This window comes from Meriones unguiculatus, chromosome 8, assembly GCF_030254825.1.
Source record: "Meriones unguiculatus strain TT.TT164.6M chromosome 8, Bangor_MerUng_6.1, whole genome shotgun sequence".
In the NCBI taxonomy this organism is placed as follows: domain Eukaryota; kingdom Metazoa; phylum Chordata; class Mammalia; order Rodentia; family Muridae; genus Meriones; species Meriones unguiculatus.
Window position 1 is genome coordinate 21,710,170 of NC_083356.1, and position 58,272 is coordinate 21,768,441.

Consider the following 58,272-nt stretch of genomic DNA (forward strand, 5'->3'; position numbering starts at 1 on the left):
CCTCGATGATGTGAATACATGTCTGTAGACAGGCACCCCCCACACACACACACAAATCTAATAAAACCCAGAGGTCACGGGACACACTGAGATTGCCTCAGAGTGGGGAAGGGTGAGTGAATTAATGGGCTTGCAGAGGCATCCACTAGGCAGGCATGAAGTCATTGCTGCCTGCACCGGCCCAGCACAGCTCTTCCTGGCTGTGTAGGGACACTCTTGTTTTGTGGAGATGAATTCTCACTAATGTAGCTCAGGATGTCCTGGAACTCATTCTGTAAACTAGGCTGGCCTCGAACTCGCAGAGATTCGCCTGCCTCTGCCTCCCAAGTGCTGGGATTGAAAGTGTGTGCTGCCACCACCCAGCTCTGTAGATATATCTTCAGTTGCGTCCTCAGACCCTGCTCCAGGCACTGGACTGAGGCCTGGCAGATGAAGGCAGAGCCTGGGCCTCTGACTAGAGACTAGTGTATCCGGGCAGCGTGAGTTTCAGTGTGTGAGTTTGAACATCAGCTCTTCACATTAGCCTCTGAGCGACCTGAAGCCCTTGCTTAACCTCCCTTGGCTTCATATCACTGTCCGCAGCCCAGGAATGGTGGCCGTGGCCCAGGGTTTCCTCAGGATTCTGTGAGGCTTTAGGAAGAGCTTCATAGCTGTGCTTAGTGTGACAGGGCCATCTCAGGAGAGCCTCCCTCCCTGCCACCTGCCTCCTCCTGTTGATCCTGCGGGAGACACCTCCCTCCGTGCCTCCTGTAATGCCCGGTGGTGGGTAGACTTTAGACAGCAGAGACCTAAGGCAGGAGTCACCTGAGGCTGACAGAGCAGCTCGGGGACAGACGCAAGAAGGGCCCAGCTTACAGGGCTTCCCACCTGCCCTGACCCCCTGTCATCCAGTTTCCCAGCCAAAGAGCTTTCCTGACCTGGCTGGGTACAGGAGGAACCAGATGGCATTGGGAGTTGCTGCCAGGCATATAGGAAGGGCCACCCAGGCAAGGTCCCAGGGCCCTGCCTCGCTGAAGCCAAATCAGGGCTGCTCAGACCCATTTCACAGACAAGAAGGGAAGTCTCCCAAAGCCCTAGGCTCCAAAGATAGCATCCAGGGTCCTTCCAAAACTCCCTTTCCTGGACCACAAACTGTCTTTGTGCAGTAAGCAGATACACCTGGACCTGGCCAGAGACCAGAGACCCACACGTAGGAAACCGGCTCCTGGGCCTCAAAAGTGCATTCTGGGCTCAATGGGTTAAAGGGGCCAGCCGGGAAGAGTATTGGCCTGAATTCCATTCCTGTGACCCCCACGATGAGGGGAGAACTGGCTCCTGTAGGTTATTCTCTGACCCCTGCATGTGTACACACATCCGTCCTCCCTCACCCCAAAATAAATGCAAAAAAATTAAATGTCCACACAGGCCATAGGTTAGTGGGAGAGACACAGGCGTGGGGTCACTAGGCAGGAAGGGAGGGGCCATGTGGCCAACAGGGCTCGGGGGACTGTGCAGGAAGGGGCCGTTTCTCAGGACATCCACGCAGGACAGAGATGACGGGTGGTAATGGGAGCTGTTGACTGACAACTGCTGAACTCAAATGCTAGCTTGAGCACCTGCTGGCTACGGGGCCCCAGGACAAACACCGAGCCTGAGTTCAGCTTCCCCAGGTGTGGACTAAAATCTGGGTAGCATACGGATGCAGTCTGGCCAGGAGACCCCACAAGACAAGACTCAGGAGGAGGGGGCTGCTGGGAACCTAGCCTCTTCCTCACGACAGCATACGGCAGCCTTGCTGGGCCTGTTCCCATGGCCTTTCTTCGCTGGGCCTGGCGTGGGCTCTGCACAACTCGAGTGCCCCTACCAGGAGAATACGTTGCAGTCTTCCTCCTGCTTTGGGGCCCCTCCAGAGCCTGCAGGAACAGATGTCCCCTTTCTGCCCAAGCCTGTGGCTGGGTTGGCTCTCTAGCTGCTTCCAGGAAGCAGAGAGTCTGGGTGGAAATCTCTTGGCTTCCTCAGGGAGGCATGCTGTCATCCTACCGGCTTCCATCCTCCTCCCTATTGGTCGGGAGCGCTTGTCTCAGCATCTACTACAAATGCGCAAACACATTTGGGCCCTGGTAGGGCCCTGGTTCCCTTCAGAGAGGCTGGAGTGTGTTGAGCCAAATTTTATAAATGAGCTCAGGACTGCAGTCATAAAGGAGACAGGAGGGTGTGAAGAGAGGAAAGTCACACTGGAAAGCACCCAGGCCATGCTCAGAAACACAGAAGGAACCAGGTAGCATTTATTAGTCACCTTCTGAATGGCAAACACTCTTCTGTGCTCTGGAAATACAAAGCCATGTGGTAAGAAATGGAGCCTGGGGCCCAAAAGGTGGCTCAGTGGTTAGAGGCACTTTGCTGCCAATCCTGGCCTGAGTTTGCTTGCTACTCAGGAGCCACATGGTAGAAGGAAAAGAGAAATAACTCCTGAAATTGTCCTCTGATCTCTGTACATGCATGACCTACTAGACAGACAGACAGACAGACAGATAGATAGATAGATGGATAGATAGATAATAGGTAGGTAAGTAGGTAGATTAGATAGATAGATAGATAGATAGATAGATAGATAGATAGATAGATAAAATAAAACAGTAAAAAGAAAAGATGGTGCCTGAACCTGACCCCTGGGGTGAGAGGTCTACCCAATGTCCCTCCTCACTTCTCATTACATCCTGTCAAGCAGGTGTCGCTGACTCCGTGGGCAGATGAGATAAGACAGCTCCTGCCAGAGACCAGCCCTCATGGAGACTAGCTGGTCCTTAATATGGAGAGGTGGCCTCCTTCCCCATCCCCTGAGAGGAAGGGGTTGCTTTGCTCACGGGCGCACCCTCAAAAGGGAGCCACTGTCTCCAGTCACCCCATCCAGCAGGAGCTGGGGCTGTGAAAGCTGGTTCCAGCCCGTCTACACCGAGAAGGTGCTTCAAGGGAGGGCTGAAGGGAGAGAAGGGTGTTTGGTGGCAATTCAGTCCCTGGCAACATGGAGGGCGTGCGACAGAGTGACTGGGCTTTGGGGACCCAGGCGGTGGGGCCAGATCTGTGGCCCATCCAGGGCTGAGAGGTTCTCTGGGGTACAGGACACACGCCCCTAAAACTGAAGAAAAATCCCAGGCCATCTGGTGTGGTGGTAGTCCCAAGCTCACATTCAGACACAGGCTCTGCTCCAGGCCGGCTGTCAAGACTGCCATAACCTATCCAGCAGCTTAAATTTTTTATTACATTCATTTACTTATGGGGGTGGGGTGGCACGTGCGTGCTGCAGAACTTGTGTGGAGATCAGAGGGCGACTTGCAGCCTTCAGTTTTCTCCTTTTATCATGCGGGTCCCAGGGATTGAACTCAGGATGCCTTTACCTGCTATGCCAGCCCACTGACCCACAGCCTATGTTTTTAGAAGTGATGTAATCATAATTCTTGCACCCATTCCGCTCTTTTCGTGCCTGTTCCTTTTAAATTAGCCACAGCGTGATAAACACTAACTAATCGGAACTTTCATTTGTCTACTTATTTACTTTATTTGTGGGTATATGTGTGCATATGTGTTCATGTATGTGGGGTATACATGTATGACCCCTACATGCACATATATGCAGGGGTCATAGCTTAGCATTGATGTCTTCCTCATTTGCTCGCCATCTTATTTTTTGAGGCAGTATCTCTCACTGAACTTGCCATTTTGGTTATGTTAGCCAGAAAGCCCTTGGGACCAATCTAGCTGCCCAGAACCCCATCACACTTACAGACTTGTACCACCAAACCTAGATTCTGTTGTTGTTACACAAGGTCTTACTGTGTAGCTCCAGCTGGCCTGAAACTCACAGCATGGACCAGGTTGGTCTGGCATTCACAGAAATTCCCCTGCCTCTGCTTCCCAAGTGCTAGGATCAAAGGAGTGCACCACCCCACCGAGCCCCCCCACTCAAAAAAATCCCAATAAATACACGTGTTATTTTATTTTTTTAAAAGAAATCCCTCATCCTAAGAATGAAATGAAAATGAAGAAAAAGAAAAAAAAATTAAAAACCCAGGAATTCTGGGGGTGTATCCAGGATAGAGCACTTGCATAACATTCCCGGGCCCTGGATTCTGTACCCAGGCGCTAGAAAAGAAAACAAAGAGATGTGAGGCTTGTGATGGGGAAGCAAGGGGAGGACACCGCTCTGATCAGCCCCGTAGGAGGCTGTTCGGATAAAGGAGACGCGATCCCAGGAGAGGCCCGGCCAACCTCGGTGCTGCTCCCAGAGCGGTGGCACTGCAGGAAGCTGTTTCAGCAGGTATTCTCCAGGAAGCCACTGGAGGTCGGGGAAGGAGCTTGATCTGAGTGGCCGGGCTGGAGGGGAACGAAGGCGGTGGCGCTGCAGGCTGGGCTTCCACAGGCCGATGCAGACATGGAGGGTAATCCGGTGTCCGGGCCACTCACAGTTTGAGATTGCTGCAAGTAGCTGGCCCAGGGACGGAAAATCAAATTATGCTCAGGCTACCCCGCCCCCCCATCTGTCCGTCTCTGTCTCCGTAGGGTCTCAGGAAGCCCAGCAATCTGGAACTCACCAGCCATCTGCCTGCCTCTGCCTCCCTGAGGTTACAGGCATGCGCCACTGCACCTGGCTTCGACTGAACTCCTAACCTTCCCGTCTCTACCTCCCAAATGCTGCGATTACAGCCGTGTACCACACTCTGGCTTTGCGTGGCACGGAGGCTTCATGCCCGTTAGCCAAGCCCTCTGCCAACGGAGCACGCTGCGGCTGTTTGTATACCCTCATAGGTCCTCATGCTGTTCAGGGAGACGCAGAGGGTGTCAAGAGGTGTGAAAGGCCTGAGAGTCACCTCACCTGCAAACTGTCTCTTATGAGTTTGAAGCCCACGTGGTCTACATAGAGAGTTCCAAGTCATCAAGGGCTACAGGGAAAGGCCTTGTCTCAAAAACAACAGCCTCCTGTGCCTTCCTGGAGCAACGCAGGCACCCTAGACGGATGCACCCAACAGGTCTGCCGTACAGCCAGCACACTGTGAGCTAAGACAGCCTCGGTCTTCTTTTGATGGGCTCTCAGCTGACGCTCCCCACCGTGGCCCCTGAGACGTGAACTGTACTGGTCAGAGGCAACACTCGCCCTGTTTAAGGATGTTTACCATATAGATGGCCCCGGGAAGACAGTCCTGGACAAGAGATGAGGTGTCACCGGCAGATGTTCAAGCAGAGGGGCGACTTATTCATACCGCTGGCTTAATACTCGCGCTAAGCAGTTAATGGACCCAGTTTAAATAAGGTTCAACTCCTGCACTCATCTATCCGGCTGTCTCCGAACTGACGACGCTCAAGCCACAGTTGACTGCTCTGAGGAGTGGCTTCCTCTTGACCTCTCCTGGCCTTGCTGGATCTCAAAGGACATTTTCCCCCCCGGGGGATAGTGTCTATGTGTCCGCCTTCATGGGCACATTAGAATCAGCTGGGGAGCTGAGGCCTTCCACACTCTTAAGGCTTCAGGGGGCCCTCAGCCTGTTGTTGCCTCCAAAGATCTGAGGCTAGCTCTCCAGTTGTGACAGCTTCCACGCTGTCTAGGCTGGGCTTTCAGGTGAGTGACTCCCAGCCAGGCATAACAGGCCCTGGCTCTTCATGATGAGCTTGCGTTTGCTGGACTATACAGATCTGGACAAAAATTCCTGACTCTAGGAGTTGGGTGAGCAAGGGGAAAATAGTCCCCAACGAGTGTGCAGCGGAGGGAGTTGAAACACACACCCATGGACCACCCATGGGGTGTCAGTGGCCAGGTAGGTTCCCCCCAGGTTTCTGGGGGAGCTGCTGCCTGCTTAGGAATGTCCTGGTCCCCATCCCAGTCACGTCCACAGTGGCAGCTGTGGAGGTCAGAGACTCTTCAGGTCAAGGCTTGGCTGGGGTCTTAAGAGAGCAATTCCCACGAGCCCCAGGCTGCAGCAGGAACCTTCACAGCCTCCCGGAGCTCTTCCGGCTCAGAAATCCACCCCAGGCAGAGACAGCTTGCAGACGGGCTGAGGCTGCATCAGAAAGGGTGGGAACATTTTTAAAGTTTTTTTTTTTTTCATCGCGAAGTTAATTTTCAACAGAATATATATAGCGACATTTTAGACACGATAAAGTAGAGCCCACACACGCAGCCCACTCCTGCCTGGTCCCAGCGCCCACCAGCTTGCTTCCCGCCTGCCACTCTGATGGAGGCTGCAGAGAGCTGGGGTGGACCCTAGATCCCCGCAGGCCCGGGATTCGGATGGGGGTGCTTGTGCTAGCCCCTGCCATCCCAGGGGCGGAAAGGGGTCAACCCTACTCCTCTAGGAAGAGGAGGTGGCAGGTGACACTCAGGTGACCACAGCCGAGACATATCAGGCCAAGTGGCCCACGCGACTGCCGTCTCCACTCTTCCCAGACTCGGTTTACCTCAAATGCTGCTTCTCACGCAAGCTAGCTGTTCGACCTTGGCCTGCCACGTGGCCCCCATGGGGCCCAGTTTCCTCCTTGAAACAAGAGCACGTTCCAGCCGAAGCTTAACTTCCACCGAGCCAGCCTCCATCGTGCGGAGCCCAGAGCCCTCAGTTTCCTCATTTGTAGCCCGCCACCGAGTGTTAACTGCACCGAGTCTGCAGCTCGCTGAGGCCAGGCAGGGACACAGCAGGGACGCAGCTGTCTGTCTGCCTTCCGGGGACCTGGAGAGGACCAGAGCCCTGAACCCAGCCTCGGCCTAGGCATCCAGGCACCGCCCTCCTGAGCGTGGCGCAGGCGCTCGGGCTCCCGGCAAGGAAAGGGTGCGGGGCTGGGCTTCGGCCGGCCCCCGGGGGAGCGAGTGGGGCGGGGCCGCCGCGCCCGCCTCCTCCTCCTCCTCCTCCCGCCGCGCGGGCTCAGAGCGGCGGCAGCAGCGGCCGCGGCGACAGCTCCGGCGGCTCTCGCTCCGGCTCCCGTGTTCCCCCCCGCCCCACCCCCGGGCCCCGCGCCCCGACCCCGCCGCCGAGCCTGCCGGGGGGCCTCGCGCGCCCCCTCCGAGCCTCACGCTGAAGTTCCTGGCCGTGCTGCTGGCCGCGGGCATGCTGGCGTTCCTCGGTGCCGTCATCTGCATCATCGCCAGCGTGCCCCTGGCGGCCAGCCCCGCGCGCGCGCTGCCCGGCGGCCCCGACAACGCCTCGGCCGCCGGCGCCCCGGGCCCGCAGCGTAGCCTGAGCGCCCTGCACGGCGCGGGGGGCTCGGCCGGGCCCTCGGTGTTCCCGGGGGAGCCGGCGGCCAGCGTCTTCCCGCCTCCTCCGCCGGCCGGGCCGCTGCTCAGCCGCTTCCTCTGCACGCCGCTGGCCGCCGCCTGCCCGTCGGGGGCCGAGCAGGGGGACGCGGCGGGCGAGCGCGCCGAGCTGCTGCTGCTGCAGAGCACGGCGGAGCAGCTGCGCCAGACGGCGCTGCAGCAGGAGGCGCGCATCCGCGCCGACCGGGACACCATCCGTGAGCTCACGGGCAAGCTGGGCCGCTGCGAGAGCGGCCTGCCGCGAGGCCTCCAGGACGCCGGGCCGCGCCGCGACACCATGGCCGACGGCGCCTGGGACTCGCCCGCGCTGCTCCTGGAGCTGGAGGACGCGGTGCGCGCGCTGCGGGACCGCATCGAGCGCATCGAGGTGAGCGGCGCGCCGTCGGAGGGGGTGGGGCGCGGGGTGGGGCCGGCGCGCGCGGGTCCCGGGTCCCTGGGGGCTGCCGTCGGGTCCCCCGTAGCCTGTTCCTGGCAGGTACTGTGGGAGCATCCTGGTCTGGATCATGGGTGACCGAGGCACGCGAGTGGGAGAACGGCGTCCGCTCGCGGTGGGAAGTGACCGGGAGGCAGGCGTGGGGATGCTGATGCTTAGAGATGGGGATCTCCAGTTGGCCTTTTACCGGAACCCAGAGCAGCACCCGCGCCATAGTCTCCTACTCCTCTCAAGCCCAAGAGTGTTCCATTAGCGCCAACCTGAGCGCCGCTTCCCACTCTCCGGCCACGCCCAGCTTTTTATACCTGAAGCTCTGGGCTCTTGGGAGTCTGCGGATGACTTCCCTCCAGAGATCCACTCAGTTCCCTCCTCCTCCCTTTCCGGGACAGATGCAGGGGCAGTAGGGACCCTACTTGGGGTTGTGTGTGGCGTTAAGTCCTTGGATTGATCACACCTATGGTCTCCTCCCTCCCTACTACAAATTCCCGGTCTGGAGAAGTATGAGTGAGACAAACAGATTGGGCAGGACCAACAGCAAGGAGGCCTTGGCCATCCCCAGGCACGAACTGATTTCCAGACACTGGGTGTTCCGTGAAGGAGGGGAGAGACAGGGCAGACGCTATGGCGAGCTAAATGGGGGGGGGGGCATGCATATGGCTCCAAGTTCAATCTGAGGGTGCAGGTGGGAAGGTTATAGGCCGCACCCCAGGAGCTGCTCACACCCCCACCTTCAGGCATCAGGCCACAGTCTCCCTGCACCACCCCTAGGGCGTCCACTCCCCTCCTGGAGATGAGAAAATCCAACTCAGACCGCCTGAGCTGAGCGGCAGAGACGGAGGCCAGCCAGGCCAGCACCCCTCTTCCCTGCCCAGGGGTGAGGTTCCTAAAGCCAAGGACCAGACAAAAGCTTTAGTCTCCTCACCTGTAGGACGGTGATAATGTCTGTCTCACCGGCTGCTCCAGCTGCAAAGATACAGAGTATATAAACGGAGCAAACTCTGTCTTCTAGAAGACTGTACTAACGCGAAAACCACTTGATTTTTCCCTCAACTTTCCCTCACTGAGCTAGCCCTGGCACCACAGATGGCACAGGTGGCTCCTCCCACGTCTGTACCTGACAGGGCAGGGTTGACCCTGGCCCTGCTCCCTGGCACCTGGCTCTTGGCAGGGTGGGCTTCCCTGCAGTGGGCCAGCCCAAGCCTGAGGGATCCTGGCGGCTGGGACTTGGCAGCGGCTCAGCTTCCCAGGCTCGGGGAGCCCCGGCTTCCCCACATTCACCTTCTTGTTTGCTGAGGGCCTCGGACATGCAGCTGCTACCAGCTCTGATTTTGGAGCCTGGAGGCAGCCAGACCTCAGGTCACTCTGCACTCTCGTTGGGGACTCGTGCACATCTAGGCCGCTGGCTGGTTTCTCTCCTCTCTTCTCATCCAGGATGGGTAAAAGCCCCAGATCTGCGGGGTCCGCCGCCGTCGCCCTTGCAGTCTCCTGAGTTCACTCTTGCCAGTGTCCCCAGAGGTGATAAACTGAAGGGATTTTCCAGCCTTTGCCTTGCTGGCCCCTTTCCCCCCATCTCCAGGTCCCTCCACACATTAACACCTTCTCTAAGATTCTGTCCTCCCAGAGACCTTCCCTGACCATACCAGGACCCCACCCACTGCCACCACCACCCACGTGTGCACCTCCCCCTCCCCCACCACCCATCATGTACCTCTGGGTTACCCCTGCTCCTTCCAACCAGACCTGATTTCAACAAGTGGAGAAGTCAGGCTGGCCTTTTCCTCATAACCATGTTTGAGGACTTCAGGAAAAAAAAACAAAAAACATCTTTTTAAATGTATTTATTTTTATTGTTCACTGGAAAAAGTCAACAAGTTTGGGGAGAAACTTCTCAGTTAACCCCCCACTATTCCCCCTCCCCTTTTGCAGCCCCCTGATACCAGCCCACCCGCAGGCACAGGCCAGGGCAGAATCCCCATTCCACACCTCCCCCCCCCCATCATCCATCTGCCACTACTTGGCTCTGTGGCTGGGGATGGGTACAGGTTGCCTCTGATTCTTCTCTTCTGTGGGCTGTGGCAAAGTTGTTTGTTTCTTCTTTCGTCTGTTGAAGGGAGCCCTTAGCTGAAGTCCCAGGAGAGCCATTCCCAGGTCAGAGGATGTTGGCTTCTCTTGACTATGGCCAGGAACCACTTTCCAAGGGAGCCGGTCCACTTACATGGCATCTGGCCACCCTGGCGTATCTCAGGGTTGCCTTTTTTTGTGTTAGTTTATGTGTAGGATAAAGATTTTCCTTGACATCAACCCTGTCCTCTGCCGCTGCCCTGCCCCCATCCTGGAGCAGAGCCAGGGCGGAGAGCACCCTGATGGGAATCCCATCGGATGCTGGGTTCAGGGAAGCCACGCTTACTGATGTTCTAATAGTGATGGTCCGGATTACTAAGCACTTACCGTGCATCGGGGAACTTGACAGCATCTCATTTAATCCTCCCTTCACTCTGTGGAGGAAAAAAACCATTCCTTTCCTGCAGATAAACGAGACTCAGAGAGGTTAAAACACTGACTCCGGGTCACCCAGCATCAGAGCCTGGATTTGACCTATCGGTGTCTCCCTCCAGGGTCCTGCCAGGTTCTTCACGTTGACTCTGCATTCTGCAGGGGTGAGACATTTCCCACTTCCAAGACAGTGAGGACACAGAGGAGGGCAGTGCCCACCTCCATCTTTGGGTACTAAGTGGGAGCTTGGTGCTGGGCAGGCCTCGGAGGCTGGCCAGCTGGTGTGGAGGCTCCCCTGGGGCTGCCGGGAGCAGCTGGCCCTTCTTAGGTATGTATTATACATTAGCCCCTTCCTTCTGCCACGTGAAATAAGCCAGGCACGTTTCTTCCTCGGAAAGAGGAGACCTGAAAGCTCAGAGTCTGAGGGATGCAATACAGGCAGAGCTCTGCCCCTTGCCTCTGTTAGGGTTCCCAGGATTCTAAAGTCATCCTCAGCTACATAACAAGTTCAAGGCCAGCCTGGGCTCATGAAACTCCATCTCAAAAAAAAAAAAAAAAAAAAAAATTAACAAACCCACAGCAGACCAGATATTTCCTAGATACCTTGCCAGCTCTAAATGCCCCCCCTCCCCCAGGCAGGGGCAGCTGCACTGGGCTCACTTATTGCTCGGAACACTCCCTTTCCAGATCTCAGTTTACATGTCTGTAAAGTGGGCAAGCTGGACTCTGAAAGGCCCCTGACCCGAGCCTGTAAATTGCAGGCCCTTATCCTAGCAAGGAAGCCTGGCTTTGTAAATCTAGGACCTGCCACTGCCATGCTGTGACCTAACAAGACTTCTTGTGTCTGATCCTCAGTTAACGGGAAGGGACATCCCATGTCCTTTCAGAAAGCCTCCTGTCCTCCAAGAAAGAGAGGCCCTTCCTGCTGTCAGAAACACACTCCTTATTTCTGAGGTCTACCATATATCTGAGAACTGTAAGGGTTCACATGTCTCCCTTATAAAGGACATGAATCTCCGGTGGACAGGGCCTGGACAGAGATATGTGGGCACCCAGGGAAAGCACTCCTAGGGTGACAGCTAGAACCTTCTCAGGCCCCCAAAGTCACTGAGGTCCCCTCATTCTGGCCGTGGTCACCGCTGGTGGTTTTGCTTGTATTTGAACCTTGAGCGGTTCTGTTCGCGAGCCACGGGTCAGGTGTCCGTGGCAGCGCCCACTGGTCCCTGTGCAGGGGCACTGTCATCTGCTTATGTGAGGACGGACCTTCGGGTTCTCTCTGACGCCAGCGAGAAGCCGCTGTGAACACTGTGTGGTCTCCTTGGATGGCCACCAGCCCTCGTTTCTGCTGGCCCTGCCCCCAGCAGTGGGACGCCCGGGTGCCAGCAGGGACATAAATTTAGCATCGGTAGGTACTGTGACACATTTTCCCAAAGTGGCTGTGAGAGTCTCCACACCCACCCAAGAGCGAGCCTCGCCCACCAGGCCTGGTCATCTGCAAGCTTCCCCGAGCTAGTGGGTGTCAGGGAGTCGGGACTCTCATGGTTTAAACGTGTATGGTTCGGCTAATCCACGGTGTCAGGCACTGTTCCACTCTGGAGGTCTCCGTCCGTGGTGGGATAAGGTCAAAGGTTGAACTTAACAGGGCGTCCCCAGGATGGCTTGAGCGTCTTATTCCCCATTGAACCCTGAGGACAATGGTTGAGCTTATGTGTCTTCATGGCTTGACCCAGGAAGACTAGGATCAGAGAGACTTATATTGGGGTTGGGACAGTGGGTCCCCTATTTGCTGAGGACACCAGGGGAGGCTCAGCCTCCTCATGAGGGAGTGTGCACACGTGGCTCAGCTGGCTTTTCCATCCAGCCATGCAGCTCCAACCCCACCCCCCTCTTTCTCCTCAGTAAAGATAACGTTAATAGTAACGACTGCCCGAGAGCTGCTTGTGATATGCCAGACTTGGGTCCCGCCCTGCATCTCATCACTTGCACCCCAAATGTGGGACAACACAGCCTGACTTTCACAGATGGCAAACCATGAGGGGCGGGGGGCTTGCTGGTCAGCGGAGGGTCGGTGACCGTCAGGCCGACACCGCATCGCCACGGTGCACACCGCTGGATGAGCGAGGGAGTGAGGGCTCGGAAGCTTGGAACCCCGTTCCCTTCCTGGAGCACCTTGGCCCGAGCGGCAGGGGAAGCTGCCATCTGAGAGAGCAGGCGCTCTCTCGGCCAAGGATGGGGTGGGGCAGGAAGAATACTCCTGGCAGGAGGAACGCCGTGTGCTGGGGCCTCAGGACGAGAGGGCGCTGGGGTGCTGGGGGCACGGGGGCACGGGCACCTTGTTTGGAGTCAGCCGCCTCACCCCCGCCTTCTGCTGGCGTCACCTGATGTCTGGTAGTGCTGACTGCTGACCACCCTGCCTCGCTTTTCTCTCAATGCAGCCTGACGAATGGTTTCAGGGCTGCATGCAGAGAAAGGTGAGTCCTTTCAAGGCGGTATTTCTTTGTTTCTTTATTTATTTTTGAGCCGGGATCTCATGTACCCCAGGCTGGCCTTGAACTAGGTATGTAGCCAAGGATGACCTTAAACTTCTGACCTGCCTGACTCCACCTCCTGACGGGTCACACACAGCTTGTGCAGGGCCGGAGCCGTCCGCCGACCGAGCATCGTCTACAGTCTCCTTAAGACATGTCCCAGGCCCCCTGTGGGCTCCGAGATAATATTGCTCTTGTGCCTCAGGGAAATTGAGGCAGGCATCTTTCCATAACAAGCCACTCAGCTGGTAGGGGCAGGGGGCAAGCTGGCAGGACTCTCGGAGTATGTGCACAGTGGGGTGAAGAGGCCTACCCTGCTGTCCCCAGAACCTGAGCTGAACAGGTGAGGGAGGGGACAGGGCAGGGGGGCAGTGACCTGTGCATGGACCCAGAAATCTGGCCCTTCCTCTTACCCCGTCGCTTGTACGAGGCCAAGGCAGGTGGCTTTCCCGCTTCTTTCTGCACCTCGGCCATGTCGCACTAGCAGGACCCTCCTATGGGGTCCCAGCCTGCCTTTCTCATGGCCGCTGAGACCGTCCCTTTAAGCCCCGTAGCAGCCAGGGCAATATTACATACCCACTTGGCAGTAGAACAAACTGACACTCAGGCTGTGAGGGTTGGTTTGAGGAGTGGGCACAGGACTACTGTGTGAGGCAGGAAGCCCACCCTCTCTGAGCTGCAACACCCTGGTCTCTGACTCAGTCCTCAGGAGGGGAAAGAATCTGAGAAGTTTGCTGCATGTCAGCAATGCTGTCATGCTCCTGGTGGCCCCTGTTGAGTGCTAAGGAGTCCCCTCCCCCCCATCCCCATTAGCTTATGAGCGGCTGAGCTGGGCCTAGAACCCCGGGCTTTGGCTCTAGGCCCACATATGATAAACTCTACCACGGACTCTCATCAGCCCACCTGGAGTCCATCCCACCCCCACTTCCTGCCCTATCAGGCACTGAGTGGGGGATAGCGTGACATCATCTCTGCTGTCCCCCTGCCGTCTCAGGCTGGGGCCCACTTGGCATGAGGCCCGGAGCCCACGCCACACAGCCTGCGCTGTGGCAGATGGAAGCGGGATGGGATGGGGGCGTCGTGTTTCTCTGATTCACATGCTGGGGTGGGGGGAGGCTGTTGCCTGGCCCCCGGACCCCCTCCTCCCTGGCCTCCCGGTGCCACCAAACAGGAGCTTTGACAGAGGACAGCTTGTCCGCTCCCCTCCCCCAGCCACCTGTGTGTCCCCTTGAAGGAAGCAGCCAGACCCCCACAGTGTAAACAGTTCTATCCTGGTCACCCTAGGAGGGGAGGGAGGACACCAAGCTAGAGACAAGACAGTGTCTGTCAGCATTTTCTAACTACCCTGAGCCTCCAGGCACAAGCCCCACCCCTGGTCAAGTCAGGGACCGTTTCAGCCTCAGTGACCCAGCCCTGGCCTTGCTGGTCCTTTGCTTGGTGACACTGGGCATGTCTCTTAACCTTCTTGTGATGAGGGGACAAGCGTGCCCCTTGTATCAATGTGACCTGGGTCACAGGAGCTGCTGTGGTGATCGGTGATGTGGCCTCAGGCTGAAGAGGTGCAGGGTTCACCCTCAGCCTTGCTACTGTCCCTCATGAGCAGGGTGATGGCCTGGCACCATCATTCTGCCTATAAGCCGGGGCTCTGCAGCACCCCACGTGGTCAGGGCTGTGTCAGGCACAGGGAGAGAGGCCCACAGCCTGGCTGGGGGGGTGCGTCAGCCACAGTGTTTCAAGGGAATGGCTTGTGTCGAAAGACACCAGTGGGACACAAGCCCTAGCCACCCTTTGGACCTGTCATAGCAGGGAGGCTCAGGGGAAGTCACGGGGAACACCGGAGGGGTCAGACAGTTCTGCATCCTGCTCACTCCCACCAGCCACGGGCTCCTCTCAGAATCTGCCATAAAGCTTCCCCCCCCCGGGGGAGCCCTGCACCCTCTGTGTCCCGTCTGCCCCCCGGCTCTGCTGAGTGGCTCCCACGTAAGGTGTGAGGTTGCCTCAAAGGACTGGGGTCTTGGGCAACTTCAAAACTGCCTCTCACCTCTGCTCAGAGCATCTTCCCGATTTGTTCATTGACCAAACATGAATAAACACCTGTTGTGTGCCACAAGCATCTACTATGTTCTGTGGTCCTACTGTGTGTCCCAAGCACTGAAGATACAACCGAGCTTCCATGCTTGGGGCCTAAGCCAGGGTCCCAGGTATCACTGCCTGGACCCCTGAGGAGGGTGGAAACATTGAGCCTTGAAGAAGTTGGGGGGACTGCAGGGGATGAAGGAAGCTAGAGGAATTGTGACATCCAGTTTGGCTCTTCAAACCTCTGCTGACGCTTCTGTGGTGGGCTCACCAGTCTGAGCCTGTGGCCTTGCCTGCCCGACTCAGTTCCGCCCAGTTTAAGACAGGACAAAGAGGACTCTGACCGTGGGCCTCATCCTGGGCTGGAGAGAGGGTGTCAGCCTGCCTCGGGACACCCTGAATGCGAAAGACACTGGCAGCCAGCAGGCTCTGTTTACTGGTGTTTGCCACATAATCCACGCCAGAACGGTTCCAAGATGATTACTGTAGTTGTTTCAGGAGGAAACAAGTTCCGAATAGTCTACAGGCTTTCCTAGCATCCTACAGCAGCTGGGTGTCAGTCCTTGGCTGTCACTTGAGTCTGGGATTGTTCCCACAATCCCAAGATGACGCTACTAGAGTCCCATCCAGACGACCAGGCCTCAGCCTCGAGTGTGTCCTGGGAGGCCACAAATGGCCATAGCAGGCCCTGCTCTCAACTATGTCCCAACTTGTGCCCCAGGGCCCAGGCATAGAGGGCTGTAGAAGCTCCCAGTGTGGTCCTTCCCCACTGCCAGGCTATGTTTGTGCGAGTCCTCACAGCGTGCAGGCTCTGTCTGTGTAGGCTGCCTGCCATCGCTACCAGAAGCTAGGCTCACCTGTGATGGCGGGCAGGTCAGTGGCTCCTCCGTGTGACATCACCGCCCTTCCTTTTCCCTCTGGAGCAGCAGGAACTCCCAGCCCGTGGGAACCTCTCCTCAGCGCCTGCCCCAGCTGTGCCCACTGCCCTGCACTCCAAGATGGACGAGCTAGAAGGCCAGCTGCTGGCGAAGGTGCTGGCGCTGGAGAAGGAGCGTGCTGCCCTCAGTCACGGCAGCCACCAGCAGCGGCAGGAAGTGGAGAAGGAGCTGGATGCCCTGCAGGGCCGTGTGGCCGAGCTGGAACACGGTAGGTCCCAGGATGTAGATGGCTGAGCTGCCAGGCCCTGGTATCGGGCTGCATCTTCCAGAGAGAGAGAGAGAGAGAGAGAGAGAGAGAGAGGCTGTGGGACGTGAGCGGGACAGCCTGCTGGGGAATCGCTGTCACTTTCAAAGTTACCGCTGACAATTGTCATCTCTGGCTCTGCTGGGCCCGGGCGCTGGCTGTGTAATGACACACTGGCTGATTTAATCTTTGCTCACTGCAGGGCTTTTCACAGGTGAAGACAGTGAGTTTGAGAGAGGTCAAGCGATTTGTCAAAGGTCACACAGCTGGTAATTGGATAGTCTAGACGTGTGACCAGATCTCTTAGACTCCACGCCATGCGATTAGTGGTCCACAATTAGGGCTTTGAGTGATCCGTCGGCCTTCCGCCGTGTGTTTAACCTTCAGCCTGGCGACTGCTAGGGGTCAGAGAATCGTAAAGGACAGCGTATAGGTGTAAGTGTCAGGAGCCCCTGGGTTCCAAGTCTGTCCCGGGCTTGCTCTACTACCTCGAAAGGCCTCGCTGTCTTCACCTGAGAGACGGAGGGGCGGGATTAGGGACTTAGGAGCTCTCATGGGCCCTAAATGGGGGAAGCTGGGACATGGCTTAGATGTGGGACAGAAATTCAGGAGAAACTCAGGTGACTTCCTGGAGGAGGGGTCTCGAGCCAGCTTTGGGGAGCAGAAGCAGAAAGTACTGGTGGGAGCCAAGGGAGCATGCTGGGTTCAGCTGTAAGGAAGCAGGGGGCCTGGGGCCCTCCAGGGAGGCGCCCAGTTGAGTGCTTGAACTGTGGCAGCGGCCTCCATCCCCCTTCAGTCTGACTCCTGCCCCTGCACACCAGCACCCCTTCCCCAGGACCAGCGGAAGTGCCTCCTCTCCTAGCTGACTGCAGGACAGAGGAGGAAAATCATGGTGGGGTCCCCACACACATCACCTTCCATCCCGGGGCTCCGCTCCTGTCTCTAAACGGAGCTGAGTCTTCGACTCTCTGTTCAAATCTCAGCCCTGCCGCTTACTTTTGTGTGACCTTGAGAAAATAACCTCTTCGTGCCAAGGCATACCGAGGAAACGAGGACCATAACAGTGCCTGCCTCGTGCACATGCGAGGAGCCGGCCTGCCGCGCACGAACAGCTGCAAATAGTCCCGATTGTAGCTAGTGTCCGACCTGTAGGCCTCCCAACCCTCGCGGTGCGGAATGGAGAATGTTTCATCCGCCCATTTTACTGAAGAAATGGAGGCGCCAGGAGGTTGCGTCACAGGTCAGAAAGGAGTGATGGTGAGATCTGAACTCAGGGCATCCGAATTTGGGAGCCCCTGGGCCTGTCTGAGTCACACCTCTCAGCCTGGAGGCAAAAGAAGGCCCTTGATACACCCCCCCCACCCGCCCTGCGGGTGGCCTGCAGCCACCAGCCCTCCTCGTGCTGTGTCCACTGACCCCGCCCTGTCCCCTCCAGGGTCCTCGGCCTACAGCCCCCCGGATGCCTTCAAGCTCAGCATCCCCATTCGCAACAACTACATGTACGCACGCGTGCGCAAGGCGCTGCCGGAGCTGTACGCCTTCACCGTCTGCATGTGGCTGCGCTCCAGGTCAGGTGGCTCCGGGCAGGGCACCCCCTTCTCCTACTCGGTGCCCGGGCAGGCCAATGAGATCGTGCTGCTGGAGGCCGGCCCCGAGCCAATGGAGCTGCTGATCAACGACAAGGTGGGCGGAGCTTAGGGATGAGGGGCAGGGGGCGGCTGGGCTCCGGTTCCCAAAGCAGTGCCCTGGGCTACCCAGGAGCTGAACGTGGACTGACACTTTCATCCTCTTGTTCGCCGTACTCGGCACACATTAAACACCTACTGTGTGCCACGTTTGGTTCTGGGAATACAGACAATGCAGACACAGGGCTGGCTAAAGAAAGGGGAACAGAGAAAGGTGTCAGTAACAGGTCATCCAGTTAGAGCCCAGTCTTCAGGCATAGGTACCCCGAGCCCTGTGTATCAGACTCCATTCTGAGGGTAGTGCTTGAGTCCTGGCTGTTTAATGTGTCCACTGGGTGATCTCATCTACCAGCCTTTGCCTCCTTTTCCCCATCTGTCATGGGCTCCAGAATTTTCTTTTTTACTTTTACTGTTCTGCCCCTAGGTCGCCCGCTGTCTGTCCAGGTCACCCAAGACTAACGCAGGCCTCCCAAAGCTGCCTCCTGCCTGCCACTTTTTTTCAGCCTAGGGGATGCAGAGGTTTTTTGAGATCCCCTGGAAATGCAGATACCACAGGTCATGTTCATCCGGGACCAGCCCACAAGCTATGCAGCTAGGGGCCCCGCTGGGTGTCCGGGAGACAGTGGCCCAGGGGGTCAGTGTGTTGCCCTGAGGTTCCCAAGGTCGCCGCGGTGACCGGGCTCCGTGTGGAGAGGGCTGTCCTGCCCCCCTCATCCCTGTCTGGCAGAGGGTAGCGCTAGGCTCGCTAGTTGGAGATTTCAGCACCCTGGACAGGGCGCCGCTCCGGCGGCCTTTTTCCTGCCTCTGCGCCTTCGCTCCACTGAAAGCACCAGGTTTGCCACCCACAGCGGATTCCACGTCCTTCTGGGCTGGCTTTTGTCGCCACATTCCCCTCCCCCTGGGTCTCCCCTGCAGCTCCCAGACTTTTTTTTTTTTTTTTCTGTCGGCTGTCTCAGAGCTCTGACAAAATACTTGACCAAAGCAGGGTAAGGAAGGGTTTGTCCTGGCGCACAGGTTGGAGGGTCCACTTCGTCTTGGAAAGGCGGGGCGGCAGAGGCGGCTGCAGCTGTCAGGGCCTGTGAGGAGTGTGAGGAGGCTGGTCACATTGCAACCACAGTCAGGAGGCAGAGCGAGACAGAGCGAGGCGAATGTGGCTGGCTGGCGTCTTGTTTTGAGTCTGTCTGGAGCTCCAGCCCGTCAGCCACATTTGGGGTAGGCCTTTCCTCAGCTGGATCTCTCTAGAGACCGCCTCAGGAGTAGTAACGCATGTCTCCTGTGTGACTCCAAATCCAGTCAGGCTGACGGTGCAGATAAACAGACACAGGCAAGGTTGTCCCTAAAGCCTTGCTCCCCCAAGCGGGCATTATTTGTTCAAGGCCGTGCCCAGATCCACATGGTAATGGGTTTGGAATGGAGCCTGACGCCCAGCAGGCATCAGAGAAGACCGCATGAAGTCGTGATCTCAGAGCATTTGTCAGATAAAGGAGCCGTTTAAAGCCACAGACAAGCAGCGTCACCTCACAGACCAGTGCCCAGCCATCACCAGCGCCTTCCAGAGCACTACGAGCAGGGTTCCAGCTCCAGTTTAGGCTCATGATTGATTAGCCATGTCTGCCCCTTGGGTCCAGGAAGAGGTAGTGACTGTGTATTCTCTCTCCTACTTTACAAAGGAGGCCCTGGAAGGAAAGAACTCCCTTCCCAAGGTCAGATAGAAGGCTGATGGCAGACACTGGGACCCACCCAACCTCTGAGTCCAAGGCTCATTCTCTCCACACTAGTGAATGAGCCCCACTATGTGCTGGACGCTGTTTTAGGTGTGCAAGGGAAATGGGTTTGTGGACACTCTCCCTATCATGTGTGACTTTGAAGCCCTGAAAACAGAAAAGACAGTCCCAGTGACCTGAGGGGAGCTGCTTGGTGGGGGTCCTGTGGGATGAGGGGAGACGATGGTTGGAATTCAAGTCAGGCCTTGGATTCCATCCATAGAGGAAAGAAAGCCATAAGGCTGGCTGCCTAGCTAAGCCATCCCACTCCTCCGGCCTTGGGCCTCTCACACGGCTTTGGGTCCTGTGTCCAGGTGGCCCAGCTTCCCCTGAGCCTGAAGGACAGCAATTGGCACCATATCTGCATCGCCTGGACTACGAGGGATGGACTGTGGTCTGCATACCAGGACGGAGAACTGCGGGGTTCTGGGGAGAACCTGGCAGCCTGGCACCCCATCAAGCCACATGGCATCCTTATCCTGGGCCAAGAACAGGTAAGGCTCAGGGAGAGTGCATCAAGTCATTACTGCACCCGCTACGGGGTCCCTGAGAAGGGAAATAGCAGTGAGCATCCTGTCCGAGCCGCCAATTTGCAGATGGGCGGCTGAGAGCTAAAGTGGTGGGTGGGGCTGGAACCTGGGATGAGTCCTTGCTAAAGCAGGACGTGAACCTTGAAGGTGAGGCTAGAGCCTTGGGTGGGGCTGGAACCTTGGATACCAGGCTTTGAAGAGACAGTGCCTGGTTCGATTGTCCCCTCATTCCATCTCTCTCTCCTTTCTTTGTTGCTCTCTTTGCTCAGGATACCCTGGGGGGCCGATTTGATGCCACCCAGGCCTTCGTTGGTGACATTGCACAGTTCAACCTGTGGGACCACACCCTGACACCTGCCCAGGTGCTGGGCATGGCCAACTGCACTGGGCCACTGATGGGCAATGTCCTCCCCTGGGAAGATAAGCTGGTGGAGGCCTTTGGAGGTGCAAAGAAGGCTGCCTTTGATGTCTGCAAGGGGAGGGCTAAGGCATAAGGGGCCACCTCGTCCAGGGCCCCTCCCTTGCCTGTCACCTCGGGGACCTTGAAGGGGCACTTCCCTCCTCAGCCTGTCCATGTGCTGGCCTTCCCCTCCAACCCCCTGACCCCCAGCTGTACCTCCCATTTCCCCTTAGGGGCACCCACACCTCCAGAATGTCCTGCCCTGGATGGATGTCCCCCCAGCCACCTGGATAGGGACCAGTATCTCAAGTCAATTGGTCCAACCTAGGGGAGGAGAGACAGTCCCACCTCATGGCAATATGTTGGTTTGGCCTCTCCCCTCACATGCTGTCCCACCAGTCATGTCGGGTCTCACTAATCCCAACAACATCCCCTGAGGAGTTGTGGGTAGAGGTGGCCTTTGACCCTTTCATCCCCTATGCTTCAACATAGGCCTACATCAAGCTTGAAGGGATGCCAGAGATGTATGAGGTCCTCTGTCTTCCTCAGTTGCCCACAGGGGCTGTAGGGTCATCATGCCCTCTTTCCCCCTCCCTCCCCTCAAACAGTTTCATTGTGTCAACGTTGTGGTTTGAATGTCGGTTCAATGTCAGTTCAGGCTCCACCTCAGCTGCCAGGAGTTCCCTTCCCAGCTCCTACCCTAACAGCTAGGGACCAAGACCTTGGAGGCCAAAGGGCTGTAATCACCCCCTGTGCCCATTGGCAACTTTGCCCATCAGCATGGTTGTCCCCTCCGTGCCCAAGACAGGACCTGGGTCACTCTAGCCTCGCCTGAGAGATCCAAAGCAGAGCTACTGTGACCAAGGAGACACTGGCCCAGCAAAGCCTGGTGGGTTAGCCACCGTAACAACTCCTGCATGGCCCTGGAAAGGATGGAAGATGCCAAGGGGGAGAGTGGAACACTGAGTAAGGGAGAGGACCTCTTAGTTCCTGTGACTTGCTGTGTGGCCTTCTGTAAGAACCAACCCTCTCTGGCCTGGCTTTCCTCCTTTCTGAGCCGACGCCGTAGTGTTGGTTACTTCTGAGAATGCTGCTTTTGGAACACGAGATGGGCCGTGACATCTGGTGGACAGAGAAGGCAACCTGAAGGCCCAGTGACTTAGCCCAGAAGGTTCTGGAACTGGATAGCAGATGGGATCAGGCTAGGCATGTTAGGCTCACAGCTGGCTCAGAGGGTCAGGATCAAGGATGAGGTTCAAGGCAGAGCAGACACACATAAGCATCAGCTCCCGTTGGATCCATTGCCCTTGCCCTTCTGAGAGTGTCTGAGCTGGTGGCTTCCTGGTCCCTGCCTGTGAGTCCTTGCCAGCTCCCCCAGGAACCCCAAAGAATGCCAGAGCTGAGAGAGACCATCCATTGTAAGCTTTGCTTGTGGAAGATGGGAACAAGCTGGGAGAGGGCATTTAACTTGTCCAGGATCAAACAGCACAACACGGTGGGCCCAGGGCTTCTGAGTCTTTTCAGTGCCCTCCCCTGTGTGCCATGGTGTCTGTCCTTGAGTGTCTTTGAGCCCAGCCTGTAAGTGTGCAGGGAGATGTTTGAGGGGATACATGCTTTCTCACAGGGCATCGGAACAGTCTTTATGGCACACCCAAACACATCGGCAGCCTCGGGAGGTAAGGAAAAGAACCCGGACAGAAAGACAGCTGAGGATGCTGATCCTCTCCCAAGTGTGGTAGTGGATGCTGGCTGAACCAGTGGGTACTGGTGCCTCCTGCCCCACCCCCCACTCTTGTCCCTGTCTGTGCTCTCCATGGCCACTCAGCCCGAGACATGACGCAGGAGTGGGGGAGGCTGCAGCCCGTGCCAGGGAGGGAAGCATGTCCAAGACTTGCCTCTGGCCTGCAGATCTGTGTTTCCATTTTGAGAGCAGCTATGCGGCTCAGCACCTCCATCCCCATCCCCTGAAGACAGTTGCAGAGACTTCACCCAGACCTGCCCAGATCCCGGTTGCCCAGTAACAGCCAATGACAACAGCCCCAGTGCTGGGTCAAGTGTCTGTCTTGACGAAGGTTGTTGCTGGGTGACAGCTGGATTCGGAACTTAGACCTCGGGGACTCTGAGCCTCACCAGGCTCTTGCTATTGTTCTAAAAGAGGCAGCTTTAGAGGAGGCCTTGGGAAGACAGTCTCAGGAAGGATGTAGCAGAAACTGCCTGGTCATTTGAGCCCACCAGACATACCACCCCAATCCTCTCTGCTCTGTCACGGTGGTGATGAGAAATGACACCTCAGCCACATCTCTGTCTGGTCACTTTGTCCCACTGAGCTGGCAGTGTCCTAGCACCCAGGAAAAACCCCTTCTACCTGCTCCACATCTGCACAGGTGAAGACAGCAGATAAGCCTGGGGCTTCCTAAGCATTAATACTCAAACATCCACAGCCAGAAAGGCCCTGGTTAAATGCCAACCCCATAGCCCAGGAGGCGGGGGAGGGGGGAATGGAGGCGCTGGGGCAGGGCTCTGAGTATGGCTCACTGGGGAAGGGGCTGACTTTCTAGTTCCAAAGCCCCCACCTGCAGCTCCCAAGCACAGCCAACAAGACAGCTGTGACCCCCAGCTGCCCCGATGAAGATAGAACGAGGCTTGTTAGACAGCCTTAAACACTACGACTGCACAGAGCGCTGTATCCGCACCATCTGCTTCGTTCTCCAAGCACGGTTACAAAGCCAGGACTGTTCTTAGCCTTGTGATGCAGGAGGCAAGGATGCACCTCAGAAAGGTAAAGCATCATTTGGCCAACTGGCAACAGCGCGGATTTCTATTTGGAGACAGGTTACAATTACAAAGGACTGTGCCACCTGCTTCACGGTGCAGAAGGAGCAGAGGCGGGGTGTGGGGCTCAGGGCCATTGAGGGGTCTCTCACCTCCGCCCAAGCTCAAGCTGAGCTGTAGTTTTCAGGGCAAGAAAGGAGGATCTCTGGAGTCTGGTCAGGAAGGCAGGGCGGAAGTGATGCTTCCTCCCCCTGTTCTGGGCAAGGCCTATGTCAGGTGCTCTAAGCTGTTCGCTGCCAGATTCCCCACCTTTGAACATGTAGTGACTAATCCCAAGTCCCAAGGGACCATCTCACCACGGATACTCGTGAATGGGGACCACAGACTGAGGCAGGAGAATCTGTGCGAGGGAACTCAATCCTTGTAGATGAGGAAGCTGAGGCCTGGCCGGGGAGTGCAAATAACCCTTGAGGCTTCTCCAGAACACACAGTGGCCCCTCTCTTCCCCCCAAAACTGGGTCTCACCTACAAGTCCCAGCACCTTTGGCCTAAGAAAACCCGAAGAAAGGTCTCCTCCCAGATGAGGGACTACTGTCCTCGCCCCTTAGCTCCAGCTGCCTGCCACCAAGATCCCACCCCCAACCCTATCCCCTGTCCCTGTTGGGTGGAGAATGGGGCGCCTTCCCAGGCTGAGCAGTGAGCATGTGAAGTTGTGGGACACTGTGAAATGAGTGCCCTCCACTGCCCTCCCTCCCCACTTTGCTCTCTTTTGTATATAAGTGACATGAGATGCTTTGTATATGTGTGAGTGTGTGTGTGATCTGTGTCATGGTTTTTTTGTTACCATTTTTGTTTTTGTAAACTTGAATGTTCAAAATAAACACCTGGTTTACTCGGAGGAGGCTCTTCTTTAATGTGGGAGGTTCGGGACGGGGGGAGGGGAGCCACCTGCCCCACCCCCACAGAGCAACATCTGCCCCTAGCCTCCCCCAAAGCCTCACCCAACCATATATATAGCCCTCTACCTGGCCAGACCAGTTCCACCGAGTAGGCTCAGACATAAAATTTCCAAGGATTTCCGAGGAAGGCTGCAGAGAAGCAAGTCCCACGTGGAAAGCGCCCCAGTTCTAACTCGGCTTTGGCCTCATTCCCAACACCCCTTCCCCACCTGTGCCCCAGTTCCAGGATCCGGCTCCCTGCCCGTTGCTTAGGACCCAGTCTTCCTGAGTCACACGCCCAGACCCCCAGAGAGCTGCATCTCCTGTGGTGGGGGCCTTAGGAGGTCTTCCAGGAAGGAAAAGACTATGATAACAGCCCCTCTGCTTCCCGCTTTCCTCTTCCCTTCTCTCCCCAAGTTTTGTCCAGGCTCTTCAGGTGCCTCTGACCTCTCAGGCAGGAACTAGAGTCCACAGCATCTCAAAGGGCACTTACCAGCACTGTCGCTGTTCCCTGCTGGACTTCAGCTCAAGTGGTGACCTTTGGAAAGTCAGGGTAGCAGGGAAGGGTTTGGGGTTGTGCATACCAGCAGGACAGAGCTTCCCAAACTCCCAGGAGTGGATTTCGCCCTGGAGGAGATGAAACAGCATACAGGAGAGGCACAGTGGAATCCGCTGCAGCCTCTGAGCGCCGGTGCCTTCCAGGTTTGTTTTAAAATAAAATCCCGGGGATCTGCAGGCAAAGACACCTACAACACCGAGCTGCTGGCCAACACTTTATCCCACTCTTCCTGCAAAGGCGCGCTCCCCCTTGGTCCCACTGAGCTGGCAGTGTCCCACCACCCAGGAAAATCCCCTTCCACCTGCTCCACACCTGCACAGGCGCACACAGCAGGCAGGCCTGGAGCCCCATCAGCATTAACGCCCACAGGCAGAAAGGGCAAGGGAACAGCCAGTCTTGCTCTCCCAAACAGCGACATCACATCTTCCCAGTCCTCCGTCCACAACCCTCTGCCCCAGCCCTGCATACAGGAGGGCAACCTTCCCTTTCAAGAACCCGTCCCCTCAATCCCCAACTCCTCCTTGTCTGCACTGTCTCTCCTGTGAGCCTGTGTCCAAGTGTCTCCTCCCTTAAATGGGCCTTGTTTGGGCTTACAGTTGCTGAGGTTTCAAATCCACGGTCAGCGGGCTCATTTCCGGGTGGTGGTTGAAGCAGAGCATCATGGTAGAAGGGTGTGAGGGAACAAAGCTGCTGTCCATTGGTGGCCAGGAAGAGGGTGGGGAGGCCGGGCTGATACATCATTCAAAAATAGAAGCATGTCCCAGTGACTAATTTCTCCAGACAGGCCCCACCTCCTACTAGCCCACACTGCTCCGAAGTGTAGTAAATGGTGGAGTCAGTGCCCTCTGGGCCAATCACCTCTCAACAGCATCATGACCTGATAGTGACCACCCATCACCTTGAGTTGATACCCTCTCTTGACCATCCCTCTTGTCTTTGTTCCCTTTGTTTCAAGACTCCCTGGGAAAGCAGGGGTGTCAGGCTGGTAGCTCACTTCCGCAGACTGCCTGCCTGGCACTTAGAGAGGTTCCCCACCCCGAGCATAAACCAAGGATGGTAGCAGGTCTGCGGGCTCTGGAGGAGATGGGAGCTGGCCTCAGTTCTGCTCTGTTCATCTGTGGGACCCAGGTACACAGCCGGTGTTGGGTGGGCACTGGTTCCCACCATCAGGACTCAACAGGACTGGTTCGGCCAGCTCAGCTGATCCTCAGGCGGTGCTGCCAGGCTGGGGCAGGCCTCTTCTGAGAAGCCGGGAACCAGGAACTTAACCTCTGAGCTCCCATTTCCCCACCCGTCGGACAGAACACCTGCCATGCTGCAGGAAAGGGGCAGAAGCAGAGCTGGAGATATGGAGGGTTTAGAGGGTTTAGAGGTGTTTGTCTCAGCTCCATCTCCAGCACAGGCTGGACCACTCTCTCTGTGTAGGGAGGGTTGTTGTTTTGGTTTGTTTTAGACAGGGTCTGTCTACCTTGTACATAGCGCTGGCTGTCCTGGAACTCACTATGTAGAACAGGCTAGCCCCAAACTCAGAGATCCACCTGCTTCTGCCTTCCGGGATTAAAGGCATGAGCCAAGCTGAACCCAGAATGTGTTTCTTTTTTGGACTTGGTTTCACTGTTTAATCCTGGCTGGAACTTGCTGTGGTGAAAGGCACGTGCCATCGCCCCAGGTTCCCCGGTATATTTGGTGTGTGATCCAGATCTTCCCTGTCATCCCAGCCCAGCCACTTCTCAGCGCTCACTCAGCCACTCTTCCCCTCTGCTTACCAAACTCTGGACACACTGGCCGTCCTGCTGTTCCGTGACGTGTGCCAGACAGAGGCCATAGGCACCTGGACTGCTCCTTCCCCTTGTTCCCAGCAGACTATCTTGTGCTTTTTTTGGTTTTTGTTTTGTTTTGTTTGTTTTGTTTTGTTTTTTGCACAGCACTCACAGAAATGTTGCTGACCGTTAGTCAGGGTCTTGTCGCTGTGAAGAGAGGCACCGAGACCATGGCATCTCTTATAAAAGAAACCTTTTAATTGGGTCTAGTTTACAGTTTCAGAGGGTTAGTTCATCATCATCATGGTGGGAAACATGGCGGCATGTTGCTACAGACATGGCAGGCGCGGTGCTGGAGAAGGAGCTGAGCGTTCTACCTCTGGATCCATGGGCGGCAGCAGGAGACCATGCCACACTGGCTAGACTTGAGCTTGTAAGACCTCAAAGCCTGCTACCACAGTGAATCACTTCCTCCAACAAGGCCACTCCCTATGGGCCAAGCATTCAAACACCTGCTGGAGGGGCGGGGGAGATGTCCTCTCTTCTGGTGGGGCCGTAGCATTCACCTCTCTTTGTAAACACCTTGTTTACTTTTATTGTGGGCCACCAGAGTGCCTACAGAGCCAGGCATGGTGGCACACGCCTTTAATCCCAGCACTCGGGAAGCAGAGGCAGGCAGAGCTCTGTGAGTTCAAGGCCAGCCTGGTCTACAAAGCGAGTCGGGGACAGCCAAGGCTGCACAGAGAAACCCTGTCTCAAAAAACCCTGTCTCAAAACAAAAACAGAGTGCCTACAGAATGGACATCCCCTCCATGGTGGAGGAGCCAGGTGTACCCTTTTCACCACTATATACGCACCACACCACGCACGCAAGCGTGCACACACACACACACACACACACACACACACACACACTGGATACTAGTGACTGATAGCCACCGAGCACTTCCTATGTGCCAGGCACTCCCTGCTCTCAGCCTTTGGCATATATTAGTTTATTCAGCCCAGCGAGGGGAGTAACAGGAGAGACCTGGGAGCCAGGAAGAGGCTTTGCCAGGATCACGATGCTGGGAAATGACAGCACCAGAATGTTTATGCAGCCCCGTTCCAGAGGAAACACGGCTGCATTAGCCTGCCTCTGCCGCTTTAACTGGCCACCTGGGATGATCCATTCACACAGAGAATGGGTGTCTTTTGTCTCATGGAAGTTCTGGTCTGTGGCCTGGCTCCGCTGTTCGTTTCCTTTATTTGTTTGTTTCCTTTATTTGTTTGTTTGTTTGCTTGCTTGCTCATTCATTTATTTATTTTTTGAATCTCAACCGCAGTTTCTCCTCCCTCCTTCATGACCACCCACCACTCCTTTATGGAAAAGGGCAGTGTTTTTGACATATGACAACCCAGGGCAACGCATAACAACAGGAGTGTGTGATGAATAAAACCACTCACTTCATGATCAGGAAGAAGGAGGAGGAGGACAGGTCCCACAGTTCCCTTTAAAGTCATGTCACCCATGACCTAAAGGCCTCCTACCAAGACCCCACCAACCAAAAGTTCCAAGTCGTTCCAATAGTACCAAGCTGGGAACCACACCTTAAACAGGTGGGCCATTGGGAGGCATTCATCTTCTACACATATGAACACTGCATGAGATAGGGTGTGTGTGTGTGTGTATGTGGTAACTTAAGGTTCCCTTTGTCTCTTCAAGTACATCAGAACACATATCAAAGAAACAAAGGCTGAGGTGGGGGCTTCTTTTGCAGACTAGACTCTCTCGCTGAGAAAACCCAGAGACATCAAACACTTGTACCACCCAGTAAGGCACCAGCCTAGAGTTGAGGAACAAAGGTCCCAGGGAGAAGAATATCTCAGAGGGGTGAGCCTGGCAACGGGGCTGCAGCTGCTTACCAGAGCTGCCTCAGGTGAGCAACAGGTTCATATGCACAAGAAACTAGAGGACAGATAGGTGAGAGCTTCCTGTTAGAAGCAGGAGGTCAGGATGAGGCGCTCTGGGAAGACTTTCAGGACCGCCCCCTCCCGCTCCAACAAGCTACACTCTTGAAAACCAGTGCGTGGGAAATAGTCCAGTTCTCCCACAAAGGAAGACCTGCTCTCAGTCCTCTCACTTGTTAAAGTGAAATGCCGGCCCCTTTGACAATGGCTTGCTAGACGCAAGAGTCAGCCCTTCCTGGAGGAGAGAAACCGCATCCAACCCTCACACCGGGTTTTTGTTGTATGTATTGTTCTGCATTCCAAAGACAGCGGTCAGATATGCCTTCAGAAAGGATGATCCAGAGGGAGGAGGGGAATCTAAAGTCTAATCGATATACAAATTCCATAAAACTGCATTAAACTAAACACACACACAAAATACACACAAATCAACACATACAACACTCACACATGCACACATACACACATTCACACACTTGCTTACAAAAGTACATAATCACACACATAAATATATATATTGCACATCTATATGCATAATCACACATGCAAATATATATGCACAAATGTCTTAGTTAGGGTTTCTGTGGCTGCAACAAAACACCATGACCAAAAAGCAAGTGTGTGGAGGGGGGGAGGGTTTATTCGGCTTACACTTCCAAAGCGCATGGCTTGCTCAGCCTCCTTTCTTACAGAACCCGGGACCACCAGCCCAGGGATGGCACCACCCACCATGGCTTGGGCTCTTCCACATTGATCACTAAATGAGAAAAATGCCTTACAGCTGGATCTCGTGGAGGCATTTCCTCAGCTGCGGCTCCTTACTCTCTGGTGACTACGTCTTGTGTCAAGTTGACAAAACCAGCCAGTGCGCATGAATTCACACATCTGTGCACACATATGCACAAAAACAAAATAAGGGAAACTGCCTTCGTGCTGGTGACCTGCCCTTTATTCTTGCAGGATGTTGTTGTTGGGGACACTGGTGAAGGGCATATGGCATTACTCTGTTCTTTTCATTTTTTTTTTTTTATTTATGTGTCCTTGGGGGTATGGAGAGATTGGAGGGGAACATGAATGCACAGGATTCCCTGGAGTTGAAGTTACAGGCAGTTGTGAACCACCAGGTGGCCATTGGGAACTGAATTTGAGTCCTTTGGAAGAGCAGCAAGAACTCTTAATCACTGAGCCAAGTCCCCAGTTCATGTCTATGTATTATTATTATTATTATTATTCAGCTGATTGGGGAAAAGGAAAAGAAACAGGAGGAAGGTGAAGGTGAGCCTTGACTGCCAATTTGGGACACTGGGTCACTGCGGGGTGAGGAAGGAGCTGATAAGCAGGGATGTGACTTGTGTTTGGGAAGGACCACACCGACTGGAATGGGGGGTTGGGGGAGAGCAGGGTAACAGGTGGCAGCCTGGGAAGGAAGTAGCTGCTACAACAATGGCTCCAGCTGCATTGCTGTGCTGGGACAGGCGTGTGAGGAGACAGGACTCAAGACAAGCAGACCAGTCGCTGGCTGGAGGTAGGCTAGGGCTGGGAAAGCTTAAAGGTGATGCCTCGGTGTCTGACGGAGGCCAGTGCAGCCATTTGCCCAGATGAGGAAGATGAGGAGAAGAAGCTGGAGGATCCATTCAACTTGGGACGTGCTTCTTTAAAAAGTTTGTGGGCCATTCTGGTAGAAACAGCTGGGATTCTGTTGGACATCTGGGCCAAGTGCTTAAGAGAGGCCAAGTCTGGAAAGTAAAATATAAGAGCAATCAGGAGGCCAGCTCAGTGGTTCCCAGCCTTCCTAAAGCTTCGGCCCTTTAATAAAGCTCCTCATGTTATAATGATACCCAACCATAAAATTATTTTTGTTGCTACATCATAACTGTAATTTTGCTACTGTTATGAATTGTTTTTTTATAATTTTTATTTTTTATATTAATCACAGGTTATTCACTCTGTATCCCAGCCATAGCCCCCTCCTTCGTTCTCTCCCAATCCTACCCTCCCTCCCTCATCTCCTCCCTGCCCCTTTCCAAGTCCACTGATCTGACATGAACTCAATGGCTGGCTCTTTGACCTCCCCCCACCTCCCAGGGAGGTGCAGCCTTGCTAGGCCACAGAGGAGGACATTGTAGCCAGTCCTGAAGAGACCTGATAAGCTAGGGTCAGATGGAAGGGGGGGAGGACCTCCCCATCACTGTTATGAATTGTAATGTGCTTTCCGATAGACTTGGGTGAACCTGTAAAAGGGTCCTTCAACCTCCAAAGGGGCCACTACCCACAGGCTGATCTAAAAGGAAAAGGATAAAGGGAACTGTGGACAGAAGAGCCCCAAGGGACAGTCCTAAAACAGCACTTCTTAACAAGGCACACATCGAGAGCATCACTCCCTGGGTGAACGGGACGTTTCCAGGGTGCACACATCCTATCTACAACTCCAGCAAGTATGGGAAACTTGACTTGACGAGGGAGCAAGCAAATGAAGAGCCCTGATTTGTTATTGCTCTTGTCAGTGTGCCAAAATGCCTGGCAGGAGCAATATAGGCAAGGAGATGTAGCCAGGTGTTGTGGTGCACACCTTTAACCCAGCACTCAGGAGGTAGAGGGAGGTGGGTCTCTGAGTTCAAGACTAGCCTGGTCTGCAGAGTGAGTTCCAGGACAGCAGCTAGGGTAAACACAGAGAAAACCTGTCATATATATGGAGAAAGCATTTCTTCTGGTTCATTATCCAGAAGTATAGTCCATTACAATAAGGATAGAAAGTGGAAAGCATGGCGACCAGGACATGGCTCCTTTAAATTTTGGTGCAGAGAGGAAGACTAGAAGTAGGGTAGGACCGGGCAGGGCTGTAACCCAAAAGGAAGGCCTGCTCCCCAGCTGCCTGCCAGGTAGATCTGATGTCCCAAAGATTCTACAACCTGCCCAAACAGTGCGACCAGCTGGAGATCAAGTGTGCAAAACACAAGCCCGTGGGTGACATTTCGCATCCAAACCATAGCAACTTGTCAGGAAAAAAACACATTCAAGTTAAGGAGCAAAGCAAGAGCCCAAGATGGGAGCCAAAAAATGAATTAGAGATCTGGGGGTGGAGTGAAGGAACCTGTTACCTAGTGGCTCTTTCTGTTAGCAGGCACAAGGCGGCCTATTAAAACCCACACTCCTCTCTCTCCCCATTCCACTGCAGGAGACCCTGGAATCTGCATTGCTAAGAGGTCTATAGGTACCACCTCTGTGATGGAGAACTGCATCAAGATTCTTGTGGTTGGTGCTGCCAGCAGGGAAGATGGGTCCCTGTGAAATAAAGACTAAGAAGGTCTATCAATTTCTGCTTCCCACAAGGTCGCTGGTAACTGTGAGAGAGGGAATTTCAGTGGCATTGTGGGAGTGGAAGCCAGATTGCAGCGGGCGGAAGAATGAATGGGAGGCGAGAAAGGGAAGACGGCAAACACGGACCCCTTTTGGGAGACGTTGTTATGAGAGACAAAAGCTAAGAGCATCATCCCCCTCAAATGCTGTCCTCCGTCTCCTGGAGAAAGTTGGAAGAGATGATCAAGGAAATTTGGAGGCTGAGTAAGAATTGCCACAGACCCTCAGAACTTTCCAGGGAGACAAGCTGGGAGCTGGCACGCGCCTAGCTGAGTTCATGCTGCCAAGCCTCCAACCAAACCGGGTGTGTGTGCTCTCAGTCTACACACTCAGATTAGTGATAATCCAGTGTCCCAGATCAGACCTTGTTACTGCCCTCCCTGAAGCTCTCCAGCAAGTTCTCCATTCTCCCCTCACAGCAGGGGCCATTTATGTTTTAAACCCCTCCATCTAGTACCCTACTTCCTTCTGTGTCTTCACTCCGACCTACACTGCACTGGCCCTGCACCCAGGCCTCCTGGAGCCACTGCCGTTTTCCAGGCAATTGTATCCCACTCTCATTGGCCTTCTGGTCATCTTGGGTTCTGCCCATTTAGGTATTACACTTAGAGGAGCCAGTACCCTGCCAACCTCTGCTATAGAAACGTGAGGAATAAATGATCCATGTCTTTTGGTGGCTCTCTTCCTGCTGGACTATAGGTACCTTCCCCAGAATCACCAGCGTGGCCAGGGCTGAGCCACCTGTAGATGCCAGAAAACCGGCTCGTGTGGCTTCTCTAATGATCACATGTTGAGCATAGAGTAATCGTTTAAATTATGGGGTATCCCACTAACCCTTTGATCCACTCTTCACCTTCCCCTCACCAAGCCGCACTAACACTCTTTGGTCATTTCCGCCCGAGAAGAATCAGAAGCAGGTTCCAGAGAGCTGCCTCTGATGGTACAAGGGTCTCGCAGCTCCTAGGGCAAGGCGACTCTGGTGCATGCTAGGGCAAGAAGAATTGAGTTCCTTCTCCGGGATTACTCCTTGATTCTCTCCTTCAGTCTCTCAAGTTCTACACATCGGTTCAGACCAGACGGGATTACCGACGCTGTTACCTGAAAGTACTATGCTGAGAATCAATGAGACTGTCACAGTAAAGCACTAAAACACTACATAAACTCTGGTTATCAGGCTCTTGAGGGCCTTGTAAAATAGCAGATCGGCGTCACGGCACCAACAAACTGCATCTGTCATTTTTCAGTGAAGAAAACTCCCAGGGCAATACACCTTCACCAAGTTTGCCTCTCTCCAAAGACAACTTCAGCCTCTGGCCGGCTGCTCCGGCATATTTAAGACGACTAAGAGCGATGCCCCGCCTCCCCAGTCTCTAAGCCACGCCCCTCACGTAAGCGCCGACCTCCTAGGCCCTTCGGAATCAATTGGCACCTCTCTAGACCAATAACAAGTGAAACTGCTGTCAACGTCCGGTGCGGGGGCGGGACTTCCGTACTGGTTGCTAAGACACTCTTGCCCGCTCCTTGACAACCCTGGCGGGGGGTGCGCTGGCAGTGGCCTCGGCTCCGGCCCCCGCGGGAGCAGGTGAGGCCGCGGAGTGCGGTGGGCAGCGCGGTGGGGCGGGCCGGCCCTAAGGGAGGGCGGTAGGACGCGCGGGGCGGACAAGGCCTGTCCCAGGACGAGGCCCCACCTAGGTCCCCAGACCACGGTTCCCGGCCAGGACCTCCTCCCCGCCTTGCCCCACGTAGGGGACGGTGGAGCTCGGCAATGACATTGCGCCCCACTACCACTACTCTGCAGGCCGCTCCTCCTCACCCACCCTGGGTCCCGTTTAGCTCGGTGCCCTCGCATTCGCCCTCTTCTGACTCGCGCAGCACTTTGTCCCCTCGCCGCCTCGCTGCTGCTGGCTGGTGAGCTCAATCGCCTCGTCCCAGACCGCTTGGTTTGCAGATTTGGCGACGTCCTGGGATTCCCTTCCGTTGGGGAGGACTCAGTCTCCCCATCTATAAAGACGAAATTGGGTTGAACGGTCGCAAAGGCCTTCTGGACTCTGACGTCCTAGGATGTTGTTCTGTCAGCTCCTGGGGAGGATGTGTTTTTCCCTCCTTTTATGTAATGCGCAGAACTTGTCAAACCTAAGTTGGATTTTCTCAGTTGTAAAAATCCTGGCGAATTACCTGAGATCTCCGTGGGCACCAGTGAGTGCATCTATAAAGCCAATATTCTCCTTTGGCAATTGAAGTACAAAGGGTCCAGTCCAGTGCAGATTTAGGACTTGGTAACTTGCTGTTTTGTTTTTTGTTTTTTTTTCCTGTGTGTGTATGTGTTCTTGTGTGTGCAGGTCCATGTGGAGGCCAGAAGTCATTTGGTGTCTTCACACAATCACTCTCCACCTTATTTTTTGAGGCAGGGTCTCTCATTGCTGCTAGGCACTCACCATCGGCCTAGATGGCCAAGGATCCTTCCAGCTGCCTCTCCACTGCTGGGGTCACAGGCATGGCGGCTACACTCGGGTCTTAATGCTTGTGGAGCAAGCACTTTATAAACTGACCCATTTTCCCCAACCCCCTAATTTCCTTTCTTTGTCTCTTCCTCCCTCACACTTTCCCTCCTAGGAGGAACTCAGAGATTTCCTGTGGAGCTGGTGCCACTTACTGTCCACCATCTGCAGATAGGTCTCAGACCTGCCCTTTGGCCTTGATCTTTCCCCTGTACTCTCCAGTTAGGGATTCTTGGGGTGCAGATGGGGTGAGGAAACTGGGGGAGGTTGATATGGTGACGTGAGAGCAAGACCCCCTAGCTTCCCTCTCCCAGCCGTCCTGTCATCTTGTGCTCCTGATCAGACGTCTCCATTTGCCTTTCTCCAGCTGGCCTGCCAAAATCAAGCTGGCCCGCTTCTCTACCTGCCCCATCTGTTCTTCCTGGTCACTGAGGAAGTTACCAAGTTATCATGGTGCTGACTCCGTGGGGATATCACATCCTTTCCATTCCCTAGGCTGCCGTTCTGGTGCAGGCCTTCAGTGCCTGTCACTTGGGCTGTTGCCGCAGCTTCCTAACTGCTGTCCCTGTCAATCCAACTCACCAGTCACGGTGCTGCCAGCTTGCAACCCAAGTGCTTCTGAGGTGGTAGCAGCAGTATCAGGAGTTCAAGCTTGTCCTCACTTGCTCAGTGAATTCAAGGCCACCCTGTGTTATATGAGAGCCTATCTCAAAACACAAAATTGCACTTTTTTGCCAAGGTTTTAGGGTCTCCTGCACTTCCACAACCCATCCTCAGCCTCCCCCCCGCGCCCCGATCTGCCTCCCAGTCCCAGGAAGCCTTGAACTTTCTCTTGCAACCACTGCATTGCTCCTGTGTGCAGTCTCCTGTCATGCCTGCTTGGCAGGACTCTTCACTCACCAAGACTGACCCCCGGCTGCCCTTAACTCTGGGCTTCTCTCGCTGTCCTCCCACCCCCTCCTAGTTCTCTTTGTTCTCTTTCATTTCTTTCCACCTTGGGTCAGGTTTCACCTATGCTGGAAACACCATGACAGCGGTGCTGCCCCCTGCATGGTTACAGTGGAGTTGTCAGTTGTCGAAAGCTTGGTTTTGAACTCATGTGTACGTGGAGTGGGATCTGGCCCTCCATGTCTCAGCTGGACGGAGAGTCACTTTGCTTTGCTCAGCCAATGCACTCATCAGTAACACAGGGAAAACAGTGCCTGTCTGGCAGTTTGTTGGGGGTAGTGAATTTTTGAGAGCCTGTGTGTAGAATTCCTCTCCTGGGCACTAGCTGAAGTATTAAGTAATTATTATGTTTTGAAAATTGTGTGTATATACATGTTCATGTGTAAGAGAGCCTATGTGTATGTTTGTACATGCATCTGGAGGCCAGAGACGGATGACCAGTATTTTTCTCAGCCACTCTGCACTTTTTTTTTTTTTTTAAAGACAGGTTCTCTCTTCACGTATTGACTATATTGGGTGGCCAGCAAGCCCCAGGGTCCTCCTGTCCCTGTCTCCCCAGCACTGGGATTGCAGCACTGAGCACAGTACTCAGCCACCTCTGGGTGGCTTACATATGAGGGAAAGAGAGGATGCGAGCATGCATATGCGCCTCCAGTGTACGTGTGGAGGTCAAAGGGCAACTTTTGGGAGCTGTCTCTCTCCTTCCACTTGGGCTTGAACTCGGGTTGTCAGGCTTACACAACCAGTACTTTTACCCATGGAGCCGTCTTTCCAGCTCTGCACCCAGCTTGTGTGGGTGCTGGGAATCTGAACTCAAGTCCTCAGGCTTGTGCGGCAAACCAAGCTGAGCCATCCCAGCTCCAGGGTTCAGTAAGTATTATTGGATGGCTTTGAATGGACCTCTCCCCTCCCAGGAGGCCATTGAGATATAATGTAATTACACTTTGGATATCTTTTGGACTGCTGCCATGTGTCTGCCACTGGACTGCTCATTCTGGGATAGTCAACGAGACTGCAGTCCCTGAGCTCCGGAGGATTGTCTGGACTCACGACCCACAGCGAAATCGTGATCACTTGTAAGATGTGACTGATGATTAGCAGTCATCATTTGTTTCCCAGGAAAGAAGTCAGTGCCGAGTGCAATTTGATCCTGTGATAATGTCACTCTTAATTTCTTACGTTCAAATCTGTTCTGCTGGGTGAGGAAGAAGTGAGGGAGGCTGGGTAACCCGTGCCGCTGGCAGCTGCTCTCATGCAGAGCCCATGGCTGCCATGGTTCTGACTTTTATTATGCTGTCTCTTAAGGAAAATGTTTGGGATCTCATCCAAATGTGGCTGTGCCCGTGGGGGTGTACTGTGAGCACTGTCGTTTAGCGCGCCGCCGTGTCGGGCAAAGAAAACGCTGAGTCGCCTAGCTCAAGCCAGTCAGCAGATGTCTCTCCTAACTCCACCCCTCCCGCCTCTTCTTCCCCTTCTCTCCCCTCCCTCTCCGTGATCACAGCACGAAGAAGTTTATACTGGGTCTCAGTAAAATTGAGAAATAAAGACCTTTTACAACCAAATGAGATAGCTTTTGAAACATAGAAAAGTAATTTGTTTTGTTTTTCTGTTTGTTTTCAAGACAGGGATTTTCTGTGTAACAGAGCCCTGGCTGTCCTGGACTTGCTTTGTAGACCAGGCTGGCCTTGAACTTACAGGGATCCACCTGTCTCTGCCTCCAGAGTGCTGGGATTACAGGTGTACACCGCCATGCCTGGCCTGGTAACTTTTTTTTTTTAAGGGACTGGAGTTATCCTCTCCCTATTGTCAACCTACCTCTTGTTTACAACAGATGAAGCCAGACTTCCTTCCATTTTCCCTTCCAGCTTGCCCTCCTCCTTCCCTCCCCCCTTTCCTTCTTTTTTCTTTAAGAAAAGTTTCTTAACACATGGTCTTATGCCGGGCGGCGGTATTTGCTCAGGGCTTCTCAGAGAAAGCCTGAATCAGGAAAACCAAGGTGGGTGGGATTGGGGGGACAAGGTTGTCTGTTGCCTTGTTTGGTCTGAAACCCATTATGTAGGCCAGGTTGGCTTCTGAGTGCTGGGATACATGCATGATGCCGCCACACCCAGCTAGCTGATGGGCTTTTGATGCCCTTACAGTGAAACTGGAGACCGCAGCCCGGCAGCCCTGGGTTTGCTCCTCACTCTGTCCCAACCTGGGTAGCCCAGGCCTTTGGGGATCCGGTCACCACCTGACCTCCGTGCTGGTGTGCCTGGACCCTTCTTCTCCTCACCATGTCAGCTCTGCTGTCATTTGTTTGTAGAAGCAGGGTGCGGAATGGCAGAAAAAGCAGCGATGGGATGACCAAGATGCCCAGTGCATGCCCCTGTGTGGGTGAGTGGGAGGCACAGAGGAACTACAGCGTGAGAAGATAGAGCTACTGTGGGTTATCTATTGCCCAAGCATCATCTCAGTTGCCAGGATTTATTTAAAGCATGTGTTGCTTTAACGTATTATATTTTTTTCATACTATTAATGGTCAAATTAATGTTCTGCATAAAAGAGAAAAACAAACTCTCTCAAGTGATCTTTGAATGGCCATCATGGTTAAGACAGCTTTCCCTTTCCTTTGTCCTCAGTTAGCTATTCTTGTCATTCTCCCGTGCTTGTCTATAATAGACTAGCTATGCTGGCAATGCATTCAGCCTTGGCCTCTATTACAGCCACAATTTTCTCCTTAAAAAATAAAAATGGGGGAGATGTGGGAGGCACAGAGGTCCTTGTGGTCACAGATAAGCACAAGAGGAACCTGGAACGTTAAACACACAAGGTTGCTTCCGGAAGGCTGGGAGCTGACATGGTTCATAGCCTGGGGACCTTTGTGCTATCTGTGTGTCTGAGATCACACTGGATCTTCCCCAAGACTCCCATCGTGAGCTTGTCAGTCTACAGAACCTGTCTTGATGGAAGATGTCCCACATACTCTACAAAGGGCTTTGATGTGGTCATGTCTTGAGCTTTATTGTGTACATGGGATTGATTTCATTATCACCAGGAGACTTTTCATCAGATTGCGCTATTGTTAAATATGTCTACAATAAACTGCTCCAGGTCAGAGTCTAGAAGTGTGAATCAACATAGGCTACTCAGTCGTATTAAACTGAACTATCTTCTTGCCTCCCGCAGTTTGTTACTCTGATGGCTATGGTGGTCACAGAGACACGCCCCCATACCACCTCTCCAGTGGGTAGAGGCAGGAGGCAGACACAGATAGGTGGCTAACCTGGAAGGTGCCAATATTTAATTTATTTCTTGTAAGGAAAAAAACATAGAAGGTGAAGCCAGGAGTATGGATCTGGGCTCAGATCCTGGCTCTATAAATGTTGGCTCTTGGGCCCGTGATCAAACCTCCCCAACCACTGGGTGCCTTTTGTCCCTCCTCCCCTAGGGCCCTCCTAAGATTTGGAAGCCAGTTCACTGGGGAGCTCCTGTAGAGTTGTAGCAACTAACGTGAAGATGAAGGTAGACCATGCCGCCATTGGTCCAGCCCAGCCTTTACTGGTGTCCTCGTGACTCTCTCTTCTCAGTGCTAAAGCAGAGTCCGTCCCACAGCGGGCCTGGGGGAAGTGGGCACGTGCTGGGCCCAGTGTACGGTTGCCTCCTGTGAGGAAAGAGGGAAAGGCTCCTTCCTGCCACCCAGCAAAGGTGTTGACCCTCCTGTGAAGTAGAGCCTGCTCAGCCCCCGTGCATGCGTGATGAGGCTTAGGGGAGGAGCGCCCGTCAGGGTCAGAACAGATGTGAATCCAGACCCACCTGCAGAACCTGTCTTTGGGAAACACCTTGACACACTCCAGAAGGGTCCTGTGGTTTCTCGTTTATGTGCTGGGTTATAAGCCTAAGGACCAAGAACGTTCCAGGCATTAAGTGTCAGCATATATGCAGATGAGCACACACATGTATATGCACGCACAGCTGGCAGATATTTTTTGACCTCGTTTCTCAGAGACCGTGAATTTTCCCCCTACCTCCCACACAACTCTTACCCTCTTAAAGATTCTCCTCAAATACTTCAGAAGCAAAGTAACAAACAGTGACTTAAGGTCACTGTCATAAAGAACAAAGGCCTTCCAGACAGGCGCACTGGCTTTGACAAGGCAGTGGGAATCCCTCTGTGAACCTCTTGGGCGAGGTTCCACAGAGCACTAACGGAGTCCTGGGGGGAGAGCAGATGCCACCATGGGCCAGATGGTGGTGTTGAGCTTTTGGTGGCCCGACTGTTGCACACTTTCATTATTAAAAAGTGTGGCCTGGTCTGATGCAGCCTCTCCCAGACATGAGCTCATTCGCATGGGAGATTGATAAGGTTATTAAAACCCCAGTTGTGCTATTTTGGGTAGCATCCGTTCAGCAGGGAGTGCTAATCGTGGCTGAACGACTGGAGCTGTACCAGAATGATACAGGTCATAAAAATCCCTCTTCCCTCTCTGTGGAAGCACGTCATCTGTAACAAGTCCCCTTCCTCCGTGAGTCTTACCGTTTTGGATTGCCAGGAGTATATGCAGTGATTAGGAAAAGCTGTTCGTGTTCATGAGTCATGGTCATAGCATATTTGGTTGAATAATGTTGTCTGAGTTCTGTATGGAAGATTGATAGCCCCAGAGAGCAGAGCAGCAAGAACCACAGAGGACCAGTACTTCACACCACTCACAGGAAGCTCATGTCAGCCTGCCAAGAATGAGAACAGCATCTCAAAGACAAAGCTCAGGCCTGGCTGCAGCCCCTTGTTCAGGGCTCCAAAGCCAAGGAAGTAGGCAGAATTCCATTCTTTTAAAGAACCAGAACCTAGACTCAATGTTTCGTCGGTTTGTTGACTTGTATATCTATTTTTGCAGCTTCAGGGATAGAACTCCGGGCCTTTGACCAGCCAAGCAAGTGCTTTTCCATTTAGCACACCTGCAGCCCCTCCACATAAATGTTCTGACTTGGCATCCTCCCCTCCACGCCACTGCTCCCTAGAACTATCCTGGGGTCTTTCCTGAAGAGGGGACTCTGGTAGCACCCCTGAAGTCCTGTGTGCTTCCACAGATTCTATAGACGTACACCCTGAGTTCTGTGTTCTCTGCCTGGCAGCCTTTCTCAGCTCTGAGAATCAATCTACTTGAGTTGAAACACTTAAGTAGAAGATGCTAGAGCAGCTGCTTCCACACTTTAAGTTGTTCCCACTTGGGATTCTCAGAGGTAAACAAAGCAGAGAGCCCTGGCACCCCTGCCAGTACCGCCTTGTGAAGGTGGCCGAGTTGCTGGTGAAGTGGCATTACTACAGCTGGAGGCGAAGGCTGGGTTGGCAGACAGGCTTTAACCCAGTGAGCAGAGATGAATGGCCCATCAGATTTTTGTGGAACAAGAAACCTGACCAGAAAGTGCAGTGGGATTGTGCCTGGTAAACAGCCAGCTCATATGTAGAGACAAACAAAACCTGCTAAAAGCCAAGCTGTACAGACGCCCAGAGTTAGAAGATAAGGGGAGCCATCTGTCCTCTGGGAAAACACCAGTGTTGTGGAGTGGTGGAGTCCATGCCAAGCATTGAGCCTTGCTCGAGGGTGCAACAGGGTGGTGCTGAGGCTGGCCGCAGCATCTGAGATGTGTCAGTTAACAGTGTGGTGCAGGGGGAAAGAGTACCCTGAGTCTCCGTGCTCAGCCAGGCCAGACCACAGTCACCCCAGGACCGCACACACTGAGAAGGGAGGGGGAGCACTCACATTACTGCCAGGCCATCTGAGCCGCACTTGTGGTCAGGGGTGCAGGCAAGGGCCCACATGTCAGCATGAAGTGAGGTATCTGCTCCAGGGCAATGCTGTAGCCATTAGCTTGCCACTTTCCTGAGCTGAGTGACCTCAGGCCAGAGCTGAGTGGCAGCTCTCCGGTCTCCACTCCCATGCTCTAGCTTCTGCGGCCATCCTCACAGAGTGCTGGGAATAGGGGCTAGTGAGTAACAGTAATCCACATTACCTGCTCTTACCACCTGCTGGTCAGGCACGGTGGCCTACGCCTGTATTCCCAGCTACTTCAGACTGAGGCAGAAGGATCATTTGAGTCCAGAAGTTTCAAGCCAACCTGAACAACACTGTCTCAAAATATGTATCTGTATACATACCACTTGGTTAATATGCTGGGCATCTTGGTGTTCAGTGGCCATGCAGAGAAATTTAACTTAGGTATAGATTTAAGAAATGTCTCTGTGTCAGGTGATGGTAGCACATGCCTTTAATCTTAGCAGTTGGGAGGCAGAGGCAGGTGGATCTCTGAGTTCGAGGCCAGCCTGGTCTACAGAGTGAGTTCCTGGTCAGCCAGTACTACACAAAGAAACCCTGTCTCAACAAAACAAAACACAAATGCCGCCATGATGGCCTGAGGTGTCTACTGTAAATTGCTAAGAAGGGTTCACCGTCACAGTGGTTTGCATTCATACATTTCAGTACCTCCTCGAGAGGAAGCGCTTTGATTTTATTTTAGGATGATGAAGAAGCATCCTGACTTCTGCAGAGCTGACAGTCATTTAAGCTGCAGTGCATCTGTTTATAAAAAGCCCTACCTGTTGTTAGATGCCCAGATATGATGGGGAGGGGCTTGTGCCTAGAAAAAAATGTAGAAACCCTGTCTTGGGGATAGAGGGGAAAAAAAAAGAGTCTAAAACTGCTATTAAGTCCCCTGGGAGCCAGAGGAAGGGGACAGACACTGACCAAGTGACACCCAGTTGCCTGCTTTACAGGCCTTATCTCATTGACGTCACAGGGTGTGGCCCCAGTCACTGATGAGAACTCATTTGCCCCAGGCTGTGCTGCTGGTCATTGGCTGAACTGATACCAGTGCCTGGGCCTTCCAGCTCCTGGGACCTAGTGGCTCTGGGTAGAGTTAGCAGGGACCATCAAGGCACTTAGTAAGTCAAGAAAGCCACCACACAGCACAGTGGAGCAGCACTCTGCAGAGCAGGGTCCTGCAGAAGAGCCCCTCCCTTGGGGACAGCCCAGATTGCCAATGGTCACCTGTGCATTTGGCCTCCTTCCTACCAGACAGGCTGTCATCAGCCCTCAGAAACTGTCCTTGCTAACTGGTAGCTCTCCCCTCCACCCTGGGTCTGGCCCGCAGTCAGTATCTGTCTTGACAATGACAGTGTGTTCTTGCAGCATCTCGGGTTGACTCACCCTCCGTCTGCAGACTTGCTGGCCATTTGGGAAAGGAGGCAGAGGCGTTGAGATGGGGAGGTGTCAGATTGTCACTGAGACATTTCTAATTTGTGATGTGTGGTTTTGAAGCCAACTCTTTCCTCCTGCTTTTCCTGTTTTCTGCAGCACCCCTTGGGGAAAGACATTTTCTGCTCCCGCCAAGTTGGCAAGGCCTGCTTCCCGAGCCCGGCGGGCGCTGTGACTGCTGGGCCCGGTGCCTCCTGAAAGCCCTACTCTCCTGAGGGCACACTGGGAAGATCATGGGAGAGGCAGAAGGCAAGAAAGAGGATGCTGACTATAAGCGGCTGCAGACCTTCCCCCTGGTCAGGGTAAGCTTCAGGAGGGAGGAAAGTTGCCACCAGGTCCCGCGGCCTGCAGGTGGGTGGAGCTTGCAGCGAGGAGACCAGGGCTCTGCTGGCTCCAGCCCAAACATCTACAGTCACAGCGATTCATTCCTTCATTCATTCATTCATTCACCAAGTTGTGCCCAGGCCACCTGCTATATGTCACAGGCAGAGATGGTGGCCAACAAGGCAGATGATGGTCCCGCCGCCATGAAAGCACACAGTGGCAGGCAGTAAGTGCTAGAAAGAAAAACTGAGTGCTATAGGGGCCGATGCCTGGAAGAAGTCAGATCAGTGACTGTCATCAAGTTAGGCGGCAGGCCCTACAGGGACCTGAGGAAGGATCTGCCCCTCAGAGAAGCAGCAGGCGTAGGAGACTGAGTGGGACAAGTTCGGCCTCGTCAGGTCTGGCTTGAGCCCCTTAAGAGTGGCAGGTCTGAGGGGCAGAGTGATGGTGGTGTCGGCCTGTGCAGGCCTGGATGGTAGCCGCTCGAGGAACACGGTGAGGAGTATGGCTTCTGTCCTGAGGTCCCAGGAGCAGTGAAGGGACAGACGTTGGTGGCATTGACTCATGTTGTTTTCGTTAGTCGCTCTCGTTGTACTCAGGAGTGGATTCAGAGGACCATGTTAAGACTGACATGAGATGTAGTAGTCAGGCCTGTAGTGGAGATGTGAGGTTGGCCCTGGCCAGGGTGCTCACTATGGGTGGGGTCTGGGTGCCCAGGGAAGAAAGTGAAGGTGGGGCTCCCCCTACACATGTTCCTCGCAGAGGGCCATGGGCCCCAGAGTCTGTAGTTCAGCTCCGTCGTTCCTGTTCTACCCTAGCTGTAGGCCCCAGCCAGGGATAAATCACTTGCCCAGGGATGAGCCAGGGAAGCCACCTAGTATTCATTCCTTAAGCTTAAGACTGAGAGGCTGGCCAGGAAGGCCAGGTCACGGCTAAGCCTCTCTCTGTTTGTCACCCTGCCCTGTCTCTAGCACTCGGACATGCCAGAGGAGATGCGAGTGGAGACCATGGAGCTTTGTGTCACAGCCTGTGAGAAATTCTCCAACAACAATGAGGTATTGCCATCAGTGCAGGCGGCCCCTCGTGCCTCTGTGACCCTGTGTGTGGTAGGGTGGCTCCAGAGCCACGTAGCCAGCTCTACAGACCTGCTGGGACAAGGCTAGAGCCTTGCTTGGAGGTGGTCACTATTCTGGAAGGCCAGTGAGAGGAGAGGTTGGTTCTAGCCAGGGAACCAAGGGCCACACTGAGCCCCAGAGGGAGGGAAGCCAACAGGGTCTCCACAGCACCTCTGCCCTCAAGCTCCTCAAGAGGGCTGTTTGGCTAGGGCATCTTCCTGGGCTCCATCCCAGCCATGAACAGAAGCCTGCCAGGCATTCATCCATGAATTCATCCATCCATTCAGAAAGGGTAGAGTCCCAGCTCCGCTATAGGTATTGGGCTCCGTCCTAGAAATGTGGCCACAGGTACCAGCCCAGCGGTGCCGTTCATGAGGCTGTGGTGAGGAAGGGTGGAGATGTGGCCACATCCCATCCACAGCCCTCTGTGACTGTTCTCAGTACAAACTAGTTCTCAGCTCTCACCCCAGAACCCGATCTGTAGGCTAGGGGTGATGGCACCTCTTTCCTCAGACAGAGGTGATGGGCACACAGTGCTCAGTGTTATTTCCTCTGGTCTCTGCAACAGCCTGTGTTTGTGTCCCTGTTTTCTGGTGCACAACTGAGGGTGTTGGTGCTGCTCTGGAGCCCAGAGTAGCAGCCAGCCCTCCGCTCAGGCTTCCTCAAGCCTCTGTGCCTCCCTGCCTCCACCAGTTCCTGACTGACCAATGAGGTGTCCAGGTGCTGTTCCCCTGTCATAGCCCTGCGGGGGGGCTGCTGTGTAGAAACAGCTGTGGTGATCTCGAAGGCAGACTGATGTCAGGCCGAGGCAGCAGCCTGTTTCTGTCCAGAGCTCAGCCCCAGGCTTCTCCTTCCTGGTGCAGGGGCTGGCTTGTGCCTGTCACTGCCCCTGATTGGGACCCTCTCCCTTCCAGAGTGCTGCAAAGATGATCAAAGAGACAATGGACAAGAAGTTTGGCTCCTCTTGGCATGTGGTCATCGGCGAGGGCTTTGGGTTCGAGATCACCCACGAGGTCAAGAATCTGCTCTACCTGTACTTCGGGGGGACCCTGGCCGTGTGTGTGTGGAAGTGCTCCTGACACCACCCCTGCAGCAGCCCTGCCTCTCTGGGCTGGGGAGCCGCCGAGGCTCTTGCAAGGAGAGTTGACAGTCTTTTTCTTTTGTCTTTGTGCCCGGTTTCCTGAGCCACACCTAGAGTGACATCTCCACTCCCAGGTTCTCCGTTGTCTCCCCCTAAGTCCTGAGCTGTGGACAGACATCTCTGTGTGCATGAGGGGTGGGATTATATGACAGGTGAAGGGGTGAGGTCATGGGATTTCCTCCTTAGAGTGGACTGGTCCCACTTTTTCATTCCAGGAGCCCCAAAGCCCTTCTACCCCCAGGGACTGCTGGGAAGTATCTCCCTCCCTTGTCATTAGTGGCTGTGTGGAAGCAGCCTAAGAAGAGACTCCTCTCCCGTCTCCTCTCAGGAGACACAGGGCACTTCTCTCCTTGTCATTGGGGAAGGGGCTCCCTCTCCCCTCCCCCAGCCTGACCCAGGGCCGAACAGACCACCGCATCCTACTGGACCAGCAGCAGTTCACAGTCCTGGCTTTGGCATCACAGTCTTCCTGTCCCCTTCTCCCAGCCCAGGCCACATGAACCTTTCACAGCACCTCCACCAGATCAGCGGCATGGCTGAGAGCCAGGGCCTGGTGCAGAGTGAGCTCTCCAGGTGTTGCTGAGCTCCGGTGAGACATCTGGGCCAGGAGTGCTCTCACCGTGAGGCCCCGTTAGCAGGGAAACCTGGCCTGCCAGGGACTTCATCAGGGACCGCATGCTATTTGTACTTCTTACCTTGCTGGCTTTTCTAGATTCTTTTTGAGTGTGGGAAGAAGGGTTTTAGTAGAAGGGTGAATCATATTTTACACAGTGGTCTTATTTATATAAACGTCTTGGTTTTTACAATTAAATGACCAAAAACTAAACTTAGTCTATGGAGTATTGAGGTTTCCCGGAACAAGGGCTCTGTTCAGCCCGAATCCGCCTGTGTGCGCGCCCAGTTGTAGCAGATTTCCATCAGATCCTCTGGACAATGATGCAAAGAGACCAGTGCAGTGCCTCTGGGGAGGGGTGAGTGAGTGTCTGGGCGTGTGTGTGCGTGAGTGCTCGTACGTGCCTGCGTGCAAGCCTATGCACAGGTCTGAAGTGTCAACATAGCCATCTGGGCAGATGTGAGGGGTAGGAATTAGCCCTTCTGGACCAGGAGGGAGGCAGCTCCTTGGCTCCATTGCTGCCAGAGAGATGGGCAGCCCTGTGCCTGGGACTGGAAGTGGTGCCCAGGTGGGGTGGTGCAGGAGGCGGTGAGGGGGCACCAGCCTGGAATAGTTGCGGCTGATCAACGCCTGCCTTGCATCTGTTCTTGCCTTAATCTGCCACACGTGGGTGCTGGCAAGTGAGGCTGGTTTAGCCAGCAGCCAAGGTGGAGTGGTGGCTGGGATTATGGGCCCCAAGGTCCCCAGATCTGATCCCTTTGTTATGTTCTAGGTCTCAGCAGCTTTGCCTGTAGAGTGGGTGTGACGCTTGCCTCCAGAGGCTGCTGGAGGATTTGCACAGCTGACACCCAAGTGGTGTGCACTAGCTCACCTGGGCTGGGGAACTCAGCAGGGTGGCGCTGGTGTAGGGTCCAGCCTGTACAGTACCACAGGCCCGCAGGCAGCAAGCCTGCGTCAGCACGGTCACTGTGGGCCCCGCCTGCTCCCAGGGAGTGCGGTTGTGTGGCCATTGTCAGGCAGATGGGTGATAGGGCACCACAGCAGCCCTGGGCAGTCTCCTTCTCTTCCTCCCCCACTCCTCCCCACCTTCTCCCACCTTTCTCTCCCCTCCCATTCCCCTCCTCCTCCTCCTCAACAGTATGTGAAAATATAATTATAGTTTAAGTATAAAAAAAGGACACTGTTACAGCTAGACATCAAATGCCCCTCTCCCTGTTGCCCCCACATAAAGCCATAGTTAACTGCCTAATGACACCGCTGGCGGTTGGCTTTAGTTGTGGACGCACCTGGAGTCACCTGGGAAGAGTCTCAATGAGGGACTGTCTGTAGTGGAGTGGCCTGTGGCCAGTCTGTGCGAGGTTGTCTTCAGCAATGTGGGAGGCCTTAGCCCACTGTGGGCGGCACCATTCCTAGGCAGGGGGTCCTGAACCCGTGAGAGCGGAGAACCAGCCAAGTGCGAGCAGGTGAGCACGTCTGCCCTGGACTGCGGATGGGATGTGACTGGCTGCTTCAGGCCCACTGTGACCTCCCCACAGTGACTGCAACCTGGGATTCAGATCTGAAGAAAACCCTTTCTCCCTCCGAAATTTTTCAGGATATTTTATTATGGCAACAGAAATGAAACTAGGACACCTCCAACTTCAGCTTTTCTTCAGTACAAGGCAAGCATGAAACATATTTCACGTAATTACTTCTGCACACCTAAGAAGTATTTATTATAATTACTCCCATGTCTCTGCTAATATGTAACACACATGACTCCAAACACCGAGCCCCAGAACCTGTGCAAAGGGCCAGGTGTGGCTGCATGCACTCAGAATAAATAAGCAAAAATGTAATAAGGTGGAGAGCAGTTGAGGAAGACACCCAATGTCAACCTCAGGCTCGTTCACACACACACACATACACACATACACACACACACACAAACACACACACACTGCAGGATGGCCCTCTAGTTACTGCACAGCCCTCCACCTTCATGGTATAAATTCTTCTTTCTAAAAAGAGAAATGCTCGTAGAGGACACCACGGTCATGTTCAGGTCTCAGTCAGATACCTCCGTCCACCTCAACACAAGAGCAATGACCAGTAGGGACGGAGTGGAGATGAACCACTCAAGAGATCCGTTTCTTGACAGCTGTACGTTGTACGTGGTCATTGCAACTGGGGTGTTGACCTTCCTCTGAGCACTTCTGTACAACATCAACAGCCAACAAAGCCCTCCAGGCTCCTAGGACTGTGTCAGGTTAAATGCATTTGGGAAAGGAACCATTGCATTAGCAGAAGTCAGAACCCCAAACCTGAAGACTGTTGAGTGTCAAACCTCTATGTTCACACCTGTGTAAGATGACCCAGTTGTCTGCCACTAGCTTTTCCAGAAGGAGCATGCTGTGGGTAAGGACGCTGCCTCCGCTCACAGGTGCATGCACCGCCAGGTGCCTCGTTGGGCCTAATTACAGGCGGTTCACCTAGCAGCTCACGTGGTGTGTGCGCGCACACCTGTTCTGGCCCACAAAGACAGATGCTAGATAGCTGTGCAAATGTCCACGTGTGTGTGTGTGTGTGTGTGTGTGTGTGTGTGTGTTTGTGTGTATGTCTGGGTGTGGCCATCCCCACGTGTGAGCGCAGGTGCCAGCAAGGTCCAGAAGAGGGCAGCGGCTCCTGCAGCTGGAATTGCAGACAGTTCTGAGCTGCCGGATGTGGATGCCGGAAAGCAAACTTGGGTCCTCTGAAAGAGCAGCAAATTTAATTACTGAGACATCTCCCTTTTTGTTTTGTTTTGTTTTGTTTTGTTTTTGAGACAGGTTTTCCTGTGTAGCCCTGGCTCTCCTGGAACTCACTCTATAGACCAAGGCTGGCCTTGGAGTCACACAGTCTCTGCCTCCTAAGTGCTGGGATTAAGGGCGTGTGCTGTGGCTGCCCAGGTCTATTCCTTAAAGGTCTGTTTTGGCCAGCAGGCCGAGACCACCTCTACTAAAGCCCTGTGTCATGGATCTCCAGGGGTTTCTTTTCTTGACCCCGGGAGCTCTGCGTTCCGAGGTTCAGCCCAGCCACGGTCACCCAGGACTTCCCCTTTGGGTGTCCCACAGCTGAAGAAGAGAGGGGCACAACCACAAAGAGCCAGTGGCCAGGCAAGTGGGGCACAGACCTGGCACCTGAGGGCAGCACACTGAGCAGGTCATTTGTCAGGAAGAGAAGATGCAGCTCAGGGAAGCACAATGGCGTTTTCCGGGGGAAGGTTCTTCCTCTGTGAAAGTCCCCCCGCTTGATAGCCCCTGGGCTTCCTCCCTGGTGACACGTCACTTCACGAAGCCTTAGCAGACCTTTGAGGCAGGGAAGGTCTCATTTACAAGTTGAGAAGTTAGGGTTCAAAGAATGACTAGTTAACCCAACGTCTAGCCAGGAAACAACACTCCAGCCAGGCCCGTGCCGCCAGGCCCATGGTCCTCCTGGCACCCGCTGAATTCTCAGCCCTTCTATTTACCTCTGCCCTGCTGGGGGGAAAGGGGGCGCTCCACATTCTGGGCACGGCCGTGGCTCACCTATTGCTGAGCTGCTTCCGCCCTCAGAGAAGGCACGAGGCGGAGAACACCTTGGTCCCCTCCTCCTGCCCTCCAGCGTGAGTCAAGGGGGAAGTGGCTAGCCTTGTCACACATAGTGGGAAGCCCAGTGCCAGTACCTTCCCCGGAAGAGACATGAGTGGTGTTAGCCAGCTTAGAGAATGGCAAAGACTAAGAACCACAGGCTCTGAGGAGAGTGGAGGACACGAAGGACAGTACTGGTTCAATGAGGTGGAGGACACGGATTTGGTCACGGGATCCATGGCAACCAAGGAAGACGCAACCAAGGAGGGTGAGCAGCTGGAGGGGCACAGCCTTTTGAAGTTCATGGGGCCTACAGAGACTCTCTAGTAAATATTTCATGTTATCTTGGAGGTGGGCAGAGAAACCCCAGGACCTCAACCTACTTCCTGCTTCTCTGAGGACAACCTTACAGCCAGGCAGGAAGTACCTACCCTGGTGGTGGAGTCCTGATCCAAACCAGCATTGTCCTATCCCAGCAGGCAAGCCTGACTGCACAGCAAGTTTCACTTCCTCAAGAGCCTTGGGAACATATGCTTCATACCCTTCAAGAGGCTGGTGCTGGTTGGTTGGTGGCTTGGGACCCTAGATCTTTCCCCCCAAGTTTGGAGGGGGAGGGTGGGTGTAGCCACACACCACCCCCTCCCCTGTTCTATTTTCCCTTTGTTCTCCTCATCTTATATTTAAGGCAACCACCTCCCACTGCCAGCTGCCTCTCCAATCCTTAGAAAGACGGTGGGGGTGGGGAGAGAGCAAGCCACGGAGGCAGACGGTTTATATCATTATTAATAAGGCTTCTAGACTCTTGGGTGCACCGACGTGCTGGGCTCCGTGCTGAGCGCTCTGTATGCTGGGTCTGGTTTGGCTCTTCTGCTCATTCCGGGATGCTGCTGCCTGCATCCCTCTCACAGGGGAAGCGTTAGGCCCAGTGGTTGCAAGGCAGAGCAGGATTCAAGCAGGCAGCCCGTGACCCTAGAGCTCAGCTCAGAACAGCTCAGATGGCCGCTGCCAGCTGGAGCAAGCTCCGCCCACCTCCGTGTCCTCATCTGCAGAATAAGGATCACCCTCCTGCTCCAGGCGGACTGTGGGGCCCAGGAAGAGGCCGCGGTGAATGTTCAGGGACATCCACATTGCTGGGGCTCACGGATTCGGGTCAGGGCTGGTGTGGAGCCTCGGGTTCCATTTCGGACACACAGCTTGGAGGGATCTGCAAGGCTGGGCTGAGTGAGGCAAGATGGCCGCTATCGCCATTCCTCTTTTACTACTTAAGCTCTACAAAGCTAGATCAGGAAAGGCAGGGTGACCAACGCACACTCCTGACCAGTGACAGAGACTGCGTGCAGCTGGGACCAGACCCTGACCTTTCATCTCAAGCTGAGGCAGATTCCCACAGCATCCATGGGGCAGGAAGGGCAGGGGGCTTCGCTACTGACCAGGTGACACCCCTGCTCTGTGTCCTTCCAGCCTCGAGACGACCTAACAAAAGAGGCCGGGGAGATAGCATGAGAACCTTAGCCTCATGGAGGAAATAACTCACAGACATCTTGTGTCTCACCAGAGTGAAGCAGGCTTGGGGTGAGGTTCTCTCTGTGTGCTAGTAGCTCAGGAATACAGCAAGGGTGCTATGGGGCCCCCGTCCTACCTCCCCCTACAGTATCGATGCCTGCCCAGTAAGTCTGTGCCTCCTGCTCCTTGTCTTCTTCTGCCAGATATGAGTGGATGGAGGGATGGGAATAAAGGGATGACGAGATGGAGGTCTGGTACGTGGACTCCTGAAGGGTACTCCTGTAGGAGGGCTGGCAGAGCTAGGGGCACTGGGCAGAAGTGTGGGCTCACATTCCCAGCAGGAGCCCTGTGTGAAACTTCAGGAGTCTTCCCTGACCAGAATCTTCTGGCTTTGAGGACTTCGGGTCTGGAGTACTGGTAGAGGCAGAGGAGCCTTCTGTTGTGCCCGGATCCCTTACCAAGCTTAAGGTCGTGCGACAGCTGTTCAGCGCACGGCTGGTTGTAGGAGGCACGGAGGTCCTTGAACACACAGATGGACACCGGAGGAACCTGGAATGTTAAACACCCAGGGTTGTCCCTTCACAGGAAGGGATGCCCAGCCTGTCGGGCCTGCCACAGGTCTGACGGGTCAGCGTCTGTGAGTTTAACCAGGATTCCTGGCGGCGGCAGCAGGCAGGCTGCGGTGATCCTGTGTGCCTGGCCAGAGACCAGGACCTCTGCTTCCTGCCTGAGTGAATCCAGGGCTCAGACTAGGACCACAGCTGCTGCCCCAGGCTCTCTGGAGCCCCTGTGGTCCCTCTATCCCACATGCCCTCTTTCTTCTTCCTCCGTCACACCCTGCTAAAAGCCACACGTGCTGCTGGGTGCTAGAATAGCTGGCAAAGGGCCTTCCTATGAAGTAGCCAGAGCCCTAACTACAGACCCAGCTGACATGAACACTAAACTCCATGTCTGTGGTGCCGGGGAGCATGGAAGAGGGTGTCCACCAAGGAACCACTGGCCTCAGCGGCCATATACATGGATCATTTAATTGGGGAGGGGAGGTTTAGAAGGCCCTGGGGAGGTGAAGAGAGCCCCAGATTTTCTTTTCTTTCTTTCTTTTTCTTTTTTTTTTTTTCTTTTGGCTTTTTGAGACAGGGTTTCTCTGTGGAGCCCTGGCTGTCCCGGGCTCTCTTTGTAGACCAGGCTGGCCTCAAACTACAGAGATCCGCCTGCCTCTGTCTCCCTGAGTGCTGGGATTACAGGCATGCGTCATGGCACCCGCCTGGGTCCCAGCTTTCCAGTCAGAGATTCTACGAGTATGGAGCAGGCAGAGCCATGATGGGCTGTGTGAAACTCACATGAGCAGGAGGAGGGAGCCTGGAGAGGTGGGCAATGAGTCTTGCAAGGCAGCAGGGCCACCAATTAGGGATTGAGAACTCGGGTTTCTTCTCCCAACTTTGAGGGTCGGGGAGGAAAAGCAAGAGAGCCAGCCTATTAAGAACCAGCCCTGCTAGCCAAAAATAGAGCTGGGCTGCAAGCCATGCCACAGGCACAGGAGAGCAGTTCAAGTTCTCACTTGTACCCTGAGACTGCTGACCTCGGTATAGCCCCCAGACCCAAAGTGCCCCCCATTGCCCTGGATAACAGCAGCTCTCCACCCTGGCTTGCAAGGCCCAGCATAGCTTGGTACACACCACCTCTCTCTAGGACCAAGGTTCCTGGCACTAACCCTAGCTCTAAGGCCTGGCACCCCAGGATTTGCAGGGCATGAGCCATATCAAGCTCTGGGACACCGGTGCCACCTCGTTCCACCCTCACATGATCCATCTGGGCCCACCGTGACAGAAGAAGAGTTCACGATATCAAGAGCAGACCTACCCTGCCTCCCTCAGGAGCCCTGACCTCCTTAGGTAAAATCTTCAGCCCTGCACCAGCCACCGCCGCTCAGCTCTCTGCTCCTGGTGGTGCAGGGTGACCTCTTGTGGCCGTTTGTGGGCACAACATGGCTATCAGTGCCTGCTGGAGACCTGGGAGGAATGGGGTGACAGCCACTGGCCACCTCTTCAGGCTCATCAGGCCAAAAGAGAGAAGAGAGGAGAGAGAGACTGAGACAGAGAGAGAGGTTTTGAGTCAGCCAGAAAGAGGCTTCCGCTCTTCATTCATAAACATTTATCGAGCGCTTCCTCCGTGCTCTGCCTGCATAGCTACCAAGGCTCAGGCCACCTGGGTCGGCCCCCAGCCTCCCGGGAACTGCAGGACAGCCATGCCCCACAGCCTCTATTTTAGATACAAGGGCCCACTCTCAGGGTCACTGTGTTCTTTGCGTGCCTTTGCCTGGAATGGGGCTGTCCTGGGCTGTCAGAGTAAATGCTGCTTCCACCAACCCCACAGGCCACATGGGTGTACCTTGGCTAGGGGCGTCAGGGAGGACTATCTCCTGGCTCCTAGTCCTCCTAAAAGGCCGGAGAGACACCTTGGATTTTTTCTCCATCTTGTGGCTGGGGTGTCACCTTCAGAGCAGGCCCCCCAGATCTACAATTTGCCTAGGAAGTGACCGTGTCAGTTAGTTTTTGCTTGTTTGTTTGGGTGGTTTGGTTTTTTTTGGTTTTGGGGTGGTTTTTTATTATTGTTTTGAGACAGGGTTTCTCTGTGTAGCCCTGACTGTCCTGGAACTCACTCTGTAGAACAGGCTGGTCTTGAACTCTCAAAGATCCGCCTGCCTCTGCCTCCCAAGTGCTGGAATTAAAGGCGGGCACCACCACACCCCCAGTAAGGCCTTGTTTTGTCCAGGGAGCCTGAAGAAGAACAGCTGAAGTGGGAGGATGAATGAGCATCCTTGCTTAACTCTCAGAGGAAGTGTGGGCAGTCTGCTCCCTGGGCCTCTGAGTCCCGAGCAAGGGGCTAGCGGTGCTCAGACCTGCCTGGACATCTCAGCAGCCTAGCTGGCATCTAGGCTCACCCTGAGGTGTTTTGTGGGGCACTGAGAAATTAAGGCTGCTGCCTCCTCACACCTAAACACCCCCAGGAAAACCCAGCCCAAAGCCATTGAAGATATGCAGCAGGGGTTTGCAAGTCTGTTCACTTTATTTTCGTGGTTTTTAAAAGTATTTGAAAGGCAGGTTGTGATGGCACACACCTTTAATCCCAGCACTTGGAAGGCAGAGGCAGGTATATCTCTGTGAGTTTGAGGCCAGCCTGATCGACATAAGAAATATTTTAGACAAGTCAGGGTTATACAGAGACTCTGCCTATATATATATATATATATATATATATATATATATATGCATACATACATACATATATACATACATAAATACATATACATGCATATATGTGTGTGTATATATATATATATATATTAAATAAAGGTCAGTGGATCTAACTTTCACATTAACTCTTCAAAGTCTCTCATCCTCTGAGATAGGAGGAGGCTTGACAAGGCCCTTACGATTAGCACACAAATTTGGGGGATTCTCCACATATGACCCCGCACCCCAAACCTTGCTTATGAAGCCTGGCTAGCAGGGCTGAGAAAACCACTGCACCCAGGAAAAGTCCTTGTTGGTCCTCTATTGGGGGTGGGAGGAGCTGGGACAGAGACAGGTGAGTTCCATTAACATAACTTCCTGGTCACTTAGCCTGCTTCTAGATGGTTAGAACAATGACCCCCCTCCCCAATAACTAGAAAACGGGACCTTTCTAACAAGATAACCGCAGGTATTGTCGGGACTCAGCGTAAAGTAACGCTGACAAAAGTGATGCTGTATAGTGAGAGCACAGTTAGCACAGGCCTGTGAGACCCGGGCACAGCATCCGGGCATCTTCTCTAGGGTAGTCACCCAGGCCACACACAGCTCCTCCAGAAACTAGCGGTGACAACCCAGCTGCTGACTGAGAGCCTTGGGTTTGTACCGAGGGCTGGTCACGTGGGCACCCTCTGCCTCACACACCAAAGCTCCCAACCGACGGGAGGGCAGTCTGTCTGCAAAGCACAGTTTGAACAGAGAGCTTGGGCACAGAAAGCTGGTCTTCTCATAACACGATGGGAAATCTTACCCAGATCCAGCTACCTGGAAGCTAGCTAGCTGGGACCAGACTGTGAGAGTGAATGGGGCACAGGTGACCTTAGCAGGTGTGTGTGCATGCGTGCGTGCGTGCGTGTGTGCACATGTGAAAGGTGATGACTGGGTGAAGTCTGTGCTCGAGGAAGATTCCCTGAGAGCATGGCGAAGGCTGGAGGAGACAGGAAGGACAGTGTCTACGGAACTGCAGAAATGCCCCAGAGTATTAGAGAAAAGGACAATGTAATAATGTGCTCCCGGGGTTGACAAGATGGCTAGTTTAGAATGCTTACTGTACGACCAGGAGGACCTAGGATTGGATCCCAGCACCCTCGAAAGAGCCACGCATAGTTTGAGTGTATGCCAGTAAGCCCGGCAGGGTAGAAGAAGAGCAATGAGACTTGTTGGCTTCCAGCCTAGAGAAACACAAGCAGCAGTGTCAGGGAGAGACCTTGCCTCAAAGGAATGAGGTAGAGAGTATTAACAGGAAGACACTGGATGGCCTCGTTCGACCTCACCGTGGAATTGTTTGAGTCTGGGGAGAGATGCGGAAGCTGGGCCCGTGATGTAAGGAGAATGTCCTGGAAGCAGGGCAGGGCCCTCATGATGAATAACCACAGCCAGGCTGGCTCCAGAACAAAGCTGCTGAGACTCTCAAAGTAGAGAAGGGGGGTGGGGAGTGGGAAGGGGACAGGAAAGGGAAGAAAGAAGCTGAGTGTTTTGGACTATCAGGCACTGGGAAGTAAGGTGAAGGCCTGCAGGACCCCAAGGGCCTGTATGGCTGAATCTTGGCAATCAGTGGGAAAAGAGAGGTGGCAAGACAGACAACACACATGCACTATCCCCTCCCCCTCCGTTGCACTGGTAAGCCCTGCCCTCCTTCTCCAGTTGGCAGCTCCTGGCCACTGAGCCACAAAGCCTGGAGTCTCTGGCCTCCTGGAGGTCTTGTATGGCAACTGCAAGCTGTGGTGCCTACAGTGCCCTGGGCATGAATGGGAGGTGTTGGCAGAGAGGACCACGGGCTCACGGAGCTGAGCAGAAGATAAGGGCCACACTGACCTTTGAAGCCCTGTCCCATCGTATTTTGTGCCACAAAGACCAGCCACCCAGCGTTCCCACACCTGGAGGACTGGAGCTGGCAGGAAGTACAGTCCTGAGGAAGCAGGGACAATGTGAGAACAAGATGGGTAAAAATTTTCTTTGGGATGCCCTCGTCAAAGACAGAAGACCCCCAGCCCTGTGTGCTTTCTGAATGCTCCTCTTATGTTGGATGCCAGGGCAGTGGGCAGGGGCTCTCAGCATTCATCCTGCTCAGGGAAGCAGGCTGGACGCTGGAACAAAACTGCTATGACGACCCAGAATCCTCAATGTCTCAAGGATCCTTAGGCTGTGGAGGACCTTCCACATGGCCGCTCTGTCTCCATTGCCACCTGTCAGGAGGAAGGGAAGGGGGTGCTATCCCCATTTTGCAGATAGGAAAACTGAGGCCAAGTAGCCGAAGCCTGAAGGGTGAGGATGGAAATTTATGCTGGGGCCTCCCAGGCCACCCAAGAGGACAAGGTGGAGGTCTTGGCAGCAGGCCAGGATGGGGCACAGGGAGCCTCTGCAAGCTTAGTGAGCTTGCTCCTTCCACAACTGCCTGTAACGGAGCTGTCTCCTCTTGACCCTCTTCCCTCCTCTCATATTTGGGACATCTTTTCCACCAGTTCCTTTGACCCTTCAAGTGTGGGCAGGCCTCTGTGCCAGAATCCATGACGCTTCAGAGGTCTGTGGAAACAACAACAATGGCTACTGCTACTAATCCATCACCACCATCACCACCATCACCACCACCACCACCACCACCACCACCACCACCATCATCATCACCACCATCACCACCACCACCATCACCACCACCACCACCACCACCACCACCACCACCACCATCATCATCACCACCATCACCACCACCACCATCACCACCACCACCATCATCATCATCACCATCACCACCACCACCACCACCATCATCATCACCACCATCACCACCACCACCATCACCACCATCACCACCACCACCACCACCACCACCACCACCACCACCATCATCGTCATCATCATCATCATCATCATCATCATCATGTTAGAAATAGATGTCATTAACTTAGGAATATGTTTGCCTCTATGTCTTGTGATGTGCTGAATCTGGTCAGTAGGTTGTCCTGAACAGCCATCCTCAAGCCTTGTCCTGCCTTTCAGTACCATACCCGGGCTGCAATGAGCGCTGCTGTTGAATAAGCAGGTGCTCATTAAAAATGAACACAAACCCCGTCACTGACAGAGCCTTCCTAGGGAGTCGCACGCTCTAAGCTCATCCACGCATCATTTATGTGCCCGTTGTTCAGAGGGGGACACCGAGGCTGACAAGAGCTAAATAATGTGTCCACATTGTTCTTCAGGAGTAGCCGAGGCCCAGGCCAGCTTTCTGTACCACGGGGTAATGTCACTGTGGTGGCGGCGGCTGCAGCTGCTGTTTATGTCAGAGGAGCGACCTCCCATAGACACGGGGCAAAACCCCTGAGTTCAGGCCTTCACAGCCATGCTCAAGGACTCTAGGCGTGCCCCTGCCTTCCTTCTGGGTGCTCGGCCCATCTGGGCCATTCCTCTGGGGCCCATCCCAGAACAGAAATCAAGGGGGACAGGGATAGAGGGATAGCGTGCAAGCGTGGAAGCCGCTGCTCTGCCTGGGAACGTGTTGGGAAGTCAGGAGAGGTACCTAGGAGCCTGTCGCTGAATGGTTGGCAGGATCTCCTCAGCAGAAAAAGGGGAACAGGACAAGCCAGGCTCCAGCCCAAGCCTGGCGAGGACTTCAAGGCCTCAGAAGACGCCTTGGGCAAGGCTTGGGAGTGCAACTGAGGCCCCTAGGGGGCCCTGAAGGCTGTGCCAGGGAGTCAGGTGACTGGAGTCCTAGAAGCTATCTTTAGGGAGCATTTATTAGACGCCGGGCACTGTAATAGGCGTGGGGGTCGGAGGTGACGAAGACAGTCATTCCATGGAGTCTAGGCCAATTGCTGTGTGCCTGGGGTGTCCACCTCAGAGATCCACATCCCTGACCTACTGTGACACGTAGCTGCTGCCTTTCTCCCGTCGGAGCAGACTCCTTCCATAAAACAGCTTTACTGGGATGGCCCCTGTTAACAGACTCTTCAACTTGTTGGATTAAAGAGCCTGTGGGTACCGTGGCAGGGCTGGGCGGGGTGCCGCATCGTCCCACGTCAGATCCCAAGGAGGCGCAGAAACAGCCTCCGGGCCTTGGGGGCACCAGCTTTCTCAGGCGTTCCCACCCTCTGGTAGCTGCCAAACGTGTTCCTGCAGCCAGGAAGCGTGACATGAAAGTCCTCACCCTGCCAACTTGGCCTGTGATGGTTAAATGACAGACGCCAACACCCTGACTGCGGGTTGCTGCTGACTTTGGCAGGGAGAGGCGGAGGAGGTGAGGGGCTTCCCACAAGAGTACCTGTCACTCTCGGTGGAGTAGGCGGAGCCACAAGGCTCATTTCCCCCACCATGTGGGGTGCAGCCAG

At 54.5% G+C, this 58,272-nt stretch overlaps 2 protein-coding genes across 2 annotated transcripts; both read left to right on the top strand.

The window, feature by feature from the left end:
* Positions 1 to 1,678: 1,678 nt before the first annotated feature.
* Nptxr (neuronal pentraxin receptor) lies at positions 1,679 to 24,033 on the top strand. The gene is made up of 7 exons (XM_021652417.2): positions 1,679 to 1,935; positions 5,533 to 5,590; positions 6,732 to 7,640; positions 15,730 to 15,949; positions 17,421 to 17,668; positions 19,748 to 19,927; positions 20,233 to 24,033. The coding sequence occupies exons 1-7, from the start codon at positions 1,679 to 1,681 to the stop codon at positions 20,455 to 20,457; spliced, it is 2,097 nt and encodes a 698-aa protein (XP_021508092.1). The 3' UTR covers positions 20,458 to 24,033.
* A 9,144-nt stretch (positions 24,034 to 33,177) lies between these two features.
* Positions 33,178 to 45,783, top strand: Dnal4 (dynein axonemal light chain 4). The gene is made up of 4 exons (XM_021652413.2): positions 33,178 to 33,281; positions 42,477 to 42,679; positions 43,673 to 43,756; positions 44,731 to 45,783. Exons 2-4 carry the CDS (start codon positions 42,611 to 42,613, stop codon positions 44,893 to 44,895), a joined length of 318 nt encoding a protein of 105 aa, XP_021508088.1. The 5' UTR covers positions 33,178 to 33,281; positions 42,477 to 42,610; the 3' UTR covers positions 44,896 to 45,783.
* The last annotated feature ends 12,489 nt before the right edge of the window (positions 45,784 to 58,272 follow it).

Excerpts from the sequence above, each read along its gene's own strand:
- Nptxr (XM_021652417.2), top strand. The coding sequence starts at position 1,679 with ATGCAGTCTGGCCAGGAGACCCCACAAGACAAGACTCAGGAGGAGGGG. Across the intron at positions 7,641-15,729 it reads ACCGCATCGAGCGCATCGAG|CAGGAACTCCCAGCCCGTGG; the intron begins GTGAGCGGCGCG and ends CCTCTGGAGCAG. Across the intron at positions 17,669-19,747 it reads AGCTGCTGATCAACGACAAG|GTGGCCCAGCTTCCCCTGAG; the intron begins GTGGGCGGAGCT and ends TCCTGTGTCCAG.
- Dnal4 (XM_021652413.2), top strand. The coding sequence starts at position 42,611 with ATGGGAGAGGCAGAAGGCAAGAAAGAGGATGCTGACTATAAGCGGCTG. Across the intron at positions 42,680-43,672 it reads AGACCTTCCCCCTGGTCAGG|CACTCGGACATGCCAGAGGA; the intron begins GTAAGCTTCAGG and ends CCCTGTCTCTAG. Across the intron at positions 43,757-44,730 it reads AATTCTCCAACAACAATGAG|AGTGCTGCAAAGATGATCAA; the intron begins GTATTGCCATCA and ends TCTCCCTTCCAG.